Source organism: Gorilla gorilla, chromosome 11 (genome assembly GCF_029281585.2).
Source record: "Gorilla gorilla gorilla isolate KB3781 chromosome 11, NHGRI_mGorGor1-v2.1_pri, whole genome shotgun sequence".
Lineage (NCBI taxonomy): Eukaryota > Metazoa > Chordata > Mammalia > Primates > Hominidae > Gorilla > Gorilla gorilla.
The window spans coordinates 130,374,484-130,446,074 of NC_073235.2; the positions used below are offsets into that span (position 1 = coordinate 130,374,484).

The 71,591-nt window shown below is 42.6% G+C and overlaps 4 protein-coding genes across 6 annotated transcripts in view; 2 read left to right on the top strand and 2 right to left on the bottom strand.

The window, feature by feature from the left end:
- Positions 1 to 12,952: 12,952 nt before the first annotated feature.
- SLC19A3 (solute carrier family 19 member 3) lies at positions 12,953 to 44,480 on the bottom strand. Of its 3 annotated transcripts, none has more exons than XM_019021618.4 (6): positions 44,394 to 44,480; positions 28,318 to 28,469; positions 24,882 to 25,710; positions 22,034 to 22,226; positions 14,307 to 14,448; positions 12,953 to 13,709 (listed from the first exon to the last, which is right to left on the bottom strand). In XM_019021618.4, exons 2-6 carry the CDS (start codon positions 28,465 to 28,467, stop codon positions 13,533 to 13,535), a joined length of 1,491 nt encoding a protein of 496 aa, XP_018877163.3. In that variant the 5' UTR covers positions 28,468 to 28,469; positions 44,394 to 44,480; the 3' UTR covers positions 12,953 to 13,532. The 3 variants fall into 3 exon arrangements, with proteins under 3 accessions (XP_018877163.3, XP_030864279.2, XP_055236578.1); XM_031008419.3 differs by lacking the exon at positions 44,394 to 44,480 and adding an exon at positions 32,464 to 32,805; XM_055380603.2 differs by lacking the exons at positions 28,318 to 28,469; positions 44,394 to 44,480 and adding an exon at positions 27,062 to 27,388.
- Positions 44,481 to 50,482: 6,002 nt separating this feature from the next.
- LOC129532199 (small cysteine and glycine repeat-containing protein 8-like) lies at positions 50,483 to 51,256 on the bottom strand. Its single transcript, XM_055380604.1, has one exon. The coding sequence runs from the start codon at positions 51,232 to 51,234 to the stop codon at positions 50,884 to 50,886; it is 351 nt and encodes a 116-aa protein (XP_055236579.1). The 5' UTR covers positions 51,235 to 51,256; the 3' UTR covers positions 50,483 to 50,883.
- A 2,730-nt stretch (positions 51,257 to 53,986) lies between these two features.
- Positions 53,987 to 54,703, top strand: LOC129532200 (small cysteine and glycine repeat-containing protein 7-like). Its single transcript, XM_055380605.1, has one exon. It carries the CDS (start codon positions 54,035 to 54,037, stop codon positions 54,323 to 54,325), a length of 291 nt encoding a protein of 96 aa, XP_055236580.1. The 5' UTR covers positions 53,987 to 54,034; the 3' UTR covers positions 54,326 to 54,703.
- A 16,867-nt stretch (positions 54,704 to 71,570) lies between these two features.
- SCYGR8 (small cysteine and glycine repeat containing 8) overlaps positions 71,571 to 71,591 on the top strand; it is a 1,225-nt gene continuing 1,204 nt past the window's right edge. Inside the window, exon 1 of the mRNA XM_055380607.1 lies at positions 71,571 to 71,591. This exon is cut by the window's right edge and continues 1,204 nt beyond it. The gene's annotated coding sequence lies outside the window, so the exon portion shown is untranslated.

Below are 71,591 nucleotides of genomic sequence, written 5' to 3' on the forward strand. Positions count from 1 at the left end.
TACAGGCTGCAGAATCGTGAGCCAATTAAACCTCTTTTCTTTATAAATTGCCCAGTCTCAGGTATGTCTTTATAACAGTGTGAGAACAAACTAATACAACGGGTGTGGTGGCACACGCTGTAGTTCCAGAGACTTGGGAAGCTGAGGCAGGAGGATCACTTGAGCCCAGATTAGAGCTGCAGTGAGTCGTGACCGCACCACTGCACTCTAGCCTGGGCAACAGACTGAGACCTTGTCTCTAAAAACATAAATTAATAAAAATATAATAAAATAGTTAAAATGGTACATAAAAAAAAAAGGCTGGGTGCCGTGGCTCATACCTGTAATCCCAGCACTTTGGAAGGCTGAGGTGGGAGGACTGTTTGCGGCCAGGAGTTCGAGACCAACCTGTGCAACACAGTGAGACCCTATCTCAAAAAAATTAAAAAATAAAATAAATTGAGAATGACATGAAATATACTTAAAGAATAAAAAATAAATTTAAAAAGGAATAAAAAATAAATATTTACCTCCTATTTCAAACTTGCATGTAGGAACAACAACAACAAAAAATCCCAGAGTAATGCCAGATTCCAGAGCTAGACTGGAATTTCACAAGTTGGAGGCAATGAGAAAATAAGCCCAAGGTTTTCTTGCAAAATGTCAACAAACACGAGTGTAGAACATTCCAGTTTCTTAGAAAATGTCTTCAAAAACAGAACAATCGGAAAATAAATGCAGATAGTTGGATTAACCTCTGACTCCTATCATGTGCTTCCCTCTGGCCTCCGAAGGAAATGTGAGAAGGGTCACAAGCTGCCTCAGGAGGAAAAGGCAAGAGTGTGACCAAGGTCCTGTCAACCTCATGCCTATTTTAACTCCTCAGCTGAGAGGAAGGATACAACGGGCAGGAAGAAAGCTCCCCAATGAGGAAACTATGATGAAAATTGGAGACCCTCACATCCATTCTTGTTTTTGTTTGTTTGTTTTGAGACTGAGTCTCGCTCTGTCGCCCAGGCTGGAGTGCAGTGGTGGGCTCTCGGGTCACTGCCACCTCCGCCTCCCGGGTTCAAGTGATTCTCCTGCCTCAGCCTCAGAAGCAGCTGGTATTACAGGTGCCCGCCACCATGCCCGGCTAATTTTTGCAGTTTTAGTGGAGATGGGATTTCGCCATGTTGGCCAGGCTGGTCTCAAACTCCTGACCTCAGGTGATCCGCCCGCTTCGGCCTCCCAAAGTGCTGGGATTACAGGCATGAGCCACCGCACCTGGCCACCATTCTTTAGAACTTCCTTCTGCAGTTTCTCCAGGTCCCGATGCTGGCTAAGACCACATTGTCACTATCAATTCAACCTTTTCATTTTCTTTCTCTGTATTCATCTTTTTCTCTCTGTCATCTCCATAATCAAATGGTGTTTGTTAAAAAGTAATATGTTCTGAGGCCTGCCACAGTGGCTCATGCCTGTAATCTCAGCACTATAGGAGGCTGAAGGCAGTTGGATTGCTTGAGCCCAGGAGTTTGAGACCAGCCTGGGCAACACGGAGAAACCTCGTGACTACAAAACAAAACAAAACAAAACACAAAAATTAGCCAGGCATGGTAGCGTATGCCCGTAGTCCCAGCCACCTGAGAGGCTGAGGTGGGAGAATTGCTTGAGCCCCAGAGGCAGAGGCTGCAGTGAGCAGAGATTATGCCACTGTACTCCAGCCTGGGTGATGGGAGTGAGACCCTGTCTCAAACAAACAAACAAACAAAGAAACAAACAAACAAACGTAAAACATAAGCAGGATATATAGAATAGATGGTATCTCTTAATTTTACACTGATGAAATGCAGCCTCAAAGAGTATTATACAACTTACACACTTGTAAGGAATAGAATATGATTGAGAATTAGTCTGTCCGATTAAGGTTTAATCACATGCTCCCTTGATAAAGGATATAACAAAAGTAGAATTGTTGGGTTCCCTGCTTTCTAATCATGCCTTTCTTAATAAGAAGTATTCTTGGCTGGGCATGGTGGCTCAAGCCTGTAATCCCAGCACTTTGGGAGGCCAAGGCAGATGGATCACCTGAGGTCAGGAGTTCAAGACCAGCTTGGCCAACGTGGCCAAACCCCATCTCTACAAAAAATCAAAAATTAGCTGGGCGTGGTGGCACATGCTTGTAATTCCAGCTACTCAGGAGGCTGAGGCAGGAGAATCACTTGAACCCGGGAGGCGGAGGTTGCAGTGACCTGAGATCATGCCACTGCACTCCAGCCTGGGTGACAGAGCAAGACTCCATCACAATTAAAAAAAAAAGTGTTCTTGACATTGACCTCTGAATGCGCACAGATAGCACAGCCATTTTGTGAAACTGACTTAAAGAATGTTTACTTTGACAAGGTAAAGTAAAAACACCTTACACTTCAATAGCTTCTCTTGCCTTTTATATATGTGAGAATTATACAATGATGCCTTATGATTCCATAAAACTTGAATTATAATATGCTGGGTAGATACAAAGGGACAATAACCTCTTTTCCCCCACATAATACTGTTCTGGTTTCGGTCCACTCTGGTCACAATTTAACATGGATTGCCTAAGAGACTCAGAAGAGCTTTGGTTCTCGGAATCTCAATTTCTAGAAAAGAGAAGGACAATTGGCAGAAGAAGGCATAGAGGAAGGTGCAGATGTCCACTCCAAATTGGTTCTCCTTTCCTTCTGTCTGAACTTGGGGGAATAGAAGCCACATGTAGAGCCACAGAGAAGGCAGAGCAGTGAAGGAGCTACTGGCAATAATCTACCAATGTCTTCCTTTAAGAGTGGGCGAATTGGCTGGGCACAGTGGCTCATGCCTGTAATCCCAGCACTTTGGAAGGCCTAGGTAGGAGGATCACTTGAGCCCAGGAGTTCAAGATCAGTCGGGGCAACACAGGGAGACCGCCATCTCTATTTATTAATATAAAATTTTAAAAAGGGTAGTTGAATTGAGGCTGCAGAGGATCTCCTGGGCTGAATTTCGGCTGTGCTTCTTTTTCCCATGTGTGTGTGTGTGTGTGTGTGTGTGTGTAAATTTATGGGCACAATGTAATTTTGTTACATGAATATACAGTCCAGTGGTGAAGTCAAGGCTTTTAGTGTATCCATCACAAGAATAATATACATTATACACCTTAAGTAATTTCTCATCATCCACCCCTCCCAGGACCCCCACCCTTCATGAAATGCAATTCAGGCATAAAAAAGAATAAAATCATGTCTTTTGCAACAACATGGATGGAACTGGAAGCCATTATCTTAAACGAAATACCTTAGATACAGAAAGACAAACAGTGCATGTTCTCACTTATAAGAAGCAGCTAAATAATGTGCATACATGGACGTAGAGCTTCTCTTTTGTTTTGACTTGATCCTTCTCACCCTAGAGCTGTCTGAGATGTAACTGTATCTACATTTCTATTTCTGAGGCAAACTGCATTCCTCCCCCATTTTGCCTTTAGTCTAGCCACCAAGAGTAGTGGTATTTAGGCTTCCAATCAATGTCATTCTCCATGCACTATCTTCTTGGCTTTACTTGGAGAATATAAAACTAGCCCAGTGGTTCAAGTCTTCATTTAGGACAGACAAATCAAGTGAACCAAGGTGTTTTCTCATTTTGATTTTAACAAGGACAACTGGTGGATCATTTAAATGAGGGAAGGTGATCGTGGGGAAGAAAATGGATCTTGGGAAAAGAAAGGGTAAATTTCTGATTTAAGTGACATTTCTATCCCAAAGCAAGTGAACTGCTGCAGCCTCTTACCTTCTCCTACTTGTATTTCCATGACCTGCAGATATATTGGGACAAATCCTGGGAGCAGATGATGTACCTTCTAGTATTGCTTAAAAAAAAGAATGGTGAGATGACCTCGAAGAAGAATAAATACTCCCTTTGGGGAAATATTTGTTCAAGTATTCCTTTACTTTGTAAGTCTTTAATTTTAGGTCAAGGGCAATAGGATCATCTGGTCAGAATTTACAATTTGAGGTACTGTATATATAAGGCATTTGAACATTTTGAATCCCAATCATCCTCCACTAGTTTTGTGTGTGTGGAAAAGCAAACAGGTGAGACTAAGCTTCCCCGAAATGAATCCTGGTTAAGATGAATAAAATAATGTGAATCTTTGTTATTTATTATCCAAGAATCATAAATGTCTGTGAGCGTAAACTTAAGCATATATTCTTCTTTGAGGTCACATAAAAATCTATATACACAGATGATTACTGTAGGAACAACCCCAGACAGGCTTAACAAATTTTGGCAGTGATCCATGTCTGAAACAAAGCCAAAAGCAGGTAAGCAGTTTGGCCATTGGAATATCCTTGTTAAAAACTAGACTGACTTTATTTTACAAAACTGGAATGAACACTGCAAACACTTTCCTAGTTTAGATCATGGTTTTAGGATGATTCTGCGTAGTACTAATCTGTTCGGTAAATCTTCGTGTATCTTTTCCTTCATGAAAAAAATTAAAATTGACAAATGGGATATAATTAAACTAAAGAGCTTCTGCACAGCAAAAGAAACTACCATCAGAGTGAACAGGCAACCTACAGAATGGGAGAAAATTTTCACAACCTACTCATCTGACAAAGGGCTAATATCCAAAGTCTACAATGAACTCAAACAAATTTATACGAAAAAAACAAACAACCCCATCAACAAGTGGGCAAAGGATATGAACAGACACTTCTCAAAAGAAGACATTTATGCAGCCAAAAGACACATGAAAAAATGTTCATCATCACTGGCCATCAGAGAAATGCAAATCAAGACCACAGTGAGATACCATCTCACACCAGTTAGAATGGCAATCATTAAAAAGTCAGGAAACAACAGGTGCTGGAGAGGATGTGGAGAAACAGGAACACTTTTACACTGTTGGTGGGACTGTAAACTAGTTCAACCATTGTGGAAGTCGGTGTGGCGATTCCTCAGGGATCTAGAACTAGAAATACCATTTGACCCAGCCATCCCATTACTGGGTATATACCCAAAGGATTATAAATCATGCTGCTGTAAAGACACATGCACACATATGTTTATTGCGGCACTATTCACAATAGCAAAGACTTGGAACCAACCCAAATGTCCAACAATGATAGACTGGATTAAGAAAATATGGCACATATACACCATGGAATACTATGCAGCCATAAAAAATGATGAGTTCATGTCCTTTGTAGGGACATGGATGAAATTGGAAATCATCATTCTCAGTAAACTATCACAAGGACAAAAAACCAAACACCGCATGTTCTCACTCATAGATGGGAATTGAACAATGAGAACACATGGATACAGGAAGGGGAACATCACACTCTGGGGACTGTTGTGGGGTGGGGGGAGGGGGAGGGATAGCATTAGGAGATATACTTAATGCTAAATGAAGAGTTAATGGGTGCAACACGCCAGCATGGCACATGTATACATATGTAACTAACCTGCACATTGTGCACATGTACCCTAAAACTTAAAGTATAATAATAATAAAAAAGGAAAAAAAATTAATGATTATTTTGAAACAGCTTATAGGTCAAGACTAAGTTTTGTCGACCCACAAGTGAAACGGAGGGATCACTAATAAATCATTACTCCAAGATAATGTTTTCCATAGTGCATCTGTGACAGTCTTCTAGGGTGGAATGAAAATGATAAACTAGAGTCCACAGAATTTTGCTAGGAAGGGAAAGAAGGTAGTAGGCATGAGGTATCTTAAGTGTTAAACCCTGAAGGAGACTTTCCATTCTTGCCAATAAAATGGACACATAGTGTGTAGCTGTTAATAAATTGAAAACAGGTAGTCAGATATACATGTTCTTTAAAATGTGTTTTAAGGCTGGTCAGACTACCAGTGGAGAATAAGATAATAGATACAGACATGGTAGGCTGGGCGCAGTGGCTGACGCCTATAATCCCAGCACTTTGGGAGGCCGAGGTGGGCAGATCACTTGAGGTCAGGAGTTTGAGACCAGCCTGGCCAACATGGTGAAAGCCCATCTCCATTAAAAATACAAAAAATTAGCAGGGTGTAGTGGCACACATCTGAATTCCTGGCTAATCAAGAGGCTGAGGCAGGAGAATTGCAAGAACCTGGGAGGAGTAGGTTGCAGTGAGCTGGGATCACACTACTGCACTCCAGCCTAGGCGACAAAGTAAGACTCAATTTCAAAAAAAAAAAAAAGATACAGACATGGTAAAAGTTTCTTCTAGAGCATTACAGTTAAAGTGAATATAGGTGGACCACAGGATTATGTCTCTTTTTTTTTTTTTTTTTTTTTTTGAGAGCTAGTCTCACTCTGTCACCCAGGCTGGAGTGTAATGGTACGGTCTCGGCTCACTGCAACCTCCTCCTCCCAGGTTCAAGCTATTCTCCTGCCTCAGCCTCCCAAGTAGCTGGGACTACAGGTGCGTGCCACCACACCTGGCTAATTTTTGTATTTTTAGTAGAGATGGGGTTTCACTACATTGGCCAGGCTGTTCTTGAACTCCTAACCTTGTGATTTGCCTGCCTCGGCCTCCCAAAGTGCTGGGATTATAGGCATGAGCCACTGTGCCCAGCCATAGGATTATGTCTCTTTTTTGTTTGTTTGTTTTCTTTTGTTTTTTGTTTTTGAGATGGAGTCTCACTCTGTCGCCCAGGCTGGAGTGCAATGGCATGGCTCACCGCAAGTTCCAGCTCCCGGGATCAAGTGATTCTCCTGCCTCAGCCTCCCAAGTAGCTGGGATTATAGGCACACACCACCACGCCTGGCTAATTTTGTATTTTTAGTAGAGACGGGGTTTCTCCATGTTGGTCAGGCTGTTCTCAAACTCCTGACCTCAGGCGATCCTCCCGCCTCGGCCTCCCAAAGTGTTGATGTTACAGGCGTGAGCCACCATGCCTGGCCGCGTCTCTTAATTGGAATAGTTTCCTATTCAGATAATCATTGTTTTAATTTTAGAAAAGAAGCATAGCAACCAAAAAAGGCCATATCAAGAAGGAAATAATTGAAAATTAACTTTTTTCCTTAGGTTCAAAATATATCTCCATTTAAAAACCAACGTGTATTAGTCTGTTCTCACACTGCTATGAAGAAATACTTGAGAGTGGGTAATTTATCAAGGAAAGAGGTTTAATTGACTCACAGCTCAGCGTGGTTGGGGTTGCCTCAGGAAACTTACAATCATGGTGGAAAGCAAAGGGGAAGTAAGGCATCTTCACAAGGTGGCAGGACAGAGTGAGTGCAAGCAGTGGAAATGCCAGATGCTTATAAAACCATCACATCTCGTGAGAACTCAATCACTATCATGAGAACAGCATGGAGGAAACCACCCCCATGACTCAATAACCTCCACCTGGTCCTGCCCTTGACACATAAGGATTATGGGGATTACAATTCAAGGTGAGATTTGGGTGGACACAGAGTCAAATATCACATCCTTAAAAAAATTAAAATAAAATAAAATAGAAGCCATCCCTATATATAATTTAAACACTAAAAGGGGAGGGCTGGTGTTCAGAGTTATGAATCACAATGATTTTATACATTATTCCATCAGATTTAGTCTACTGAATCTGAAAAAAACACAAGTACCCAGATAATCTTAAATGTTCTAAAAGTTCTCAAAATCTCACACTCAGGACTCAGTTCAGTGATCAGTAGTTTCTTTTTGTCAGGAATTCCTTGCCCTGATCAGGTAGAGTTGATCGGCCCTCCTAGCATGCATCTGGGAATGTGCTCTTTTGGCCTCAACCTCTCTCTGGAACAGCATGCATTTGGCTACTGATCCTATTTATATTACTGCTGGTCTCTAAGTGAGTCCCTTAAGAGGGGACCATGCCATCCTTTTTACTTTAACTTCACTGATTTTTTTTTTCTTTAGAATATGGGGTCTCTGTCAGACTCCTGGGCTCAAATGATCCTCCTGCCTCAGACTCCTGAGTAGCCAAGACTACAGACGCACACCACCACATCCAGCAAAGTTTTAAAAAAGTTTTTTGTAGAGACGTGGTCTCACTATGTTGCCCAGGTTGGTCTTGACCTTCTGGCCTCAAGCAACCCTACTGCCTTCGCCTCTCAAAGTGCTGGGATTGCAGGCATGAGCCACTACACCTGGCCAACCCTCACTGATTTTTATGGTACCCAGTAAAGGGCAGTTATGTAAGAAACTTTTTGAAATATAAAGATTCTTTAGATCAAAATGTTTTCTGGCTACTCCTGAGTTAATCTAAAATATACTTTAAAATTCACAACACTTAATTTCCTTGCAATCCTATGAGTTGGAATTTTGCTGGTTATGGGGATCCTCTACAGCAGTGGTCCCCAAACTTTTTGGCACCAGGGATTGGTTTTGTGGAGGACAATTTTTCCACGGACTGGGTGGGGGTGGGGGTGGTTTCAGGATGATTCAAGCACATTACATTTATTGTGCACTGTATTTATTTTTTCTTTTTCTTTTTTTTTTTTTTTAGACAGAGTCTTACTCTGTCACCCAGGCTGGAGTGCAGTGGCGTGATCTTGGCTCACTGCAACCTCTGCCTCCCAGGTTCAAGCAATTCTCCTGCCTCAGCCTCCCGAGTAGCTGGGATTACAGGTGCCCACCACCACACCAGGCTAATTTTTGTATTTTTAGTAGACATGGTATTTCACCATGTTGGGCAGGCTGATCTCGATCTCCTGACCTCAAGTGATCTGCCTGCCTTGGCCTCCCAAAGTGCTGAGATTACAGGAGTAAGCGACTGCGCCTGGCCTTGTGCACTGTATTTCCATTACTATTTCATTTTAATATGTAATGAAATAATTATACAACTCACCATAACGTAGAATTGGTGGGAGCCCTGAGCTTGTTTTCCTGCAACCATTTAGCCCCATCTGGGGGTGATGGGGGACAGTGACAGATATCAGGCATTAGATTCTAATAAGGAGCATGCAAGCTTGATCTCTAGCATGCACTGCTCACAGTAGGATTCCCACTCCTGTGAGAATCTAATGCCTCCACTGATCTGATAGGAGGCAGAGCTCAGGTGAGCAATGGGGAACAGCTGTAAATACAGATGAAGTTTGCTCACTCACCTGCCGCTCACCTCCTGCTGTGAGGCCTAGTTCCTAACAGGCCACCAACCAGTACCAGTCCGTGGACCGGGGAAATAGGGACCCCGCTCTGAATTTTATTTTCATGAGTGGACACAATACTCTCCTGTGATGAGTATAGAGCAGGGTGGTATTGTAGAAAGACCATAGTTTTTGTGGTCAGACATACTTGAATTCAAATTGCACCTTCACTATTTCCTGTGTGCTTGACTTTGAACCAGTTTCATATGCCTATGAGCCTCTTTCCTGATTGAGGAATCACAGTTGGGATTGATAATCAAATGACACCCCAAAGTGGCTGGTACTTATATGAGGGGTCATTATTTAAAAAATTTTTTTCATTACTGAGATACTAAATAAAAAATTTTAATTTAATTTTTCAATGTCAGGTCTACTTATTAATTTTTTTGAGATGGAGTCTCACTATGTTGCCCAGGGTGGTCTTAAACTCCTGGGCTCAAGCGATCCTCCCTCCTCAGCCTCCCAAAGTGGTGGGATTCCAGGCACAAGCCACGGTGCCCGACCAGGCCTACTTATTTTTTTTCTTCTGTTGTTTGTTCCTTTTAATTATAAATGCACATTTAGTAATCCATTCACATTGCCAAAAATATAAAACTATCATAATGGTTGCATGGCAAATCTCCAGCTCCTTATTCTTCAATGCGAATTTATTTCCCAAGAGGTTAAATGCTTTTTTGTAAAAGTAGTATTTTAATTTACTGGTGGGTTATTCATTTGGTGCAAGCATCAAACGCCATGAGAATGTGATGTCTCCCTCCCATTTCCCATTACTCTACAGTAGGCAATCATTGGTATGAGTTTCATTTATTTATTTATTTATTTGTTTGATTGTTGGTTTGTTTGTTCAAGACAGGGTCTCACTCTGTCACCCAGGATGGAGTGCAGTGGCATGATCTCAGCTCACTGCAACCTCCACCTCCTGGGCTCAAGCGATCCTCCCTTCTCATCCCCTCAAGTAGCTGGGAGTCCAGGTGCAAGCCACCATGCCCAGCTAATTTTTGTATTTTTTGTAGAGACAGGGTTTTGCCATGTTGCCTAGGCTGGTTTTGAACTCCTGAACTCAAGAAATCCACCTGCCTCAGCCTCCCAAAGTGCTAGGATTACAGGCATGAGCCACCGTGCCAGGCCTCATTTGTCTTTTTAGAAAAGTTATATGCATATATAAGCCAATACAGATATTTTTGTCCTTTTTATACAAATGCTGAGTTGCCGCGTTCATTATTATTTTGGTGCTTGACTTTTTTCCACTTGATAGTAGAGCTCTTAGAGTTCTGTGTCACTAAAGATCTTCCTCATTTTTCAGCAGTTAATTTTGTTATAGGTGAATATGTGAAGGAATCATAATGCATTTTTTAATCCACTTTGGGTCTCACTCTGTTGCTCAGGCTGGAGTGCAGTGGCACAATCTCAACTCACTGCAACCTCTGCCTCCTGGGTTTAAGTGACTCTTATGCTTCAGCCATCGAGTGGCTGGGATTACAGGCATGGACCACACCCGGCTAATTTTGTTGTTTTTAGTACATACAGGGTTTCATCATGTTGCCCAGGCTTGCCTCCAATTCCTGGCCTCATGTGATCTGACCGCCTCAGCCTCCCAAAGTGTTGGGATTACAGGTGTGAGCCACTGCACCTGGCCTCTTTTCCAATTTTTGACCTCTGATTTTTCTTGCTTGTCTAATTGTGATGCCTAATGCTTCCAGAATAATAAGTTAAAAAAGAATGATAATAGACTGGGTGCGAGGTGGCTGAAGCCTGTAATCCCAACATTTTGGGAGAACGAGATGGGTGGATCACCTGAGACCAGGAGTTTGAAACCAGCCTGACCAACATGGTGAAACCCCGTCTCTACTAAATATACAAAAATCAGCCGGGCATGGTGGAGCATGCCTGTAATCCCAGCTACTCAGGAGGCTGAGGCAGGAGAATTGCTTGAACCCGGGAGGCGGAGGTTGCAGTGAGCTGAGATTGCGTCATTGCACTCCAGCCTGGGTGACAGAACAAGATTCTATCAAAAAAAAAAAAAAAAAAAAAAAAAAAAAGAAGAAGAAGAAGAAAAAGAATAGCGGCCATTCCTTCCTTGCCTTTAATGTAAGTAGGAATGTTATTAGTTTTCTCCACTAAGTGAGTGCATTGATTCTTGGGCTGGATCTTAGTCCAGTGAAGAATTTGGGGATTTGGAGAGAAGTATACTTGAGAAACATATTAGTCCATTATCACATTGCTATAAAGAAACACCTGAGACTAGATAGTTTGTAAGAAAAGGGGTTTAATTAGCTCACAGGCTATATAGGAAGCGTGGCAGCATCTGCTTCTAGGGAGTCCTCAGGGAGTTTTTACTCATGGCAGAAGGCAAAGTGGGAGCAGGCATCTTCACGTGGCCAAAGCAGAAGAAAGAGAGAGTGGGGAGGTGCTACACACTTTTAAACAACCAGATCTTGCGATAACTCACTGTCATGAGAACAGCACTGAGGGGATGGTGCTAAACCATTCATGAAGGCTTCACCCCCATGATCCAGTCGCCTCCCAGCCGGCCCCACCTCTAACATTGGGGATTACACTTCAACATGAGATTTGGTGGGGACACAGATCCAAACCATATCAAAATCCAATTAAAATTTTTTTTGTTTGTTTTAGAGACAGGGTCTTGCTGTGTTGGCCAAGATGGTCTCATACCCCTACCCTCAAATTAACCTCTCACTTCAGCCTCCCCAAATGCTGGGATTACAGGTGTGAGCCACAGCTTCCAGCCCTAATATAAATCTTGACTCAGAATTCTTTATTCTCACTGTCAGACTACTCAATGCATCCCTTATTGAAGTTTCTTGAAGTTTCGAAAAACAGGTATGTTCAGATAATTTTCAGCAGAATTCATCAAAAAATGTTAACAACTCTTTAAAATTTTGACACATTTTATTTAGCACAATTGCTACCATTTAAAAATCAGGTGTTTTGGCCAGGCATGGTGGCTGACGCCTGTAATCTCAGCTCTTTGGGAGGCCGAGGCAGGCAGATCACCTGAAGTCAGGAGTTTGAGACCAGCCTGGCCAACATGGTGAAACCCCATCTCTACTAAAAATACAAAAATTAGCCAGGCGTGGTGGTGTGCACCCATAGTCCCAGCTACTCGGGAGGCTGAGGTAGGAGAATGGCTTGAACTCAGGAGGTGGAGTTTGCAGTGAGCCAAGATCACGCCATTGCATTGCAGCCTGGGTGAGAGAGCGAGACTGTCTCAAAAAACAAAACAAAACAAAATCGGGTGTTTTATTCCACTCCCCCCATCAGTGTTTTCTTATTTCTAATACTTCTAGAAACCTCCTTTAAGTTTTCCTATTTTAGACAGACATCACACAGGTGCTCTTTTTTGGGAGGAGGGGGATAAGAGTCTTACTCTGTTGCCCAGGCTGGAGTGCAATGGTGCAATCATAGCTCACTGCAGCCTCTGACTCCTGTGCTCAGCCCATCCTCCCACCATGGCCTCCCAAGTAGCTGAGACTACAGGAACACACCACGCTGCCCAGCTAATTTTTAAATTTTTTAGTAGAGTCAAGTGTCACTGTGTTGCCCAGGCTGGTCTTGAACCTCTGGCCTCAAGAAAACTCCCACGTTGGCCTCCCAAATTGCTGGGATTACAGGAGTGAGCCACTGCACCTGGCCCATAGATGCATTAACACCTGTCTATGGTGGTGGAGAGAAGGCTCACTGCCTCTCCCAGGCCACTGGGAAATGACCTTGTGTATTCTGCAAATACACAAGAGGATCTGAAGCTATTCTTGAGGTAGACTTTCAACAGCAAAACTCAGAGCACAAAATGGAAAATAATCATAAAAAAATTAAATAATACTATCAAATCATAACTTGTGAATAATGCTGTTATTAGAGTTGAAGAGAAGCCCTTAGAAATGGGACAAACATTGTAATTCTCTTAGAGAACTGTAACTTAAACAGAAATACACTTAATAGAAGAGGAAAGAAAATGGCTCATGTGACACAAAGGTCCCATGTGTTGACTTCTTTGGTAAGATCAAATAAGTATTTAAGCCAAGCAATAGGGTCAGTCCAGTTAGTATTTCTCCTCACAAATGGTGAATATCAACTCCAGGATGGCTGGAGTTTTCTCATGGTTTGGTTCCACGCCATCTGCATGTCCTTACAAGTGATAAAAACCAGAATTTTCCAGCTGCTACTAGTCACAGGGGGTCCCCAATATGGGTTGTTTAATTATGATGACGGGTCCTGTCAATTGCATCCAGTAAAATTGGTCACATAGAGAACTCATCTAAAACTGAGGTTTTGTTGTGGTTTTGAAAGGTCCATTGGAATCCAGATTTGCAAAGCATGTCAAGTTATGGCAAAACATATGCCACCCATCTCAAAATCTTTCCTTATTATTGCATAACTTTGAAAGCCACTGTTGCGTTTGTTGCGATGAGGTTAGAGTTTTGTTGACATGATGATATTACTCTCTTCCTCTGGGTGAGACACATCTGGATTCTCACTTGGAGCAGGGCTCTGTACATCCTTCTGGGATTTGGTTGAGTAGATAATATACATGCTTCTCATTAGGAAAATTCCAGCAATTACTGCAAAATAGCTCCCATAAACTAAAAACTGGAGAAAAACAAATAATTAGCCACATATAAAATATGACCATCTATGTCAATGATAATACATCATAATACTGTTGGTTTGCTTGGATTATGGGGTAACTGAGACCCAGGTTTTTTAATATGGGTTATTTAGTTGAACGATACTCTCCTATCAAGTAAGAAATCAAGATCAAGTAAGAAGGTGTAAGCAATACGGTGACTAAGAGTCTTGGCTTTAGAGCAGGTTGCTTGGGTTAAAATCATAGTTACTATCATCAATAGTAAAAAACAAAACAAAACAAAAAAAACCCAAAAAAACACTAAAACTCATTGATCTGTCTCTATGTCTTTGTTTGGAGGCTGGTGCAATGCTACATTCAATGTCTCCAAGAATAAATGTAAGCATTGAGGTTACTTCTTACCTGCCTTATCCATGTAAATGTTGTCCTAGTTGCAATTATTGCTCAAAACCTACTTGGTGTGTTATAATATGATAATTAAGGAATTATGTATTTTCTAATTGCTTAACCAAGGAACTCAAGAAATTTAAATATTGCTTGTTGTAAGGTTGAGAAACTTTTGAGGTTACCTAGTTGAAAACAGAAGTATTGCAGCTTACCTGAATGCTGACTGGCAAGTTGAGCCCTCTCTGATCTACTACAATCACAGTCATGATGGTCTGAATCACCAAGGCAATAAAGGTGTTGATTCCAAATACCAAGGCATAGCGTTCCACATTCAGATTAACTGCAATCTGAAATCTATCATTAAACATAAATAAGCATTTTAACTATAATATACATGGATGGAAGTCTTAAAAAGATAGAACATATTGGCCACAGGGGTATTTGTGTCACCCACCTCCAGCTCCAGGTAGTCCAGCAAAGTGAGAGAGAGACTGTCTGGAAGAAAGTAAAGGAAAAGAACAAGTGTCTCTGTCTGGTAATCCAGAGAATTCTTCTGGATCTTATCCAAGACCACCAAAGCAGTAGCTCTAAGAGTCTGCTAGAAACACAGTGTTACTGGGCTTGGGGTGCTCCCTAATGTAGATACAGTTTAGATCACAACACCCAAATCCTTCTGAATACCTGGAAAGCCTTCCCACGGAGGACAGGTACAAAAAAGCCCAGACAGCAAAGACTACAATAAATACAACTCTTCAATACCCTGACACTGATGAACATCCATAAGCATCAAGATCATCCAGGTAAACGTTCTCACCAAACAAACTAAATAAGGCACCAGGGACCAATCCTGGAGAAACATATATGACCTTTTAGACACAGAATTCAAAATAGCTGTGTTAAGAAAACGCAAAGAAATTCAAGATAACACAAAGAAGGAATTCAGAATTCTGTCAGATAAATTTAGTAAAGAGATTGAAATAATTAAAAAGAATCAAGCAGAAATGCTGCGGTTGAAAAATGCAATTGACATACTGAGAATGCATCAGAATCTCATACCAGCAGAACTGATCAAGCAGAAGAAATAATTAGCAAGCTTGAAGACAAGCTATTTAAAAATACAGTCAGGAGACAACAGAAAAAAGAAGAATGAGGCACACCTACAATACGTAGAAAACAGCCTCAAAAAGGAAAATCTAAGTTATTGGCCTTAAAGAGGAGGTAAAGAAATAGAAAGAGGTAGAAAGTTTATTCAAAGGGATAATATCAGAGAGCTTCCCAAACCTAAAGAGATCAATATCCAAGGACAAGGTTACAGAACACCAAGCAGATTTAACCCAAAGAAGACTACTTAAAGGTATTTAATAATCAAACTCCCAAAGGTTAAGGATAGAGAAAGGATTCTAAAAGGAGCAAGAGAAAGGAAATAAATAACATACAATAGAGCTCCAATGTCTGGCAGCAGTCTTTTCAGTAGAAACTTTAGAACCAGGGAGTGGCATGACATATTTAAAGTGCTGAAGGAGAAAAACTTTTACCCTAGAATAGTATATCCATTGAAAATATCAAACCTGAAGAAGAAATAAAGACCATCCCAGACAAATAGAAGCTGAGGGATTTCATCAACACCAGACCTGTCCTACAAGAAATGCTGAAGGGAGTACTTCCATCTCTAAGAAAAGGACGTTCATGCGCAATAAGAAAACATGTAAAGGCACAAAACTCACTTGTAATAATAGGTACATAGAACAACACAGAATATTATCACACTGTAACTGGGGTATGTAAGCTACTCTCATAAGTAGAAAGACTAAAAGATGAACCAATCAAAAATAGTAACTACAAATTTTCAAGACAAATAGTACAATAAGATATAAAGAGAAACAACAACAAGTTAAAAAGCAGGAGGACAAAGCTACACTGTAGAGTTTTTATTAGTTTTCTTTTTGCTTGTTTGTTTATGCAAATAGTCTTCAGTTGTTATCAGCTTAAAATAATGGGTTATAAGATAGTATTTGCAAGCCTCATGGTAACCTCAAATTGAAAAACATGCAATGGATACCCAAAAAGTAAAAAAGAAATTAAATTATATCACCAGAGAAAATCACCTTCACTAAAAGGAAGAAAGAAAAGGAAAAACACCACAAAACCAGAAAAGAAATAACAAAATAACAGGAGTAAGTCCTTACTTATCAGTCTAAACTCTTCAAAAGAGAGTGGTTGAATGGATTTTTAAAAAGACCCAATGACCTGTTGCCTACAAGAAATACATTTTACCTATAAAGACATACACAGACTGAAAATGAAGGGACGGACAAAGACATGCCATGCCAATGGAAACAAACAAAAAAAGAGGACTTGTAGCTATACATATAGCAGAGAAAATACATTTCAAGACAGAAACTGTAAGAGACACAGGTCATTATACAATGATAAAAGGGTCAATTCAGCAAGAGAATATAAAAATTATAAATATGGCCAGGTGCGGTGGCTCATGCCTGTAATCCCAGCACTTTGGGAGGCCGAGGTGGGTGGATCACGAGGTCAGGAGATCAAGGCCATCCTGGCTAACACGATGAAACCCCGTCTCTACTAAAAATACAAAAAATTAGCTGGGCATGGTGGCAGGCGCCTGTAGTCCCAGCTACTCGGGAGGCTGAGGCAGGAGAATGGCGTGAACCCGGGAGGTGGAGCTTGCAGTGAGCTGAGATCACGCCACTGCACTCCAGCCTGGGCGACAGACTGAGACTCCATCTCAAAAAAAAAAAAAAAAAAAAAAAAATTGTAAATTTTTTTTATGTATGGTGCACCCATATATAAAGCAAATATTAGAGCTAGAAAGAGATAAGAGAATCCAATACAGTAATAGTTGGAGACTTTAAAACCCCACTTTCAGCACTGGACAGATCTTCCAGAGAGAAAATCAATAAAGAAACATCAGACTTAATCTGCACTATAGAAAAAATGGACCTAATAGATATTTACAGAACTTTTCATCCAATGGCCACAGAATACACATTGTTCTCAGCATATGGATCATTGTCAAGGATAAACCATGTTAGGTTACAAAACGACTCTTAAAACATATTCAAAAATTTGAAATAATTAATATCAAACATCGTCTCTGACCACAATAGAATAAAACTAGAAATCAACAACAAGAGGAATTTTGGAAACTATAGAAACACATGGAAATTAAACAATATGCCCCTGAATGACCAGTGGGTCAATGAAGAAATTGAGAGAGACTGAAAAATTTCTTGAAACAAATGATAATGGAAACACAACATGCCAAAACCTATAGGACACAGTGAAAGCAGTATTAAGAGGGAAGTTTATAGTTACAAGTGCCTACATAAAAAAAGAGGAGAGGCCGGGTGTGGTGGCCCATGTGTATAATTCCAGCACTCTGTGAGGCTGAGGCAGATGAATCACTTGAGCTAGACCAGAGTTCTAGACCAGCCTGGGCAATATGGTGAAACCCTGTCTCTACCAAAAATACACAAAAATTAGCCAGGTGTGGTGGTGCATGTTTGTGATCCCAGCTTCTCAGGAGTCTGAGGCAGGAGGATCACTTGAGCCCAGGAGGCAGAAGTTGCAGTGAGTAGAGATTATCACGCCAGTGCAGTCCAGCCTGGAGAACATAGTAATACCCTGTCTCTTAAAAAAAAGAAGAAAAAAAAAAGAGTCATCTCAAATAAATAACTTAATGATGCATCATAAAGAACTAGAAAAGTAAGAGTAAACTTAACCCAAAATTAGTAGAAGAAAGGAAATAATAAATATCAGATCAGAAAGAAATGAAATTGAAATGAAGAAAACAATACAAAATGTCAATGAACAAAAAGTTGGGTTTTAGAAAAGATAAAACTGACAAACCTTTAGCCAGACTAAGAAAAAGAGAGAAGTCCCAAGTAAATAAAACTAGAGATGTAAAAGGAGACATTACAACCAATACTGCAGAAATTCAAAGGATCATCAGTGGCTACTATGAGCAAGTATATGCCAATAAATTGGAAAATCTAGAAGAAATGGATAAATTCCTATATACAAACAACCTATCCAGATTGAACCATGAAGAAATCCAAAACCTGAGAAGACCAATAATAAGTAATAAGATTGAAGTCATAATAAAAAGCCTCCCACTAAAGAAAAGCCCAGGACCCAATGGCTTCATTGCTGAATTCTATCAAAGAAAAACAATTCCAATCCTAACCAAACTATTCTAAAAAACAGAGGAGGGAATACTTCCAAACTCATTCTACAAGGCCAGTGTTACTCTAACACCAAACCAGACACATTAAAAACAAAAAACAACTACAGGCCAATCTCTGATGACTATTGATGCAAAAATTCTCAACAAAATACTAGCAAACTGAATTCAATAATGCATTAGAAAGATAATCTATCATGACTAAGTGGGATTTATCCCAGGGATGCAAGGATCATTTAACATATGTAAATCAATCAGTGTGATAAATCACATCGACAGAATGAAGGACAAAAACTATGATCATTCAACTGATGCTAAACAAAGTATGTGATACAATTCAACATTCCTTCTGGATAAATACCCTCAAAAAACTGGGTATAGAAGGAACATAGTCAACATAATAAAAGCCATATATGACAGGCCTACAGCTAGGACCAGATTGAATGGGAAAAAGCTGAAATGCTTTACTCTCTAAGATTTGGAACATGACAAGGATGCCTACTTTTACCACTGCTATTCAACATAGCACTGGAAGTCTTCTCTAGAGCAATCAGACAAGAGAAAGAAATAAAGGGCATCCACATTGGAAAGGATCAAGTCAAATTATCCTTGCTTGCAGACGATATGATCTTACATTTAGGAAAACTTAAAGACTCTTACCAATAAACTATTAGAACTGATAAATAAGTTCAGTATATTTGCAGGACATAAAATCAACATACAAAACTCCATAACATTTCTATATGCAAACAGAACAATCTGGAAAAGAAATCAAGAAAGTAATCCTATTTACAATAGCTACAGATAAAATACCTAAGAATTAACTAAAGAAGTGAAAGATCTTTGTAATGAAAACTATAAAACACTGATACAAGAAATTGAAGAGGACACACACACACAAAATGGAATGATATTCCATATTCACGGACTGGAGGAATCAATATTGTTAAAATGCCCATACTATCCAAAGCAATCTACAGATTCAATGCAATCCCTATTAAAATGCAAGGATATTCTTCACAGAAATAGAAAAAGCAATTCTAAAATTTATATGAAACCACAGAAGACCCAGAATAGTCAAAGCTATCCTAAGCAAAACAAAACAAAATGAAACAACAACAACAACAAAAAACTGGAGGAATCACATTGCCTGACTTTGAATTACACTATAGAGCTATAGTAACCTAAACAGCATAGTTCTGGAATAAAAGCAGACATGTAGACCAATGGAACAGAAGAGTGAACCCAGAAACCCAATAGTGAACACACAGACCTACAGTAAACTCATTTTCAACAAAGATGCCAGGAACATACATTGGGGAAAAGACAGTCTCTTCAACAAATGGTGCTGGGAAAACTGAATATCCATATACAGAAGAATGAATGAAAGTAGACCCCTATCTCTCACTATATACAAAATAAAATCAAAATGGATTAATGACCTAAATCTAAGACCTCAAATTATGAAACAACTACAAGAAAACATTGGGGAAACTCTCTGGGACATTGGAGTGGGCAAAGATTTCTTGAGTACCCCACAAACACAGGCAACCAAAGCAAAAATGGACAAACGGGATCACATCAAGTTAAAAGGCTCCTGCACAGCCAAGGAAAGAGGCCACCCACAGAATGGAAAAACAAATTTGCAAACTACCCATGTGACAAGGGGTTAAAAACCAGAATATATAAGGAGTTCAAACAACTCTATAGGGAAAAAAAGTCTAATAATCAGATTAAAAATGGGCAAAAATCTGAACAGATGTTTCTTTAAAGACATGCAAATGGCAAATAGGTATATGAAAAGGTGCTCAACATCATTGATAAGAGAATTATAAATCAAAACTACAATGAGATATTATCTCACTTCAATTTGAATGGCTTTTATCCAAAAAACAAGCAATAAATGCTGATGAGAATGTGCAACCTCTGCCTCCCAGGTTCAAGGGATTCTCCTGCCTCAGCCTCCCCAGTAGCAGGGATTACAGGTTCTCACCACCATGCCCAGCTAATTTTTGTATTTTTAGTACATACGGGGTTTAATCATATTGGCCAGGCTGGTCTCGAACTCCTGACCTCAGGTGATCCACCTGCTTTGGAATCCCAAAGTGCTGGGATTACAGGCGGGAGCCACTGTGCCCAGCCGTGAATATTTTTTTTTAATGCAAAGAAATGATATAATCCTACTTTAACAAAATCTTCACATTTAAAAAAAAGCAACCTAAGATACATGATTCTGATTAAATTAAGACATTTCCATGAAGAAAATAAACATACCAACTAATTGTTTTTTCCTTTGTCTGATGATTTTTTTCCCGGAGTGCTCATATTTCTGTGTTGTAAATTGTTTATAAAACATTCTTCACAAATTGAAAGCAAAACTTGATGAAGCTTTTGTCTCCACTTCTTTCATGCAATTTGAAATTCAAATGTTTCTCATTTTTTTTGGTTAATAGCAAAGCATATTTTCTGTAGTCAGCTTTAGCTGTACTTTTATATGAAACCGAATGGTTTTTTAATCATTTCCTTAAAGAGATCTCTGAGAAAAAAGTAGAAGCAAAAATGATGGGAAATTCTAAATCCCAGAAATTATTTTTAGAAAATGACTGAAAACTAGATCTGGCGTGGTGGCTCACACTTGTAATCCTACCACTTTGGGAAGCTGAGGCCAGAGGATTACTTGAGCCCAGGAGTTTGAGACCAGCCTGGGGAACATAGTGACACTCTGTCTCTACAAAAATGAAAATTAAAAATTTAGCCAGGCATGGTGGTGTGCACCAGTAGTTTCAGCTACTCAGGAGGCTGAGGTGGGAGGACTGCTTGAGCCCAGGAGATCAAGGTTGTGGTGTGCTATGATTGCACCACTGCACTCCTGCCTGGGTGAGACCCTGTCTCAAAAAGAACAAAAGAAAAGAAAAACTGCTTGGTTCCATACACGACTGCAGCTAAAGGTTTCTTGTTATCTTTGCATCTACTTCTTTTAGTATCCAACTTTTTAATAACTTTCCTGAGAATCTTTTGTGTCATAAAAGTATGTGCTTAGAATTTCTCAAGCAACCAAATGAAAGTAGGAATGAAATCTAAACCTAACCATTTGAAAGCAGATCACATCACACTTTATGTAGAAAGTTGCTGGAAATAAACAAATCAAATCCTGACAATGGTGCCAGATGTAGTGGCTCACACCTGTAATTCCAGCACTTTGGGAAGCCAAGGCAGGTGGATCGCTTGAGCCCAGGAGTTTGGGACCAGCCTGAGCAACATGGTGAAACCCCATCTCTACAAAATACGAAAAATTAGCTAGGCATGGTGGCACATGCTTGTCATCCCAGCTACTCAGGAGGTTGAGGTTGGGGACTCACCTGAGCCTGGGAAGTCAAGGCTGCATTGAGCCGTGATCGTGATCACACCACTGCTCTCCAGCCTGGGCAAGAGAACCAGGCCATCTCTCAAACAAAACAAAACAAAAAGAAAAACCTGACAATGTATCACTGCTTTTGGTCTATAAACCTACAGAGTTTTTTCCCTTGATGACTAAAGGTATATTGTAGCAATATTCAGAGAGCAAATAGTTAAATGAAAAGTTGGCTTAGTTGTGTCTAATTTAATATAAAGCAGTCAACATTTAATATTGCAATTGACTAAAATCCTTCTGAAGTTCTTAGAGAAAGTTTAGAAAGACAGAAGAGAGAGGAATACAGTTCAGTTTTAGGAGTGGTTGGTAAAACTTACACTGCTATGGTTATAAGAAGCATATAGCTGGACTTGAATATCAAATAGCCAGCATAGCACGCCCAGATATTGGCTGTGTAATGCATGAGAAATAAAGAACCGGCATTGACAACTGAGAAGACTGCCAGAGCCAGCTCTCCCAGAAGGTCCCAGTTGACTTTCACATAGCCCACTGCAAAGGCAGCCACAGCCCCTGAAAAAAAACATTGAAGGCAATCAAACATAATGACTTAGCATGCAGGAAAATATCAACACCCTCTCTTAAAAACCCAGGTCTTGGGTAATTCTGAAAGATAAATATATTGCTTTCACAAAATTGTGTGATCGACCTGAATGCGGATCTATCCTTTTCTCAACCATGTCTTCTTTTGGCTTTTCTTTTCACTTGCTATTCTTTCGGTCACTTAGTCATCATACTTTTAATTAGTATCAACTACACGCCAGGCACTGTATTCTGCAGAGGGGCCAGAAAGGTTCCTAACCACAGCAGTGTAAGGAGAAATGATACATTAACCTAGTCACTCAATACAACATGCAGGGATGGAAAAGGATGAAATAAATTCTCTGGGAATACACTGGCCTCTCTATTTGCCTTTCTTTTCTCAGTTTTTGCTGTAAGTCTTTTTCAGTGATGAGTATCAGATGTGTTACATTGATAGTTTTAGTCTTTTTTCTTGCCCTACCCAGTTTTAGTCTTTATTATGAACCTTCAGTAATCTTAGTCTTATTTCCAATCTCCACTCTAAAGTCTTCAACATCTGACATAATTTACTTGAGAAGCTTTGGGTGAAAATATCTATATAGACTTACAGAGTTCAAGAAATTGAAATAATTGACATTAATTAGGGTTAGTACTTTTGTGTGGTTCTCTTTAACAAAGGTAAAAGGTATTTAGGGCTGGGGACAGTGGTGCACTCCTGTAATCCCAGCACTTTGGGAGGCTGAAGGGGGTGGATCACTTGAGGTCAGGAGTTAGAGACCAGCCTGGCCAACATGGTGAAACTCCGGCTCTACTAAAAATACAAAAATTAGCCAGCATGGTGGCGGGCACCTGCAATCCCAGCTACTCAGGAGGCTGAGGCAGGAGAATCACTTGAACCCTGGAGGCAGAGTTTGTAATGAGCTGAAATCATGCCACTGCAATCCAGCCTGGGTGACAGAGTAAGACTCTGTCTAAAATAAATAAATAAACAAAAGGTATTTAGATTTCAAATTACTACACTGACATATGACTAACCTTCCCACATGTGATCATGACTACAGAGGAAGAAAAAATAACTATTTTTCCCCCATGGATTTGGAATGTAGGAGCAATGATTTCAGTGAAGCAATTCTGGCACAGTCCTGGTTTCCAGGAGTTAAACTGAAGCTTCCCAAAAGGGAGATAATAATAAAATAGAGGCCACACGGGTTTTCTAAAGCTTTTTGTAAATGAGGGTGGGGCGAATTCTCACTTCCTAAAAAATATCTTCAAAGTCTCATTTGACATTTAAGCTTCCAGTTACTAGGAAATAAACATTTATTGTAGATTAAACTTCAAAGACAGATTTCCCTCTGATATTAAAATCCTGACTTTCACATCTCTTCCACCCCTCATTTAAATACCATGAGAAAGCTGCTTTTGAAAGTTGTTGGTGTATAGCCTAGAATTGTTATAGGTGCACGCTGGCTAGTTCAAATCCTGTATTAACAAAACTCTCAGTGAGAATTTGGAATCCTTAATTTATTTTCTAAAATAATAAAAACATATACACATATATGTATATATTTTGATATTAAAAATAATCCTAAAAGAACAGGGCATGTTATTAACCTTTGTGCTAATGATGAATTGGAATCTTAGGGATTCAAGTAGAATTTCATTGTTTGGTGCTAAGCCCTGAGCTCCTAAGAGTTACTTCTTGTGGCTAGGCGTGGTGGCTCACGCCTGTAATCCCAGCACTTTGGGAGGCTGAGGCGGGTAGATCATGAGGTCAAGAGATTGAGACCATCCTGGGCAACATGGTGAAACCCCGTCTCTACTAAAAATACAAAAAAATTTAGCTGGGCATGGTGGCACGTGCCTGTAGTCCCAGCTACTCAGGAGGCTGAGGCAGGAGAATAGCTTGGACCTGGGAGGCAGAGGTTGCAGTGAGCTGAGATCGCACCACTGCATTCCAGCTTGGTGACAGAGTGAGGCTCTGTCTCAAAAAATAAAAAAGTTACTTGTTGTAACTACATCACAATAGAAAGTCACAGTATTCTTATTTTTCCAGTGGCTTTCATTCTTTTTATTTTTCTTTTTATTTTTTTGAGAGGAGTCTCGCTCTGTCACCCAGGCTGGAGTGCAGTGGCACGATCTAGGCTCACTGCAAGCTCAGCCTCCCAGGTTCATGCCATTCTCCTGCCTCAGCCTCCCAAGTAGCTGGGACTACAGGCATCCGCCACCATGACCGGCTAATTTCTTTGTATTTTTAGTAGAGATGGGGTTTCACCGTGTTAGCCAGGATGGTCTCCATCTCCTGTCCTCGTGATTCGCCAGCCTCGGCCTCCCAAAGTGCTGGGACTACAGGTGCCCGCCACCACGCCTACCTATTTTATTTTTTGTATTTTTAGTGGAGACGGGGTTTCACTGCATTAGCCAGGATAGTCTCGATCTCCTGACCTCGTGATCCACCCGTCTCAGCCTCCCAAAGTGCTGGGATTACAGGCATAAGCCACCATGCCCAGCCGTGACTTTCATTCTTGATTGAAAAAAGTTATGCTTCCTTCTGAACAGAGCTAATTCGCTGCCATGAAGTTCGGTGCCTGGAGAAATGGACTTAAGGGGGTAAAGCCAACAAAGGAAGATTAAGTGACATTTGCTTACCTCCAAAGGTTGCAATAGCTTCTACGGCCCCATTATAGATAGAAGAATCTTGGGATGGCGCCTTGTAATCCCACAGGATTTGAACATAGTTCAAAACCTGGTTAAAACCTGCTGTGGCGAAAGCCCACCATAGAGACCAGTAGAAAAGACGTTTTGAGGAGTAGCACTCCTTCAAATCTTGGAACCACTGCACAAAAACGTCCACAGTCACATTGCTTGGTTTCAGGCTGTTCAGCTGGCCCTTATTCAGCTTCCCTGAAGTGCTGAGTATTTCTGATGTGGGTTTCTGCTCTTCACAGCCTGGTGCTTCACCTTCGTGAGTTTCCTCTAATACTGGATTCACGCTTGATGACTTCTTTATTTCTCTGCTGGGTTTTGCATGAAAAAACATGCTTTTCTTGGGCATTGGTAGGAAAAGTGAGAAAAGGAAGGCCACAGAGACAGAGGCCAAGGATATGACGTTGAGGTAAAAGTACGACAGGTTCACCAGGGATACCAAGAGTTGAGCCAGCACCGACCCTGCTGTGTAGGCGGCCAGCGTGACACTCCTGCAGTAGCCGCTCACTCTCTGGTAGTGCTCGGGGCTGACCACGCTGTATATGTAGGCGTAGTAGGCCACCTCGGCGGCGGTGACCATCCCATAGAAGAACTCTACAACCTGCATGGTCTTCACTCCTTGGCCAAACAACAGCAGCAGCCAGGTAATGATGAAACTGATACCTTGCAAGATGATGACCGGCTTGTAGCGGACGTAATCGGTGAGGACAAACACAGGCAGCAGCAGCACCAGGTAGGAGTATGTCCAAACGGGGAAGATCTCATTTGTTATCTGCAAAGTTGGTAAATTGCATGACCACGAAGCACTGGTACTTTACTAAGGTACCTGTGGTTTGTATCTCAAATTCTGCCTCCAATTGGAAATTATTCGCATTACGGAGAAACATAATGAGAAAACTGATTTTCAAGGAAATCACGAGAAAAGATAGTCTCCTTTCCCATTGGTAAAAACCAACCAATGTACACACTTAGATAAACCCCGGTAGAAGAATATATTGGCTTATTGTGCAATCTGAATTATGTATTAAGTTTAGATAGTATGTACAGTTGAGTAGATGAGTTAAAAAGTTTTTGGACACTTCTAAGTTTTTCCGATTCTTTTTTTTTGAGGTGGAGTCTTGTTCAGCTGCCCAGGCTGGAGTGCAGTGGCCGGATCTTGGCTCACTGCAGCCACCGTCTCCCAGGTTCAAGCCATTCTCCCATCTCAGCCTCCCGAGTAGCTGGGATTACAGGCACCCGCCATCATGCCTGGCTAATTTTTGTATTTTAGAAGAGACGGGGTTTCACCATGTTGATCAGGTTGATCTTGAACTCCTGACCTTAGGTGATCCGCCCGCCTTGGACTCCCAAAGTGCTGGGATTATAGGCGTGAGCCATCGCGCCCGGCCCAAGATTCTTAAAAAATATAATTTCCTTCTTGTTTGAATATTAACATTAGACAAGTAGACCACAATGTTAAAAGAATCCAGGCCAGGCATGGTGGCTCACACCTGTAATCCCAGCACCTTGGGAGGCTGAGGCAGGCAGATCACGAGGTCAGGAGTTCGAGACCAGCCTGGCCAACATGATGAAACCCCGTCTACACTAAAAACACAAAAATTAGCCACGAATGGTGGCAGACACCTGTAATCCCAGCTACTTGGGAGGCTGAGGCAGGAGAATCGCTTGAACCCAGGAGGCAGAGGTTGCAGAGAGCCGAGATTGTGCCACTGCACTCCAGCCTGGGCAACAGAGCAAGACTCCATCTGAACAACAACAACAAAAAGAATCCAACAGCCTTTATTTTCATGTGATCTATCGCTACATCAAACATTTCAGCCCTTTCAACATCTGGAAAGATATGGGAAAATAGGGAAAGAGTAAATAACCTTGCCGCATTATAGAGTGGAAGCAAATAATGTATCTCATTTTCCTTCCTGGGCAAATTTGCTAGGTTCCCAACCTTCCCCCTGCTCCCCTTAACAATTCTGCTGATTTGTCTACGGCTCAATTTAATATGGATCATCTCACAGATTTAGTCAGAAATGCATGGGATCTCAATTTTCATAGTTGGAAGGACTGGAGTTGCTGATCTGTAGGGATGGGTGAGTGCCACAGCCTCTCAAATCACTGAACGTACCCACCTTGACACCTGGATCACTGAGGTTGCTGGAGAAAGCAGGAGGCCACAGAGCAAAGACCACACAACTGAGCTGCTCCTTGGAGGGAGGGTCTATTAACTGGTCCATAGTGGCTCAAGAAGCAGACCCCAGTGGATTCATTGAGTTGCTTCTGACCCTGCATCTGTCCTTTGTTGTCTTAATTGTGGCATGCTTCAACCTGAGCAACTCGGAAACAGGGTTGTCCCTAAGTGATCGGATACTACAGAACAAGCTTGCCTTTCTGTCTTTGCCACCTCACCACCCGAGGCACCAATTAGCCTTGCAGGCGAAGCCACACACTTTACACAGTGTTTTCAAGGCTAAGGCTGGAGATTGTAAAATCAGCCCAGGGTAATTTTGCAGTTAGGTCAGTGCATTTTCTTGTTGTACTTCTTATGAAGAAATGCGAGGCCGGTGGCGGTGGCTCACGCCTGTAATCCCAGCGTTTTGGGAGGCCGAGGCGAGTGGATCTCTTGAGGCCAGAAGTTCGAGACCAGCCTGGCCAACATGGGGAAACCCTGTCTCTACTAAAAATACAAAAATTAGCCGAGCATGGTGGCTCATGCCTGTAGTCCCAGCTACTCAGGATGCTGAGGTAGGACAATTGTTTGAACCTGGGAGGCGGAGGTTGCAGTGAGCCAAAATCACCACGTTGCACTCTAGCCTGCACAACAGAGTGAGACTCCATCTCAAACAAAAACAATAAAAAAAAAAAAAAAAAAAAGAAAGAAAGAAAAAGAAAGGTGTTGCTCTTTTAAGTAAGAGAAACTGGCATTCCAGAGAAGGAGGCAAGGGCTGGGAGATAAAGCTGTTAATGGCTCACCTGCTGGCAAACAGTGTCATAAAGAAATACCACAATTTTTTATGAGATCCTGCTTATCCCTCAGCAGCCTGAGAGTTTATTTAGATCTAGATCCTGTGCCTGCCAGTGATGCTGTTTTAGGATTAGTATAACAGAATCAACAGAGAACTGAAAGTCTCCTATCATTAACACAAATGTTAGGACTCTGTGCAAGTTAAAAATTTGTTAACACATGTAATATGTTTTGGCTGCAATTTTTTGCAAGTAAGAAGAGGAAATAGTTTGAAAGGTTCTATATGGGACACATATTATGAAAATCAGGCTCACTGAGTTTAATGTGTTCATCTTATATCAAGTTGAGGGAAGCCCTGGATCCTTGTTCAAGTCCTATAAAATTTAAAAAACCACATTAAGATATGTATGTATGTTAACTTACCTCTGCACTGGTCAAGTTTTTATCTGGTCCAGATAAATATGGGATAAGGAATGGTTCTGAGGGTCTCATCATGGAGAAAAAACCAAATAAGCAGAGGATCACAGTGGGGTAAATCCAGGAACTGCTTAATGAAGTTCTGTAACAATCCATGGCTGATCAAATGGAAACAAAGAGAAAATTAAGTGATGCTTATTCTTTTTAGCATCCTTGATGCAATGAAAACCTGATTTTTTTTTTTTTTTTTGAGACGGAGGGTCGCTCTGTTGTTCAGGCTGAAGTGCAGTGGCATGATCTCAGCCCATTGCAACCTGCGCCTCCCGGGCTCAAGCCATTCTCCTGCCTCAGCCTCCCAAGTAGCTGGGATTACAGGTGCCTGCCACCATGACTGGATAATTTTGTATTTTTAGTAGAGATGGGGTTTCACCATTCTGGCCAGGCTGGTCTTGAACTCCTGACCTCGAGTGAGGAAATTGCTTGAAATGCAAGCTTTAGACATAAAGCCCAATAGAGGATCTCATTTGTCACTGCACAGAAGAAACAAAAAACAAAAAACAATCATTGTATGGCAGCTATATTTGAAAACATCTTGCTATCTCATGTGAATTATCATGTGCACAGGAAAATTCACTAATTCCTCCACATTTTAGCTCAAGCTTTGCCTTATTGTAACACTTATAGATTTTTGATGGTCCTGCATGTGGCTAAGTTCTCTGAGATAAATTTATAGGAAGGAAACTAATTTGTTGTATGACGCTTTTCTGCATACTATCTCCTTAAATCTACATAATAACTGTAAGACAGATATCATTTTCCCACATTCCCAGAGAAGTATATGGAAGATCCAAGATGCCCAAACACTGGCTTCAAACCACATGATCAAGATCTGAATCCAGGTCTCCCTACTCCCATCAGGAATCTTTCACCTACTCCACTCTCCCTCATTCTGGAGGCCCCCTCAGCTACTGGTATTAACCTAATAACAACCACAGTGAGGGAAAAAACGTGTATTTATGAACACATTCATACTAAAGATTATGGTTACATATATAGAGCTTTTAGGGTCAATTGCAGTTTGAAAGCAGACTAGAGAGAAGGAAAAGCATTCTCATTCTGGAATAGCAAGTCACCTGGGTGGAATTCCAGGTATCCAGTGGGTGGGGAGCTTTACTAGGGGTTGGGGAGGTAGGAAGGATCTACTAGGTCACATCATTGTGGCTTGCCACTCACCCTACCCTTTCCCAAGGTGACCCCGACAGCTGCATAATTCCTCTCTTAAGTTCAATAGGGTAAACACTGTTTATGTCAACAAAGCCCTTGATTAAGCAGTGGAGAGACAAGAGCGATTAGATTTTGAAACTAGGATTACAGCATCAGTGAGCAATGCTGACAATGTGAAAATTTTGCCAAAGGCAAATTACAGTGACTGTTAACCTACTCCCTTAGTCCAGAAAACAGGGCTTTCTCTTCTTCCTGGAATGCTGCTGGGTTTGCTGGTGCTTTCTGTCTTCGTTGTTAATGATCTTATAGAAATGGCTGTCCTGGACAGGTGATCACTGAGGCTTGGTCATCTTCTGAAGAGTGGTCTTGCCGGGGTAGCATCTGCTGGCTCTATATCCAGAGCCTCCTCTCCACCTTTGCTGACCACGGATTTGTTCTCGAAATCCAGGTCATCATCTTCTCCGTGCATCTGAAACCTAGGACTATGCCACAGTGATCCACAGGCTGCTAAAAGCCTGCTGGATTATCTACCTTTTTATTTCTTTAGGGTTCTAATACAGCTGTCCAAATCGATTTAGTTGGGATGGTTAAGCAGAAAAAAAGCCTATAATAAGACATGCCCTACTAAAGCACAAGCCCAGGAGGGCAGGGCGTATTGCCTGGTCCACCACATCGTCTTAAGTGCCTAGCATAGCACCTAATACATAGCACTCAAGGAAGATGCTGAATGAATTGAATAAACAAACCACCACAGTCTACTTGAAGAAGGGTAAGGGTGAAAAGAGAGAAGTGTCAGGAACAGGCAAGAATCCAGGAGTTAGGGAAGACAATCTTATAGAAGGAAGGGCATGAGTCACGCCTCACCACTGAGAATAAATTCAAGTGCTGCCTGGTTTTCGTGAGTGCATCTCACTTCCTAGCTGCATGCCTTAAAGGACAGAAAGGTCCTCAGATCTCCAAGTGTTTTACCATTTATGACTAAGACTATGATAACTGAATTACTTACTCAATCTTTTAAAATAATTTTTACGTTTTGAAAATGATTTAATTTTTCTTTGAGCATTCTGTGAGGCACATGGAGGTGGTATGGTTGTCACTGGATGGATGGGGAAATGGAGGACTAAAGGTAGTAGGATTTGTGCTCATTTTCACCTTTAGCAAACATCAGAGCCTGGACTTGGCCTCAGTTTCCTAATTCCAAGTTCAGCTATCTTTCCTCTTACCCTCTGTTTGAGAGAGCCTGGCTATATCCTCAAAATTCCCATTCTAAACTGAGCATGGTGCCCAGCACTTTGGGAGGCTGAGGCAGGAGGGTCACTTGAGGCCAGGAGATCAAGGTGTCCATGAGCTGTGATCACACCACTGCACTCCAGTCTGGGTGAGAGTGAGATCTTGTCTCAAAAATAAAAACAAAAATCCAATTTCAGTTTATTTTAAAACAGTGATTTTCATATTGTGGTGTCAAGGAAATTTAGTATGGGGTTGCAAACAGCATTATTATTATTATTATTTGAGATGGAGTCTCACTGTTTTGCCCAGGGTGGAGTGCAGTGGCACGATTTCAGCTCACTGCAACCTCCACCTCCTGGGTTCAAGTGATTCTCCTGCCTCAGCCTCCAGAGTAGCTGGGATTACAGGCACCCATCATGCCTGGCTAATTTTTGTGTTTTTAGTAGAGATGGGGTTTCGCCATGTTGGCCAGGCTGGTCTCAAACTCCTGACCTCAGGTGATCCGCCCGCCTCAGCCTCCCAAAGTGTTGGATTTTTTTAATGGTACAAAAAATGTTAACTATCAGAATGCATTGCAGAGAAAGGCTAAGCTTTTTTTCTGAAACTTCTGTTTGGGTCAGCAATATATAAATACAAATATATAATCATAATGTACACTATCTTACTATGGGACACGGTACTAAGTTAGAAGTTGTAGAGGAAGACTGGGCTCAGTGGCTCATGCCTGTCATCTCAACACTTTGGGAGGCCAGGGCAGGATGACTGCTTGAGGTCAGGTGTTTGAGACCAGCCTGGACAACATAGCGAGGCCCTATCTCTTAAAAAAAAAAAAAAAAGGTGTACATGTTCATGTATCTTTATAGTACAATGATTTCTATTTCTTGGGGGTATATACCCAGTAACAGGAATGATGGGTCAAATGGTATTTCTGTTTCTAGATCTTTGAGGAATCGCCACATTGTCTTCCACAATGGTTGAAGTAATTTACGTTCCCACCAACAATGTAAAAGCATTTATTTTTCTTGGCAACATGGCCAGTGGGAATGGAACGACGAGAACGCATGGATACATGGGGCGAACAACATGCCCTTGGGTCTGTCGGGGAAATGGGGAGGCGGGGTAGGAAGAATGGCTAATGGATGCTTGGCTTATACCAAGGTGATGGGTTGATTTCTGCAGCAAACCACCATGGCAAACGTTTACCTGTGTAACAAACCTGCACATCCTGCACATGTACCCCAGAACTTAAAATAAAAGTTGATGAAAAAACAAACAAACAAAGATTTAGCGTGGTGTGGTGAAGCATGCCTGTAATCCTAGCTACTTGGGAGGCTGAGGTGAGAGGATGACTTTAGCTCAGGAGTTCAAGGCTGCAGTGAGCTGTAATCATGCTGCTGCACTCCACTCTAGGCGACAGAGTGAGATTCTGTCTGAAAAAAAAAATGCAGAAGAAAAAATGCACTAAATATGAACACATGTCCCTTATAAACATAGTAACCACCTGTGCTGTTTGGGAGGATCACCTCCTCCACAACAAAGTATTATTCTGGAATAGACTGTTCTTTTGTCTTTTTTCCATTTATCATTCCATTTTGATCCCGTAATATTATCTGCCTCTAAAAAGTGCTCTAAACGTCCCTTTGCTTCCACTGCTTCTAGGGTGAGGACATGAATTGACTTGATTTTCTGAGTTCATACCTGTGAAAGCCAGATGTTTACCTTTCCCCTTCATTTTCTGTGCGTTCCAAATCACAAGATAGTCCTTTTAAAAGTTACTCCTGTAGCAGTCATCTTCACCCATTACTATAAGCTCTATCACTTTTTAAAAAGGTATAAGAACACTGTGTAAACAGTAGATTAAAAATTTTAAAAGGGTGGGTGTAGTGGCTCATGCTTGTAATCCCAGTGCTTTGGGAGGCTGAGGCAGGTGGATCACCTGAGGTCAGGAGTTCAAGACTAGCCTGGCCAACATAGTGAAACCCCATCTCTACTAATAACACAAAAATTAGTCGGTTGTGGTGGTGGGTGCCTGTAATCCCAGCTACTTGGGTGGCTGAGGCAGGAGAATCACTTGAACCCGGGAGATGGAGGTTGCAGTGAGTGGAGATCATGCCACTGCACCCCAACCTGGGCAACAGAGAATGACTGTGTTAATAACAACAACAAAAGGCACATTCCCTAAACAAAAGTCAGCCTATCAGGCTTTCACGATTTGAAACATGCAGTGAAGATGCTGAAAGTAGAAAGAAAGAGTCAATTCATCAGCTGCTCTTTTTAGCAGAGACTCAGAGCAGCTAAACCCACAACAGACCTTACCTTGGTGGACTTGGACGCACAGGAGAGAGTTTACAGTGGCACAGTGTTAGCTACAACAGCAGATTGAGGAGGTGAACCCTGAGCTTTGGCCTTTGTTCCACTCCAGAGCTACAGTGACCCTGGGCGGGTCTCCCTGCTGCACCTGCATGGCAGACCAGAGTGCACTTGCCCCCTGACCCTGTTGCAGCACACCACATGAGCCCTGAAGAAAATGGCCACAGACACTGTGGGGATACACAGAGGCGTTGATCCAGCCAGCATCTTTGACTTTGAATGAGCCAACACCTTTGCATTGCAAGTGGTCACTTCAGTTGCCTTGGAACTGATGGGTTCCTTTCTTCTTTTGCTGGTAGAAAAGTAATTATTTTTCAGCCAGGCGCGGTGGCTTATGCCTGTAATACTACCACTTTGGGAGGCCAAGTCAGGTGGATCGCTTGAGCTCAGGTGTTCGAGACTAGCCTGAGCAACACGGTGAAACCCCGTCTCTACAAAAATACAAAGTTAGCCAGGCATGGTGATGCGCACCTGTAATCCCAGCTACCTGGGAGGCTGAGGTGGGAGGATCGCTGAAGACCTGAAGGTGGAGGTTGCAATGAGCTGAGATGGTGCCACTGCACTCCAGCCTGGGCAACGGAGCAAGACCCTGTTCTCAAAAAATATACAATAAAATAAAATATAATAAAAAAATAATAAAACAAATTTAAAAAATAATGGAAATAATTATTTTTCATATTATGAAAAAAGCCACAGCTGTCCCATCAACGATGCTTCAGTTCTCTACTGTTTGGCCTCCAGCTTCTCTCAATCTCTATTTTTTTTGAGACAGAGTCTCACTCTATTGCCCAGGCTGGAGTCCAATGGCGCAATTTCAGCTCACTACAACCTCTGCCTCTCAGGTTCAAGCAATTCTCCTGCTTCAGCCTCCCAAGTAGTTGAGATTACAGGTGCCTGCCACCATGCCTGGCTAGTTTTTTGTATTTTTAGTAGAGGGGATTTCACCATGTTGGCTGGTGTTGAACTCCTGACCTCAGGTGATCCACTTGCCTTGGCCTCCCAAAGTGCCAGGATTACACATGTGAGCCACCGCGCCCGGCCTGAATCTGTATTTGGAGCCCATTGCCATGTATTCCACATAAGGCCACATTGTTTACTGCTGGCTCCCCTTCTTTGGGGTACGTGGGGTGCCACAGCCTTTTGAAAAAAACTCTCTTGCTAGCATACCTAATCCTACTTCATTTTAAAATGCTCTTAGTTTTCTTTTTTTTAATCTCCCACAAAAGTTAACTTGTATGTTGACTATGAATGAATTTGGCAGGAGTGGCTTCTCACGATTTTTGTTTTTATCTGCCTTGCAACCTATTACATGTTTGCAAATTTCTTTTTATGCAACCTATTATACAGTTGTAGTCTCTTTGTATCAGAGTTCAATTTTTTCTTTCTTCTTTTATTTCAATTATTACCATGTTATTGGCTTTTCCACTTTTAACCATCTCCTTAAATTGTTCTTTCCACCTGGCAGCCGGACACGGTGGCTCATGCCCATAATCCCAGCATTTTGGGAGGCTGAGGTGGGAGGATTGCTTGAGCCCAGGAGAGCCTGGGCAACATAGTGAGACCCTGTCTCTATCAAACAAACAAACAAACAAAAACAACAAAAAAAACTTTCCAACTGGCTGCAGGCTACCCTTCTTTGATAGATAAATGCTTTAACAATAATTATAAGTGTTCAGTTGATTTTTAATACTATCTCTGAAACTCTCAGTGTTCTTACAGTGACTGCAAGATAAGTTCATTTGTCATCCTAATTCTGTGGCATAGAAAAACTAAGGTTTTTGTTTATTTGTTTTTAGTGGGAAACAAAAAAAAATTACTTTATTTCTAGGATCTCATTTGGAGTGAGTTACAAATGAAGATTGGAACTCACATCTCCTGGGTTTGCTGCTGTATTTCGTTCAGTGAGTCTCATCTCAGAGTCACTGTGCGGACTAAGACCTTTCCATAGTTGTGCACACAACAATGTTCACGTATTGTTCATATATGCATTGGGGAATCATATTGGATCTAAGCTAATTTGGCCCTTATTTAAATTTCGGACATGGATGGTGTCCTATTTCCTAATCCATAGGTTGTCTGTATCTATCTCTAAGTGCATATACTTAAAAGCCCTATGTCCACAAATATTTCCAAGTATATTTTCCATTTTTGTAGGGTAAACAACTGTTAAAAAGCAAGAACTGCAGAAACTGAGGCCGGGCACTGTGCCTCATGCCTGTAATCCCAGCACTTTGGGAGGCTGAGGCGGGTGGATGACTTGAGGTCAGGAGTTCAAGACCAGCCTGGCCAACATTGGTGAAACCCCGTCTCAAACTAAAAAATGCAAAAATTAGCCATGCATGGTGGCGGGCACCTGTAATTCCAGCTACTTGGCAGACTGAGGCACGAGAATCACTTGTACCTGGGAAGTGGAGGTTGCATATGCCGAGATTGAGCAAATGCACTCCAGCCTGGGTGACAGAGCGAGACTCTGTCCCAAAAACAACAACAACAAAGGAACTGCAGAAGCTGGCATGCACTGGTGGGTTTCCTGAAGCGAGGGTGATTTTCTAGCTAAGGTAAAGCCTTATTTGGTCAGATTTCTCCACCCATACACACCCAGTGGATGGAATTCTCCCACAGCCAAAGCACTCAGAGCTGTGGGGCTCCCTGAGGTAGGGGACAAAGTGACCTGATGAAAGCAAGTAACTCCCTCAAACCTGATAAGTTTCCCACAGCTGACTGCCTGGAGAAGAACAAGATATTGGGTGGGTGGAAAGAAATCACTTTATCAAGTCCTTGTCCATGTTGTACTGACAATACTGCCAGAATTAACCCAGATGCCAGTAATTTGGAAGGAAATTATCTACAATAGTGGTCCCCAACCTTCCTGGCACCAGGAACCCGTTTCATGGAAGACAATTTTTCCATGAAAAAATGGGGGAGGAGTTAGGGGGAATGGTTTTGGGATGAAACTGTTCCATCTCAGATCATCAGGCATTAGATTCTCACAAGGAGCTCGTAACCTAGATCCCTTGCATGCACAGTTCACAGTAGGATTTGCACTTCCAGGAGAATCTAATGCCGCCACTGATCTGACGGGAGACGGAGCTCAGGTGGTAATGCTTGCTTGCCCGCCACTCACCTCCTGCTGTGATGGCCCATTCTTAACAGGCCATAGGACCCCTGATCTAGAATCCCCACTCTCCACCTACTTCCTGCCCACTCCTTTCTACTAATCATTCCAGCCATCTCAGAGAGGGTGTCTAGCCAGGCAGCCATCTGAGAAATGGGCTGGCCTGATTTTCACAATAGGCTAGAACTTTACTGCAGTCAAAACACTTCTTTCAAACAGAAGAGCAATAAATTGGTAATTATATGTTTGCCAGACCCCATCTCTACAAAAATACAAAATAAGGCTGGGTGCGGTGGCTTACACCTGTAATCCCAGCACTTTGGGAGGCCGAGATGGGTGGATCACCTGAAGTTAGGAGTTTGAGACCAGCCTGGCCAACATGGCAAAACTCGGTCTGTACTAAAATTATAAAAATTAGCCAGTTCAAGACCCGCCTGGGCAACATAGAGACCCCATCTCTTTAAATATTAAAAAAAAGAAAAAAGAGTCTTACAGAGCATGATCTTCAGCTCCTTCCCCCCCAATTTTTAGACTATCTATGGACCCCACTCTAAGCTATCTTATTAGCATAAACATGTTATCAAAGAGGGTCATTATGAATAAAAAGACACATATTACTCAGGAATTCCCAAAAGTTTTAGCTTAAAGACCAAATACATTTTATGTTATATCAGTTACAGTTTCCAAAAAGCCCACCTTCCAGGCTTTCAACACTGCTAGAGTCAAGCCCTTCCCTAGACAGAGCAAACTCAAAGTCTGATTACTAAAAACAAAAATATTTGCTTTTAGCTGACATATCAGAGCAGACAAACTAATTATGCCTTTTAATCTGCTTATTACTAAAATAGAAGAGAATATAACTTTCAGTAAAACATTCAAATAAAGCAAAGGGCTGCAGTCAGCTTAAGTCAGGGCAAGATGGTCCTGAAGGAAGGCAGGGGAAAGGATTCCATGGGCTTGCTTAACCACCGTCGTTCTGCTGCAGTCAGAATTAGTGGGTGGTGGCCAGGCGCGGTGGCTCCCGCCTTTAATCCCAGCATTTTGGTAGGCTGAGACAGGCAGATCACCTCAGGTCAGGAGTTCGAGACCAGCCTGGCCAACATGGTGAAACCCCGTCTCTAATACAAATACAAAAGAATTAGCTGGGCATGGTGGCGGGTTCCTATACTCCCAGCTACTTGGGAGGCTGAGGCACAAGAATCTCTTGAACCCAGGAGGTGGAGGCTGCAGTAAGCCAAGATAGTGCCACTGCATTCTGGCCTGGGTGACAGAGCGAGACTCTGTCTCAAAAAAATAAAATAAAATAAAATAAAATAAAATAAAATAAAATAAAATAAAATAAAATAGGCTGGGCGCGGTGGCTCACGCCTGTAATCCCAGCACTTTGGGAGGCCGAGGCGGGTGGATCACAAGGTCAGCAGATCGAGACCATCCTGGCTAACATGGTGAAACCCCGTCTCTACTAAAAATACAAAAAATTAACCGGGCGTAGTGGCGGGCGCCTGTAGTCCCAGCTACTCGGGAGGCTGAGGCAGGAGAATGGCGTGAACCCGGGAGGCGGAGCTTGCAGTGAGCTGAGATTGCGCCACTGCACTCCAGCCTGGGCGACAGAGCCAGAATCCGTCTCAAAAATAAATAAATAAATAAATAAATAAATAAATAAATAAATAAATAAAATAAAATAAAATAAAAATTGGAAGGTAGTTCCACCAACTTCTAGGGAGTTATTGTATTCTGGCTGTAACTTCATCTTACTTGAAATGCATCTTACTGATCACTGCCTCACTCCATACACAAAAACTAATTTGACATAACAAATACTAACACCACAGCATGCCATCCAGAAGGAAACAGATCTTCGTTACCTAGGGACTGGCACATATTTGAAATAATAAAAAGAATCTTAAAAGAAAAAAAAAGATAAATTGCATTTCATCAAAAAGCCACATCTGCTTATCAAGAGGTACTGTTAAGAAACTGAATGGAAAGGAGGCTGGGCGCCGTGGCTCATGCCTATAGTCCCAGCATTTTGGGAGGCCGAGGTAGGTGGATTACTTGAGGTCAGGAGTTTGAGACCATCCTGGCCAACATGGCGAAACCCCGTCTCTACTAAAAATACAAAAATTACCCAGGCGTGGTGGCACAAGCCTGTAATCCCAGCTACTCGGGAGGCTGAGGTAGAAGAATCGCTTGAACCCAGGAGGTGGAGGTTGTAGTGAGCCGAGATCCCGCTATTGCCCTCCAGCCTGGGCGACAGAATGAAACTCTGTCTCCAAAAAAAAAAAAAAAAAAAAGCCACATCTGCTTCTCAAGAGGTACTGTTAAGAAACTGGCAAGGGACCAGGTGCAGTGGCTCACGACTGTAATCCCAGCACTTTGGGAAGCTGATGCAGGAGGGTCACTTGAGCCTGGGAGTTCAAGACCAGCCTGGACAACACCTTTTTTTGTCTGTACAAAAAAATACCACACACAGACACACACACACAAAGGCAAAGAAATTAGAAAGGGAAGCCACAGACTGAAGAGAAAATAGTCTTAAAAGCAATATCTGATAAAAGAATGGTCTCCAAAATAAAGAACCCCTGCAACTCAATAAGAATAGATGAACAAAAGATTTAAATACTTTGCAAAAGATGTGGTTGGCCAAGAGCACATGCAAAGATACTCAACATAAGTAATCCGAAATCCTAAGTTAAAACTAGGAGAGAAAACTAGCACTAGAATGGCTACAGAGGCCAGCATAGCAAATGTTGGCAAAGATTTAGAGCAAGTGAATCCATATATATTGCTTGTTCAAATGTAAAATGGTACCAACCCTTTGGAAAATCATTTGGCAATCTATCCAAGAACGTTCATATATTCATATTTGTGAAAAAATGAGAAGCAACTAAATGTCCATTAAATGGGGAATGAATAAATAATGATAAATTTTGGCAACCAATACTAATTAGCAATAAAAAGGAGTGAACTATTGCAAATACGTGAATGAACATAAAAAGAAAAATTTGCTGTGCCAAGGAATCCAGACACAAAAAAAGTATGATTTCATTAACATGTAAAGTCCTAAAACAAGCAAAACTTATCTGTAGTGATGGAAATCGGATCGGTGGTTGCCTGGGGTGGGAGGTAGGGAAGAGAGTGACTGCAATAGAGCTCAGGGGAACTTCCTGGGGTGACCAAAACACTCTACACCTTGATTGTGGTGATGATTACAAACATTTGTCCAAACTCATGCATTCATACTATACACTTATAATATACATTTTCTTATTTGTAAACCAAACTGCTAGGGTTTGAATATCTGTCCTCTTCAAAACTCATGTTAAATCTTAATCCCAGGCTGGGTGCAGTGGCTCACACCTATAATCCCAGTACTTTCAGAGGCTGAGGCAGGATTGCTTGAGGCCGGGAGTTCAAGATCAGACTGGTCAAGATAGCAAGAACACGGTTCTACAAAAAAATTAAGTAAATTGACTGGGCATGGTGGTATATGCCTGTAGTCCAAGCTACTGAGAAGCTGAGGCAGGAAAATCCCTTGAGCCCAGGATATCAAGGCTGCAGTGAGCCATGATTGCACCATTGCATTCCAGGCTGGGCTGGAGAGTGAGACCCTGTCGTAAAAAAAAAAAAAAAAAAAGAGGGGGTGGGGCTTTTCAAGAGTGATTAGATCATAAGGGCTCTGTGCTCATGAATGAATTAGCTCATTCATGAATTACTGGAGTCAAAGGTTAATGTATTAATGGGTCATCATGGGAGGGGAACTGGTGGTTTTCTAAGAGAAAGCCCTGAGCTTGCAGCCTTAGCCCTCTGACCATGTGATACCTGCGCCACCTTGGGATTCTTTAGAGTCCATATTAGAAAGAAGTGCCCCCTAAACCTTGGACTTCCCAGCCTCCGTAACTGTAAGAAATAAAGCTCTTTTCTTTCTAAATTTCCCAGGTTCAGGTATTGTTATAAGCAACAGAAAACAGATTAAGAAAAAAAAGATATACTTCAATAAAGATGATTTGAAAAAAAAAAAAAACAAATCACTGATACACGGAAGAAAATAAACCAGTCTCAAACATTATCCTGTGTACAAGAATCCAGATACAAAAATGACATAGCATGAAGATTTCATTTACGCCAGGTCCAAAACAACCAAAACTACTTCATGCTGATAGAAATCACAACTACGGTCATCTTGGAGGTGGGGGTGGGTAAGAATTGATGGTAAAAGGGCAGAAGGCAATTTTCTGGGTTGATGAAATATCCTATATCTTGATGGGATATAGTTATGTGGGTGTATACAATTATAAACACTTAAACTTAAAATCTTTGTTTGTATGTAGATTATACCTCAACTTAAAGAAATGCATCCTACTCTCCCTCCTCCAAAGCATTTTACTGTGCACAACTCTGTGTAGCTCTGGACTTTTCTAGTGGTGCAATGACTATTTTAAATTTAAAGTCCACATCAGGGCAAGGCCTCTGTATAATAGGAAAACTGAACAGGATCTTTGAAACTTAGTCTGTCCCAGAACATTTCTGATGAAAACAGTGCCCGTAACGCAAAGCTAGGACAGGGCAATAAACCTTGTAAGTCTGGCCACATATAACATTCTTCAGTTAATACAGATAGAATCTGAATCTCAGAAGCTGAGGCAGGAGGATCCCTTGAGTTACCTGTTTTTTTTCTGTGCCCCCAGTTTCTTTCTTTCTAGAACCAAGCTGGCTTCCTGCCTTCAGATCCAACTTCTGCTCCTTCCTGCTGCCCGCCACTATGAAAATCCCTTTCCATTCCCTGGAGTCTCTTGTCCTCCTCCTTCAGACAGAGCTGCCAAGAGCAATAGCTTTATACGCAGAAGCCCATCCACTTCTGGTGACTTTATGTACTGGGGCCCACCCTTTTCTGCAGCCAATGCCATTTGAAATCCCATTCAAAAAAAAAAAAAAAAGCAGACACCCAGATCCAGATCTTTCTGAAACACAAGTGATTAGAGAGATAAATACATGAATAACAACTTTCCCTGACTATTCTTTTTTTTTTTTGAGACAGAATCTCCCTCTGTCACCCAGGCTGGAGTCTGGAGTGTAGTGGCACAATCTCCCCACTCACCCCAACCTCTGCCTCCTGGGTTCAAGCGATTCTCCCACCTCAGTCTCCTGATTAGCTGAGACCACAGGCACCTGCCACCAGGCCTGGCTAATTTTTGTATTTTTAGTAGAGACAAGGTGTTGCCTTGTTGGTCGGGCTGGTTTTGAACTCCTGACCTCAAGTGCTCCACCCACCTCAGCCACTCAAAGTGCTGGGATTACAGGTGTGAGCCACCGTGCCCGGCCTTGCCCTGACTATTCTTACTAAAGTCACCTAATTTAGCTTCTATAGAATTTTGTGCTAAGTAACCTAGACTCTCAAAAAACTACAAAGTAGCCTTATCACCCATCTATAATCCTTTATGTCAAACCCCACACCCCCACACAAAAAAAAAATCTTTGCTGAAATAAAGCATGCCACACAACTTCCAAAGACGTAAACTAGACCCAGATATTCAGTATGTGGGCCAGAATAGTTCTGTTGTTTGTTTTTGTAAGAGCAGAAACAAGTGATATTTTTAAAATTTTATTTTTAGTAAAGATGGGGCTTTGCCATGTTGGACAGGCTACTGTTGAACTCCTGGCCTCAAGAAATCCGCCTGCCTTGGCCTCCCAAAGTGCTGGGATTACAGGTGTGAGCCACTGCACCCAGCCCAAGTGATCTTTAAGATGCTTCAGATTTTATTTTATCATATATGGTACCATTCCTTTTAATTTGCATGAGGTGTTTGCTGGTAAATTAATCATTTCCTTCCAAATTCTGTTTATTCTGTTATGTCTATGTTCAGATCAATCTAGTCTTAGGTAGAGCAGGAGGAATATGCCTAAGAAAACCATAAAACTAAGAAAAACATAAAACGGCTTAGAAAGTCAACTGACCCCAGCCTGGGCAAAATAGCGAGACCTCATCTCTATAAAAAATACAAAAATTAGCCAGGCATGGTGGTGTGTGCCTATAGTGCCAGGTAGTTGGGAGACTGAAGTGGGAAGATCGCTTGAACAGGGAAAGTCAAGGCTGCGGTGAGCCGAGATCCCAGCCACTGCACTCCAGCCTGGGCAACAACAGCGAGACTCCGTCTCAAAAAAAAAAAATAAAAATAAAAAAATTTCAAAAACCCCAAACAAAACAAAACAAAAAAGGAAAGTCAGCTGACATCTAATCCTTGAGATGCAGTGAAAGTATCTGATTAAATGCGCTGAGAGAAGGTGGGGTTGTAGGGAAAAAATTGGATTAAAGAAAGATTAGAGGTCATTTGAGCTATTTTACAACTCTGTAAATTTGAACAACTGATGGCAATGTTAAGTAATTATTGTCTATAGACATGCAAATAAGGTTTATCCCATGCAGGACAACAGTCTTCCTTTCCCCCATGGAAAACCAGTTTCAATATTCCTGATCTATATTTCATTATTCAATATTCCTGATCTACGAATGTACCCATTCTTTGGGTTCTTCTTTGATCTGGCTACTACAGACTCATCAGTTTCGTCACTAATAAGTGCCGGGACTCAGAAGCCGATACCCCAAAATGTGGGGCTTTGACATGCTGGAGACCTCAAGGTCTCTCTGACCTTCCCGGCTCCCAGCTCAAAAAAACCTTTATCTGCCTAAGATCCAGACCCACCAAAAGGAACAACTGTTTCTTTCCCTTCCCTGTAAGACCAAGAATATACCCCACACCTGAACAGTCCCTTTCACAAGATAATGTAGCTTATTCTCTCCCCTGACCCATTCATCCTCCCTAGCAGAAGCCCATCCACTTCTGCTGGATGCTCTTCTGCTCCCTCCCGTAACCTCATTTGCCAGGGTAGTCTATAAGCTTCTGAGACATGTTGCAGGGTGGGTAATCAATCACTCTGATTCTCCCTGTGTGCATCTTAAATAAATGTGTATGCATTTACCATTACACAACCTTAAAAGAGTCTTGTTGGTCTATTAGCAATAATGACTGAAGGAAATTGGTATTTTTGTCCATTTCAGCTACTACTAGGATAATCTTATAAGATATTTGGGAAGTTATGTTTTGGTCTATTTAATACATGTGCCTCGATGAAAAAAACACCTTTTGCCACAGGAGACACCAATGTTTCAATATTGATAGGAGCAAAACACATGAGAGTGCTTTTTTTTTTTTTTTTTTTTTTTTGAGGCAGAATCTTGCTCTGTCGCCCAGGCTGGAGTGCAGTGGTGCAATCTTGGCTCACTGCAACCTTCGCCTCCCAAGTTCAAGCCATTCTTCAGCCTCAGCCTCCAGTGTAGCTGGGATTACAGGCACCCGCCACCATGCCCGGCTAATTTTTGCCTTTTTAGTAGAGACGGGGTTTCATCCCAGGGCCAAGCTGGTCTCGAACTCCTGACCTCAAGCAATCCGCCCCGCTCAGCCTCCCAAAGTGCTGGGATTACAGGCGTGAGCCACTGCGCCTGGCCTGAGAGTACTTTTAGAAAACATTATTCCTTTACCTTTTTCAAACTTGAAGCACTCCGAAAGTCCCAACCTTTTGCACATTTGCAGCAGCGACATTGATTTGGTAAACAGCTGTCACACTATTTATTATTTGATGACTTAGGTATCCTTTCCAGCAGTGTTTTTGTAAGGTGTAGTTGCGTTTTCTTTTAGTTTCAATTAACTAAATTTCAAGTGGTTCCCAAAAAAGCCCCTGCTCTCTTAAATTCAAACTCACCTTCCTTTTTCCCACTAGGAAGGACATTTTCTCCATCCTTGGATTGGAATTTGGAATTCTATGCTAAAATGCCTTTTCAGTTAAAATCTGTGAACGTGGGATGTAACCATAGGAGGTGCTGGCACTTTACGAGAATCATGATTTTATTTAATCTGCGCTTCCAGAAGGCTGCAAATGGGAATTCCAGACAAACCCACTTGGGTGAATCCCAGCACGCGGGCTGCGGCGTAGGGGGAGAGCTCCTCTCGCGGTTCCGAGTGTAGCCCAGGCCCGCAGAGCCAGGAACCCGCCCCCAGCTCTCCAAACCCGGGAAGAGAGGCGACACTGCTAAGACCGAGGGATGACGGTGCTTCTTCAATTAATTCGCCCCCCGAGATAGTCTTACCTACAGAAGGGAGTGTCTGTTCACCAAATCGCTCACTTGCCACACGACCACGTACCCGCGGCTGTCGGATGGATCCAGGCGCTCTTGATGGGAAGGGGGCGGAGCCTGCCTGGCCCGGAGCCCGGGGCCACGCCCCCACGCTGTGCATATGCGAATCCGGGCGTCCAGACCTTTCATCCCAGTGTGGAAGCCCAGATTTTCCTGGCCCAGGGCCGGTTTTCTGGGCAGAAACAGTCAACTCCGCTGAAAGGAGCAACTTAAGTAATACACTGACATTCAGCATAATGAAGCAAGAGGGCCTGAATCCAACATCGATCGTTTGCTTTATTTACAAATATGTCCTTTCTTATGAATCCATTTATTTCTCTCCAAAAGCTTAGGAGAGAGGGCTGGCTGGCTGTGACCCCCACTCTACACATGAAGAAAGCGAGGCGGAAGGAAGTAGGCCTAGTAAATAGAGAAGCCTGGGTTTTAGTTGGGGCTCCTGGCTCCAGAGCCAGTGGTTATAATCACTCTGCACTTTTTTTTTTTTTTTTAAGGAGGTAGAGTGGGATGGTTTCCTGGCACTTTGAAAATCTGATACAAACAATTTTTTCTTTTCTTCTTCTTTTTCTTTTCTTTTTTCTTTCTTTCTTTCTTTTTTTTTTTTTTTTGAGACAGAGTCTCCCTCTGTCGCCCAGGATGGAGTGCAGTGGCGCGATCTCGGCTCACTACAACCCTCCGCTTCCCGGGTTCAAGGGATTCTCCTGCTTCAGCCTCCAAAAATTAACGCCCAGTTAATTTTTTGTATTTTTAGTAGAGACGGGGCTTGGTTTCACCATATTGGCCAGGCTCATCTCGAACTCCTGGCCTCGTGATCCGCCTGCCTCGGCCTCTCAAAGTGCTGGGTTTACAGGCGTGAGCCACCGCGCCTGGTCTTTTTTCTTTCTTTCTTTCTTTCTTTTTTTTTTTGAGATGGAGCCTCTCTGTTGTTGGCCCCGGGCTGGAGTGCAATGGCACGATCTTGGCTCACTGCAACCTCCACCTCCCGGGTTCCAGCAATTCTTCTGCCTCAGCCTCCCTAGTAGCTGGGATTACAGGCGCCCGTCACCACGCCCAGCTAATTTTTGTATTTTTAGTAGAGATGGGGTTTCACCATGTTGTCCAGGCTGGTCTCAAACTCCTGACCTCAGGTGATCCACCCGCCTCAGCCTCCCAAAGTGCTAGGATTACAGGTGTGAGCCACAGCACCCGGCCACCTGGCCTCTTTTCTTTTCTTTTCTTTTCTCTCTTTCTTTTTTTTTTTTTTTTTTTGACAAGGTCTCACTTTATCTCCCAGGCTGGAGTGCAGTGGTGCAACCCCAGCTCACCGCAACCTCGATCTCTCAGGCTCAGTGATCCTCCTGCCTCAGCCTCCCAAGTAGCTCGGCTTGCAGGTGGGTTCCACCATGTCACATTGATTTTTTTGTTTTTTTTTTGGTAGAGACAGAGTCTCACTATCTTGCTCAGGCTGGTCTTGAACTCCTGGGCTCAAAGGATCCTCCTGCCTTGCCCTCCCAAAGTGTTGGGATTATAGGCATGAGCCACTATGCTTAGCCTGCAAAGAGTTTATATATTAAAGTGAAACTTATTATTAAACAGAGGATTTTTTTTAAAGCATTACAAGGTTCTTATTGGTTAAAATGGAAAAAATATTTTTATTTCTGTTCATCTCTTGGTGGACTTGAAAAACCCTCCCTAAAGATAAACACTGCGTGGCTTCTAAGGGCTACCAGCGGAAGTGAAGTGGATTAAAAGACCCCGAGGTGTCTTGGTTCTCTGTCCTGCGACTTGGGGTTTTCTATTTTCATCTTCCTATGATTTGTGAAAAGTCCTGAGCTGAGCCTTAGGTGTAGGAGTGCCCTGCTCATTGTGCAACCTTGCAAATTGCTGGGTCCTCCCAGAGAATATTGTGAAATTTTCTTAAAGGCTGAAGGTGTCATGATTTCCTTCACACCTCTTGAAGAAAATGAGTTCAAATTGGACCTTGAGAAGTTTACTCTGATTCTCTAATATCTCATAGCCACAGTCTAAATCAGAGAGAGATATTGAGGAATTCATTCATGCATAGAAACATAAATGACACATTTGCAGATTACATGACATGACATTTGAGTTTGATCCCATACGACTGTGTGGGGAGAAGGGTGTGGATGGGGTCATAGATGACAAAAGATTGGCTGTGTGTCGATTATTGTTGACTTGGGCAGTAGTTCTTAGAAACTGATTGCACTATTTTCCATTTTTGTATATGTTTATTTTCCATAATACAAAATTGTTTTAAAATCATTTATTCTGACTGGGCACAGTGGCTAATGCCTGTAATATAGCACTTTGGGGAGCCGAGGTGGGTGCATCACTTGAGCCCAGGAGTTCAAGACCAGACTGGGCAACACAGTGAGACCCTGTCTCTACAAAAATACAAAAATTACCCAGATGTGGTAGCATGCGTCTGTAGTCCCAGCTACTTGGGAGGCTGAAGTGGGAGATTGGCTTGAGCCTAAAGAGGTGGAGGTTGCAATGAGCTGAGATCACACCATTGCACTCCAGCCTGAGTGACAGAGCCAGACCCTGTCTCAAATAAACCCACACACAAAAAAGAAAAAAAAAATCATTTGTTCATTAAGAAGTTATTTATTGAGTAACTACTATGTGCCAGACACTGTCCTAGGTGCTTGGGATACATTCGTGAACAAAGCTAAAAATCTCTGCCTTGTAATTTACATTCTAGCTTGGGATGGGGTATATAGAGGGAACAAAATAGTAAACATGATGAGTTAGTAAATTTTATAGTGTGTTAGAAAGTGGTAAGTGCCGTGGATCCCACTGAGAAGAGGATGGAGAAGAGGACTAAGCCTGAGGCTTGGGGCTCCAACTTGGGAAAGAACCTACAGGGAGGCTGAATGAGAACAGTAGGAGAGGGAGCCATAGTGTATTAGGGAGTTGCTCAACACTGTTTACCTCCCTATTATACTTCCTCTTGCACTGTTACTAAAAAATGTGGCTGCAATTATGTCCATGAAAACCTATACAAGGCCAGGCATGGTGGCTCACGCCTGTAATCCCAGGTGAGTAGATCACCTGAGGTCAGGAGTTCGAGACTAGCCTGGCCAACATGGTGAAACCCCATCTCTACAAAAAATGCAAAAATTAGCCAGGCGTGGCGGCACACCCCTGTAATCCCAGCTACTTGGGAGGCTGAGGCAGAAGAATCGCTTGAACCCAGGAGGTGGAGGTTGCAGTGAGCCGAGATCATGCCACTGCACTCCAGCCTGGGTGACAGAGTGAGACCCTGTCTCAAAAAAAAAAAAAAAAAGTCTATTTGAATAGTTGATATAGGAGTGGAGAAAAGGTGGCCAGGCAAAGAAAATCTCACATTAGGATTACCACAAGTAGGCTAATTTATCTGTTTCACTCTTAAATGTTAACTCTTTGAAGGCAAATATTTGTTTAGATTTTTTTTTTTTTTTGAGATGGAGTCTTACTCTGTTGCCCAGGCTGTAGTGCAATGGGTCGATCTTGGCTCACTGCCACCTCTGCCTCCTGGGTTCAGGGGATTCTCCTGCCTCAGCCTCCAGAGTAGCTGGGATTATAGGCACCTGCCACTACGGCCAGCTAATTTTTGTATTTTTAGTAAAGACAGGGTTTCACCATGTTAGTCAGGCTAGTCTCAAACTCCTGACCTCAGGTGATCTGCCCGCCTCGATCTCCCAAAGTGCTGGGATTATAGGTGTGAGCCACCGCACCTGGCCTTATCTTTAGATTTCTATCTTGGCTGGATAACTGGCCTAATAGAGCAGCCACATGTTTGCTGAGTGAATGAGTAAAAAACACATGGAGAGTTGGAGTGAAGCTGTGACCTGCCATACTGGGACCATCCAACACTCCCAATCATAAACCAGTTGCAGATGTTGGAGCTCATAAACCGATAACACAAAATACAGTGCCTTGAGATACTGAACTGCAGAAGCCTAAGGGTCTGTCTGATCTCCCCGACAAGGTCTCTTCTGAAGAAGCTGACGTCTTCTGTCTGCCTAAGATCTAGACCCACCACGGGGAACTATGGTTTTTCCTTCCCCTCCTTGTAAGAGTAAGAATGTAACCACACTTGAATAGACAGACCCTCTCACAGTCAAAGAGAACTACTTACAAATTAATCTCAGTACCTGATCCTTTATTGTCCTTCGGCAGAATTCCTCTTCTTCCTCCTCCCATAATGTGTTTAGCCAGGCTGGTAGGTTGAAGGGGGCCAGCCTCTCCACACCTGTGGGTATTTCTCGTTCATCTCTTGGTGGGACGAGAGACTGAGAAAAGAAATACGACACAGAGACAAAGTATAGAGAAAGAACACTGGGCCCAGGGGACCGGCGCTCAGCATACGGAGTACCCTCGCCCGCACTGGTCTCTGAGTTCCCTCAGTATTTATTGATCACTATCTCTACCATCTCGGCGAGGGGAATGTGGCAGGACTACGGGGTAATGGTGCGGAGAGGGTCAGCAGGAAAACATGAGCCAAGGACTCTGTGTCATAAATAAGTTTAAGGAAAGGTGCTGTGCCTCGATGTGCATGTAGGCCAGATTTATGTTTGACTTTACACAAACATCTCAGTGCAGTAAAAAGCAGTATTGCCAACAGCATGTCTCATCTCCAGCCGTAAGGCGTTTTCTCTTATGTCAGTAAATAGAATGTACAATCGGGTTTTACACCGAGACATTCCATTCCCAGGGATGAGCAGGAGACAGATGCCTTCCTCATATCTCAACTGCACAGAGGCCTTCCTCTTTCACTAATTCTCCTTAGCACAGACCCTTTATGGATGTCGGGCTGGGGGATGGTCAGGTCTTTCCCTTCCCACGAGGCCATATCTCAGGCTGTCTCAGTGGCGAAAACCTTGGACCATACCCAGGCTTTCTTGGGCAGAGGTCCCTGCGGCCTTCCGCAGTGCATGGTGTCCCTGGGTACTCGAGACTGGAGAATGGCGATCACTTTTACCAAGCATACTGCCTGCAAACACATTTTTACCAAAGCACGTCCTGCACAGCCCTAAATCCATTAAACCTTGAGTCAATACAGCACATGTTTCTGCGAGCACAGAGTTGGGGTTAGGGTTACAGATTAACAGCACCTCAAGGCAGAATAATTTTTCTTAGTACAGAACAAAATGCAGTTTCTTATGTCTTCCTTTTTCTACATAGGCACGGTAACAATCTGATCTATCTTTCTTTCCCCCACAGTATATAAGCTTCTGAACCCTGTTGGGAGGTGGGTACACTCTGTGATTCTCCCTGTGCAAACATTAATATATTTCTATGCCTTTACCTTTTTTTTTCTTTTTTAATCGCCCAGGGTGGAGTGCAGTGATGCCATCTCAGCTCACTGCAACCTCTGCCTCCCAGTTCAAGCAATTCTTGTGTGCCTCAGTCTCCCGAGTAGCTGGGATTACAGACATGTGCCACCACACCCAGCTATTTTTTGTATTTTTAGTAGAGATGGGGTTTCACAGTGTTGGCCAGGATGGTTTCAAACTCCTGGCCTCAAGTCATCCACCAGCCTCAGCCTCCTAAAGTTCTGGGTGTATGCCTTTTCTCTAATGAATGTACCTTTTTTGTGAGTTGATTTTCAGTGAACCTTTGGAGGGTGAAGGGGAAACTGCATTGACCCCAACACGGACCCACATCCTGGGAAGATGTGTAGACGAGCACAGGAATTTCTGTCAGTGACATTGATGACCAAAGGTTGGAATTTACTCCCAATTTTTTATCTTTATTGTAAAATCTGCTACAGCATAGTATGGGACCTGGCATCCACTAACTGAAACCCATCCCAAATCTTTACATATCACCCGTTGTCTTTTGCTTTGTTGGCCTCACCAATGCAAGGTGTACATCTTACAGAACAGAGAGATGCCTGAGAATATGGAGAGATTATTATTTTTATTAAGGAAGAGTAGCCTTTTTTTTTTTTAACAGGGACACGGAAACAGGAAAGAAGTTAGTGAATGTGCAATATGAAACAACAATAAATCCATCATAAGAGTTTTTTTCAAAAAAATGAAATATTAGTTCTCACGATTTTATTTTGTTAAGCTCAGAATACAAATATATTTTTGACATGGGTGGCTGTGCTTCCACCCCTTATGTTGATAATATATGCTAACCTTTTATCTTTTTTTCCAAAAGAAAACAAGATTACAAAAATGACGAATAATAGCATAATAGCACAATAGCATAATAGCATAATGCTAAGTCTTGGAAGATACAGGGAGAAGGAATTGAAGTAGTCACACCACCACAAAGGAGGAAAAACAATCCTGACACTTCAGACTACAAGGGAGAGCATGAGCAGTTCCAATGCATCCAGGTAGATGAGGCAGGACAGAAGCAGAAAGGAAGGGTGAAGGAAAGTTTCACCAAATTCTGTGAGCAAAGCCTCAGCGTTTCTTAGGCTAGAGGCAGAGCCAGGCTGGCCCGCCTAGCAGCAGCATTGCTTCTTGCAGCAGCACTTCTGCTGACAGCAGCCCTTCTGCTGGTAACAGCCCTTCCCACAGCCATAGCCACTGCCACATGAGCTGCAGGTGCGGCGGCAGCAACAGATCACGGGCGTGCTGCAGCAGCCCCCACAGCAGCCGCGGCAGCAGGGGCAGCAGCTGGAGCAGCAGCCCACCCGGTAGCACCTGCAGGTGGTGCAGCTGCCACAGCCACCACCGCAGCCACCACCGCAGCCACCACCACAGCCACCACCGCAGCCACTGCAGCCACCACCGCAGCCACCGCAGCCACCACCGCAGCCACCACCGCAGCCACCACAACCACAGCAACCCATGGTGTCAGTAGAGAGGACTCAGGTGAAGTGACGAGGAAGGACTCAGCAGAGGTGAGGAGGTCTGATGTTCTTTGCTTCAGGGGCTCTTAAATACCCCTTCCAGGCCTCACATGTGGCAGGTGGCCACTTCCTTGTTTCCTCCAGCTTGCCTGGAGGAATTTCACAAGACCCTGAGTGTATTTCCTCATTGAACACCTCTGACTTCATAGAATTGCTTATTTTCACATTTACTTCTTCCTCAAGTTATGATTCTAATTGTTTCTTAAATATTTAGTCTTGTTTTAACCTAGCAGTTTTCAAGTGTGATCTATGAGTCTCACTCTGGGTGACAGAGTGAGACTCTGTCTCAAAAAATAATAGTAATATAATAATAATAATAATTTGAGCTAAAAGTACAGAGTTCCCATATATTCCCTGTCCTCCCCAACACAGCCTCCTTCACTACTGACATCCCATGCCAGGGTGGTACATTTGTTACAACTGGTGAACCTACAGTGAGACATCATAATCACCCAAAGTCGATAGTTTTCATCAAGGCTCACTCTTGTCTTCTTTCACCACCCTGGGTACTTAGCCCCTTCAGAATCATATGTCTTGCCGGGCGTGTTAGCTCATGCCTGTAATCCCGGCACTTTGGGAAGCTGAGGCAGGCAGATCACCTGAGGACAGGAGTTTGAGACCAGCCTGGCTAACATGGTGAAACCCTGTCTCTACAAAAAATACAAAAATTAACCGGGTGGTGGCTCATGTCTGCAGTCTCAGCTATGTGGAAGGCTGAGGCACGAGAATGACTTGAATCCGGGAGGCAGAGGTTGGACAGCCTGGGCAACAGAATGAGACTTGGTCTCAAAGAAGAAAAAAAGAATCATATGTCCTAGGAATTGTCTCCAAAAAATTAAAAGAAAAGAAGAACTTCATGTAAAGTCCTTTTGCAGCCTTCAAAGGCTATTCCTAAACTGGCATCCTTTTCCAGAGTGCTATGATGTGAGGATTTCTACAGAAATCTGAGGGATTTCTGTAGAGCAGTGGATCTCAATGAGGGGCAATTTTGCCCCCAGGAGACACTTAGCAACATCCGAAGACATTTTTGCTTGTTTTTTTGTTTTGTTTTGCTTTGTTTTTGAGACAGAGTCTCACTCTGTTGCCCAGGCTGGAGTGCAGTGGTGCAATCTTGGCTCACTGCAAGCTCCATCTCCCGGGTTCACACCATTCTCCTTCCTGAGCCTCCCGAGTAGCTGGGACTACAGGCGCCCGCCACCATGCCTGGCTAATTTTTTGCATTTTCAGTAGAGATGGGGTTTCACCGTGTTAGCCAGGATGGTCTCAATCCCCTGACCTTGTGATCCTCCCACCTCGGCCTCCCAAAGTGCTGGGATTACAGGCGTGAGCCACCCTGCCCAGCTAATTCCCTTATTTCTTAATTGCCAATGTTAGTTTCTGTTAAAATGGATGGGGATTTAACTCTCTTGTGTCACTCCTAATATATTTGTATTACTAGTTTTTGTAATATCTATAACCAATGGTAACTTGATTATTATAATATAAATATTGCTCGCTCAACTCAAATAGTCTATATAATTACATTTCCTGAAGCAGTCTTTTATTTTTCTACAATATTGGATTTAATTCTCTCTCTCTCTTTTATTTTTTTAACTGTTTGCTTTTATTTCTCTTGATCTATTTGCCATTGTCAGCCATATAATGTTTCATGTAGATTTTCCTCTTGGACAGTAATTGATAAAACTTTTCAAGCCCCCAGACTTATTCTTTATTCTAATTACAAAATGCTTTCTTATTTTAAATGCCATGTGAATTGTATCAGAAAAGATGTATCATTGTGAAGGTTTACTTGTGCTTTATAAGCAGTCACACAATGTTATTTTATTTATTTGTTTATTTTTTTGAGCCACAGTCTCACTCTGTCACCCAGGCTGGAGTATAGTGGTGCAATCTTGGCTCGCTGCAACCTCCGCCTCCCAGGTTCAAGTGATTCTCCTGCCTCAGCCTCCAAAGTAGCTGGGACTAGAGGTATGCACCACCATGCCCAGCTAACTTTTTGTATTTTTTTTAGTAGAGATGGGGTTTCACCATGTTGGCCAGGCTGGTCTCGAACTTCTGACCTCAGGTGATCCGCCCGCCTTGGTCTCCCAAAATGCTGGGATTACAGGCATAAGCCACCACACCTGGCCAACACAATGTTAAATATACTGAATAATGAAACATAGAGCCAGGCTTTATAACTGTGTGGTGGGGAGCAAAATCTTCCATTCTCGGGGGGACAATCTCCAGTGAGAGTATCCGGCTGCTTCTGCAGTTGGCAGTGACATATGTGCCTGAGACACCTGTTATTTCTCCAGTCTTTGGTAAGAGAATTTCTGGGCACTATACAGGAATAGCCTCCTGATAATGTTTATTCATTGTTCGAACGTTGGACCATCCATTCAAGCATTGCTGTTGTACTATATGGGCTTTCTGAGTGTGTCCAAAACTGTTGATAATACCCCCTTTCCCATGGCTCTCAGGAGGTCTTACTGGAATTTTTAGGACATTCGACTCAGAAAATAAACAAAACAAGTAATCTCATAAACCTAGCTCCCATTCCAAAGGGCAGTAAATAATATATTATGAGATTCTCCCATGACAGTTGACCCAAACAATAACTAGGAAGTGGTCATGTGTCTTCCCTCTCCTCTTCCCAGAGTTGGTACATAAGGGCCTCCCCCAGCAGAAGGAGGCATCAGACCTCCTCACCTCTCAAGTCCTCCTTCCTCACTTCACCTGAGTCCTCTTTACTGACACCATGGGTTGCTGTGGTTGTGGAAGTTGTGGTGGCTGCGGTGGTGGCTGTGGTGGCTGTGGTGGTGGCTGCGGTGGTGGCTGCGGTGGTGGCTGTGGCAGCTACACCACCTGCAGGTGCTACCGGGTGGGCTGCTGCTCCAGCTGCTGCCCCTGCTGCCGCGGCTGCTGTGGGGGCTGCTGCAGCACACCCGTGATCTGTTGCTGCCGCCGCACCTGCAACTCATGTCGCTATGGCTGTGGGAAGGGCTGTTGCCAGCAGAAGTGCTGCTGCCAGAAGCAATGCTGCTGCTAGGCGGGTCCCCGGCCTCTGGGAAGATGCTGCAGGTAACGAACTGTCCTGTTGGTAAATTTTCTCTCCCTCCTGCCAGTCTTCTCTGATTTGAAAGTCACAAGAAGTTTTATCCACATTCCCTGGTCTCTGAGATCCTGCCTGCACGTGAAAACCACCAACACAAACCTTCTCTATCAATCACCAAAGTATGAGCCCAAAAAAACAGAGGGATATTTTTAATGCTATGTTTTCTTGAAATTTTACTGTTGAAATGTTTGTTTCTATTCCTTTTCCCTCCTTTCTGTAGTTTCTGTATCCTGCATGTCTGCTCCTGCTTTCTGTTTCTGTAAACCTGAGACCATATTTTCCCAATTAACCACATAAAATTGGCATTAAAGATTCATGGACATCTCCTTCTTTCTTTCGTTCTTCTAATGTGTCTAAAGGAAAGATGCGATGAAATCTAGAAAAGTAACACTCCGTATGTTTGTTTGTGATGGCTTTAGAATAATAACTAACAGACTGGGTGCGGTGGCTCACGCCTGTAATTAAGGCACTTTGGGAGGCCGAGGCGGGCGGAGTTCAGGAGTTCGAGACCAGCCTGTCCAATATGGTGAAACTCCGTCTTCACTAAAAATACAAAAATTAGCCAGGTGTGGTGACGGGTGCCTGTAGTCCCAGCTACTTGCAAGGCTGAGGCAGGAGAATCACTTGAACCCGGGAGGTGGAGGTTGCAGTGAGCTGAGATGGCACCACTGTACTCCAGCCTGTGTGACAAAGTGAGACTCCATCTCAAAAAAAAAAAAAAAAGAAAAAGAAAAAGAAAAGAATAATCACTAATAAACTGGGTGCAGTGGCTCACACCTGTAATTCCAGCACTTTGGGAGGCTGAGGTGGGTGACTCTTAAGGCCAGGACTTCGAGACCAGCCTGGTCAACATGGTGAAACCCATCTCTACTAAAAATACAAAAAATTAGCTGGGTGTGGTGGTGTGTGCCTGTGGTCCCAGCTGCTTGGGAGACTGAGGCAGGAGAATCACTTTGAACCTGGGAGGTGAGGGTTGCAGTGAGCTGAGATCATACTGCTGAACTCCAGCCTGGGCAACAGAGCGAGACTCTGTCAAAAAAAAAAAAAAAAAGAAAAAAAGAAACGAAAAGAGAAGAAATCATGAATAATCTGTTCCTAACAGGTTTTCACACAGTGGTTAAAGTTTGTTGGCTTCTATCTGAATTAGAAAAAAGATTCAGAAAACTGTATCAATGAGATCTTATTTCATCACTTTCTCTCTACCCTTAGATTCAAATTTTCTAACAGAGTTTAACCTCAGCATCTATAGCCAGATGAAATTCAATACCTAAAGCTATTTAGGTCTTGGTTATTTTGGTTTTGGTTCCATTAACAGACTAAAATTTAATTACAGTTCAATGAAATTAAAAAAAATCATCATCAGTACTAGTTGTCTTTCTGGTAGATTAGGGTCACAAAATACTAATGTGGCCATACTAGAATAAATCTATTAGTAAAAGTTGTGACCTACTAAGGCACTATATCCACTTTAATTTTGTATATATATATATTTTTTTTCTTTTTTTTTTTTGAGATGGAGTCTCACTCTGTTGCCCAGGCTGGAGTGCAGTGGTGTGATCTCGGCTGACTGCCACCTCCGCCTCCTGGGTTCAAGCGATTCTCCCGCCTCTGCCTCCTGAGTAGCTGGGATTACCAGTGCCCACTACCACACCTGGCTAATTTTTGTATGTTTAGCAGAGATGGGGTTTCACTTTGTTGGCCAGGCTGGTCTCGAACTCCCAACCTCAGGTGAGTGGACTTGGCCTCCCAAAGTTTTGGGATTACAGGCGTGAGCCACTGCGCTTAGCCCTACTTTAATTATATTCTATCACAAGTAAGTAAGAATATTATAAGAACAAAAAAATACAGAGTTCACAAGGGGTGGCTTTCATACCACATCTGTAAGTCCCCTGAAAGTGAAGCCACATATGGTGTATGTTGAAAAACCCATCTTCTGAATGTAGTGTCCTTTTTTTAATGAGATATCCATTAGAATTTTGAGCTCAACTCTGTTCCCTGTTGAAAGCAAGAGATGGAGAAAGGGACAGAAGACTTCTCCGTGGTGTTGGCAGCCGCCCTGGGCCTGAGAAAGGTAATTTACTGATTCTTGCTCCTGGACCACAGAGGTCTCTTCTCTTTCTCTTCCATTCTTGGAAGCACTCACAGAAAGTAGATACTTCAGAAATGCTACAGTGAAAAGAATCGTAGAAGATGCTAGTCCAGGGGCAAGTTCAAAGTCTGCATTAAATAGTAACACCACGGATGCTTCCAAAGAGAGGCTGTTCTGAGAGTTTCACAAGAGTCAAAGAAAAATGGGCACTTCTTGCCTGACTCAAGTGTGTTTCTATAGGGACCTAAAAGATGAGGGGCTACAGTGCTGACTTGGTGGTTATTTCTTGTTATTGCCTGTCAGTTTCAGCATCAATATGTGGATCAAAAGAACCAGGTAATAATATAAAGTAGATGAATTTGTTTCAGCATATATCTGGCAATCACAAACTTTGCATCACACACTGTGGTGGGCACAGTAGGACACGTGAAAACAAGCCCCAGATGGCCAGGATTTGATTAATAACTGGCAGTTTCCCTAATTCTTATTCCCTTTTTCCAATATAAGACCAATTAGAGAGAGTCAAATATGCACTCCTAATGAATCACATAAGATGCCCTGCTTCTAGTTAGTCTGTCTGCAATGTCCCATACCAAAAGCATCTCATCTGGGCATACCTGAAACCTTCCCTTCTTCTGGTATAAAGCTTTCCCACTCCTCCGCCTGCCTTTGAGTGTCCACGAAAACACAGGTGATGCTGTGGCAAAGCATCACTTTGCTATGGCAAGCATAATGAAATAGCCTTTACCTGGACTAATTTGGTGGGTTGTCATTTATTTCCACAAGACTCAGGAATTTCATTCCTAAGTGTGCGTAAATTCTATGGATACATACAAGAATGCTCACAGTAGCACTGTCAAAAATAGCAAAAACCTGGAAACAACGGGACTTCCTATCATCTGGAGAGTGAACAGAAATGGAATGTAAGTGGATGTAGTAAAACCATGTCCAAAGAAATGCAAAGGAATAACAAACACAAGCTTTTTCTGTTTTTGTTTTTGAGACAGGGTCTTATTCTGTTGCCCAGGCTGTAGTGTGGTGTCACGATTATGGCTCACTGTAGCCTTGATCTCCTAGGTTCAAGTGATCCTCCTGCCTCAGCCTCCTGAGTAGCTGAGACTACAAGTATGCTCCGCCACGCCTGGCTAACTTTTAAGTTTAATAGCGACTAGTTCTTGCTATGTTGCCCAATCTCAAATTCCTGAGGTCAAGCAATCCTCCTGCCTCTGCCTCCCAAAATGTTGGGATTACAGGTGTGAGCCACCACTACTAGCTGAACACAAGCTTTAGGGCAAGGACTACCTTGGGTGTAGGAGGGCAGGAGGACAGGTTGGGCAGGAGGAGCCTTATGTTAGCTCATACTGTCAAGGTCCTGAACAGTTACGTCATTAAAATAATTAACAAATTAAATTAAGAAGGCTATGTTTAAAGTGTTCTATGAACCAAAAGGGCACACAAACCATTGTTTCCTCTGCCCCTTAAAAAATGGTATATGTTCTGGCAAACTGAATGCAGCAGTACATCAAAAATTTTATCCACCATGATCAAGTGGGCTTCATCCCTGGGATGCAAGGCTGGTTCAGCATACGCAAATCAATAAATGTAATCCAGCATATAAACAGAACCAAAGACAAAAACCACATGATTATCTCAATAGATGCAGAAAAGGCTTTTGACAAAATTCAAGAGCCCTTCATGCTAAAAACTCTCAATAAATTAGGTATTGATGGGATATATTTCAAAATAATAAGAGCCATTTATGACAAACCCACAGTCAATATCATACTGAATGGGCAAAAACAGGAAGCATTCTCTTTGAAAACTGGCACAAGACAGGGATGCCCTCTCTCACCACTCCTATTCAACATAGTGTTGGAAGTTCTGGCCAGGGCAATCAGGCAGGAGAAAGAAATAAAGGGTATTCAGTTAGGAAAAAAGGAAGTCAAATTGTCCCTGTTTGCAGATGACATGATTGTATAGTTAGAAGACCCCATCATCTCAGCCCAAAATCTCCTTAAGCTGATAGGCAACTTCAGCAAAGTCTCAGGATACAAAATCAATGTGCAAAAATCACAAGCATTCTTATACACCAATAACAGACAGAGAGCCAAATCATGAGTGAACTCCCATTCACAATTGCTGCAAAGAGAATAAAATACCTAGGAATCCAACTTACAAGGGATGTGAAGGACCTCTTCAAGGAGAATTACAAACCACTGCTCAACAAAATAAGAGGACACAAACAAATAGAAGAACATTACATGCTCATGGGTAGGAAGAATCAATATCGTGAAATGGCCATACTGCCCAAGGTAATTTATGGATTCAATGCCATCCCCATCAAGCTACCAATGAGTTTCTTCACAGAACTGGAAAAAACTACTTTAAAGTTCATATGGAACCAAAAAAGAGCCCGCATTGCCAAGACAATCCTAAGTCAAAAGAACAAAGCTGGAAGCATCATGCTTCCTGACTTCAAACTACACTACAAGGCTACAGTAACCAAAACAGCATGGTACTGGTACCAAAACAGAGATATAGACCAATGGAACAGAACAGAGCCCTCAGAAATAATACCACACATCTACAACCATCTGATCTTTGACAAACCCGATGAAAACAAGAAATGGGGAAAGGATTCCCTATTTAATAAATGGTGCTTGGAAAACTGGCTGGCCATATATAGAAAGCTGAAACTGGATCCCTTCCTTACACCTTATACAAAAATTAATTCAAGATGGATTAAAGACTTAAATGTCAGACCTAAAACCATAAAAACCCTAGAAGAAAACCTAGGCATTACCATTCAGGACATAGGCATAGGCAAGGACTTCATGTCTAAAGCACCAAAAGCAATGGCAACAAAAGCCAAAATTGACAAAGGGGATCTAATTAAACTAAAGAGCTTCTGCACAGCAAAAGAAACTACCATCAGAGTGAACAGGCAGCCTACAGAATGGGAGAAAATGTTTGCAATCTACCCGTCTGACAAAAGGCTAATACCCAGAATCTACAAAGAACTCAGACAAATTTACAAGAAAAAATCAAACAACCCCATCAAAAAGTGGGCAAAGGATATGAACAGACGCTTCTCAAAAGACAACATTTATGCAGCCAACAGACACACGAAAAAAAGCTCATCATCACTGGCCATCAGAGAAATGCAAATCAAAACCACAATGAGATATCATCTCACACCAGTTAGAATGGCAATCATTAAAAAGTCAGGATAACATCAGGTGCTGGAGAGGATGTGGAGAAATAAGAACGCTTTTACACTGTTGGTGGGACTGTAAACTAGTTCAACCATTGTGGAAGACAGTGTGGCGATTCCTCAAGGATCTAGAACTGGAAATACCATTTGACCCAGCCATCCCATTACTGGGTATATACCCAAAGGATTATAAATCATGCTGCTATAAAGACACATGCACACGTATGTTTATTGCGGCACTATTCACGATAGCAAAGACTTGGAACCAACCCAAATGTCCATCAATGATAGACTGGATTAAGAAAATGTGGCACATATACACCATGGAATACTATGCAGCCATAAAAAAGGATGAGTTAATGTCCCTTGTAGGGACATGGATGAAGCTGGAAACCATCATTCTGAGCAAACTGTTGCAAGGACAGAAAACCAAACACAGCATGTTCTCACTCATAGGTGGAAATTGAACAATGAGAACACTTGGATACAGGATGGGGAACATCACACAATGGGGACTGTCGTGGGGAGGGGGGTTGGGGGAGGGATAGCGTTAGGAGATATACCTAATGTAAATGACCAGTTAATGGGTGCAGCACACCAACATGGCAGATGTATACATATGTAACAAACCTACACGTTGTGCACATGTACCCTAGAACTTAAAGTATAATAATAATAAATTAAAAAAAGAAAAAGAAAGAAATGGCATATGTTAAAATGTGGTAATCATTATAAAAAAAAATAGAGCACAGTATGAGAGATTGGGATTGAAGGAATGGTGGATGGGATTTCAATTTCCAATTGGGTGGTCCAAATAGGACTCAGGTAGAACCTGACATGCCATCAAAGACTAGAAAGTGATGAAGAAGTGAACTATCCAGTTTTCTGGGGCAAGAACATTCCAGAAAGTGGGAAGGGAACAGTGAAAAGGCAGTTCAACCAGCACCCACTTAATGGGAGTGTCAGGAGTACCGAGTTCAGTGAAGTAATGGAGAGGGTGTTGTTGGCATTTCTCGGGGACAATTTTAGGTCACTGTAGACCAGCTTTGACTGTGAGAAAAGCAGGGAAGCTGGGAAGGGATCCCCTGCCTTCCTTTATAAAAGGATTACTCCAAACAGTGCCTTGAGAATTGACCACAGAAGGGTCCAAGGTAGGACCTGGGCCATCTTGAGGAAGCTCTTGCTGGGTAGGGGTGAGGCAGCCTGAACCTGTGGGGTAGGGGTGTAGGTCAAGAGAGGATTCAGCTCTGGTAATGTCAAGTGGATTTGCTGATACATCCAGTGTAGGGTGTGAGAGGAAAATAGGAGTCAAGGTGGCACCAACGTCTTTTTGGCCTGTGCAACCAAAAGGATGGAGTTGCTGTTTATTGAGATTAACTAGAAAAGGTGTTGGCCAGGCATGGTGGGTGCGCGCTTGTGGTGCCATCTACTCAGGAGGCTAAGGTGGGAGGATTGCTTGAGCCTGGGAGGTCAAGGCTGCAATGACTTATGAGCGCGTCACTGAACTCCAGCCTGGGAGACAGAGCAAGACCTGTCTCAACCCCTGCCTCATCCCCCAAAATAAAGGGCATATCTGCAAGAAAATCATGTGCTTTTTTGGGGTGTGAGTAGGGATTGCTGGTGGGAATTTCAAGTGTTCAGTTTCTAACATGTAAATTTTCAGTTGTTAACTGCCTTCCCTTCTATAATTGTGTCCCCTGTAAAACTTTGGTGAGAGCAGGAGAGGTTTTATATAAAAGTTGAAAGCAGCATTCTTCTCATTCTTCTCAGATGTGGAGACATCCATTACCTTCAAGGTGCAGTTCCTTTGGTTTGGGTCCACAGGCAGATAAGTATTTGCCCCTTGCTTATGCAGAGGCAGACACCGTTTCCATTCGGTCATGCCAATTTGGAATATATTTCTGTCGTGTTGATATGGAGCCGTTAGGATAGATGTGTTTTTTTCTCTGCTTAGACTCAGGTGGCTCCTTGCCTGGAGGGTGGGGAGTGTGTGTGCTTTTATTTAAGCCGATGCTCACAACTGGTCTGGAGTACTGACTTCAGGTCTCTACAAAAGATGCCACAGTTTGATTTTAACCTCCTGCTGAATGGGGGACTGAAATCACAAATAGGACAGAGTGTGACACATTTCAACAAAGAAGTAATATTCATATCCCACACATGCAATGCTTGAAATGAAATACTCCAAGTATCAGGAGGTAATAATGTTGGTTTATTGAGTCCTGAGTAATTGTCCAGCTGTGAACTTGGGCAGTGGGCAAGCCCACTCTGGTGTGGGTAGGAGTGAGGTGGGAGACCCTGAAGGGAGCAGATGTTTTAGCTGTCCATCACCTGGAGCTGAGGCAGATCTGGGAACTGAAAAGGGGGTGAAGCCCTCCCAAAGGTTGGGGCATCCTCCTCCTTTCATTGCAGTTGAACTGTGGTTCCTGACCAGACTCCAAGGGGAGCAAAGATGCTTGAGGGCATTCCTTGGGAGGAGGGAGCCGGCTGGTGCTGCCCAATGCAGGCAGCATGCGATAGAGGTTAAGTACTTGTAAGAGGCACCCAGAGGTTGTATTTGACCATGATTTTAAACTACTTTGGGTTGTCTTTGAACCTTTACTAGAGACTTGCCAATAATTATGATCTGGGTTCTGAAAGGTTGTAGGGAACTAAAGGAAGACCCTGTTCCACTCTTGGGATGGAGAACAGAGAAGGGGAGCTTAGCTGGAATGGGGTGAAAGCAGTGGATGCCAGGAGATTTGGGTCAGCCCAGCAGACCTGGGACCCCTGAGAGCTGATGACAGGAAGACAGCAGGCTCTCTGATGAAGAGGCCAGAAGCAGAGCAATGCTGCGTGCGATGTGGTGCGGTAGAGGGTAGTCTCTGCCTGCCTAGATGTGTGACCTGGCACCCCAGGAAACTCTCAGAGAAAGATGAGCTCAGAGAGTACATAGTGCAGAGGTCACTACCAGAGGGATAAAATTCCAGCAAAAAAGATGCAGGTGAATCCAGCCATCATTATTGAAGGAATTTTTTTTTTTCTTTGAGACAGACTCTTGCTCTGTCACCCAGGCAGCAGTGCAGTGGCTTGCTCACAGATCACTACAGACTCAACCTCCTGGGATAGGTGATCCTTTCACCTCAGCCTCTTGAGTAGCTGAGACCACAGGTGCATGCCACCACACCTAGCTAATTTTTTGTAGAGAGGGGGTCTCACTGTATTGCCCAGGGATATTGGGAAAATTCAATGGAAATGCAACTCTACTCTATTTTTTAAATTAATTAATTGATTTTTTTTTTTTGAGACAGAGTCTCACTCTGTCACCCAGGCCGGAGTACAGTGGCACAATATCGACTCACTGCAGCCTCCACCTCCTAGGTTCAAGTGATTCTCCTGCCTCAGCTTCCCGAATAGCTGGGATTACAGGTGTATGCCACCATGCCCAGCTAATTTTTTGTATTTTTAGTAGAGATGGGGTTTCACCATGTTGGCTAGGCTGGTCTTGAACTCCTGACCTGAAGTGATCTGCCCGTCTTGGGCTCCCAAAGTGTTGGGATTACAGGCGTGAGCCACCGTGCCCGGCCTGAATGACTCTTAATCTGTAGTTCCCCCTCCATCTCCCTCTCTTTCTCTCTCCTTGAATTGTGTTTTTCCTGTGAGTTTTCCATGGTCAAATTTTGAATTTTGATCATTGCATCCCCATGTAATTAGATCTAGAGGCTTATTAAGATTCAGTTTCTATTTTTGGACAAGAATGCTTCATGGGTGGTGTTGGGTTCCTCCACCAGGAAGCATGTAATTCTAATTGTCTGTCTTTGAATGATAGCGGCACCTGCTGTTAGTCACTGCCTACATCCATTAATTCATTTGGGTTGGAAAATGGTGATTGATATTCTACTTTTTCCTCATCTATTTGTTGGAATACCTCTATAGAAAGAAATGTGGGCTGGGTGGGGTGGCTCACACCTATAATCCCAGCATCTTGGGAGGCCAAGGTGGGAGGATCACTTGAGGCCAGGAGTTTGAGATCAGCATGAGCAACATAGTGAGACACTGTCTCTAATACTAAAAAAAAAAAAAAAAGAAAAAGAAAACAAAGAAAAGAAAAGAAATGTCCCCTCCTCAACTCTTTGCTTACTCTGAGGTACAGTTCATTTAGGAAAAGAAGAATAAATGCCTAATTCTCCTCCTACCATTAAAAATATCTATTTCAAAATAATGTGTTAATTTCTTAGCATCTTCCAAAGATGACCAATGAGGATTTCTTAAAAATTTGCTATTATTATGAACTCATAGATTTAAAAAAAAATGTATGTGTTTTAGCTCACTGCAGCCATTTTTCTTTTTGATGCTTAAATTGTTGTCTTGATATGAACCCATTACTCTTTGGTAGCTTCCTTGTTTTCTGGTGTGACAAGATATTCCAGGCTTATCCCGTAAATTTTATGCCCCAAATCTGGAATCATTTTATTTATTTATTTTTTATTTTGAGACAGAGTCTTGCTCTCACCCAAACTGGAGTATAGAGGCACAATCCTGGCTCATTGCAACCTCTGCCTCCTGGATTCAAGCAATTCTCATGCCTCAGCCTCTTAAGTAGCTGGGACTTCAGGCACATGCTACCACATCTGGTTAATTTTCTATATTTTTAGTTAGAGATGGGGTTTCGCTGTGTTGCTCAGGCTGGCCTCGAGCTCCTGATCTCAAGTGATCCACCCGCCTTGGCCTCCCAAAGTGTTGGGATTACAGGCGTGAGCCACCATGCCTGGACTGGAATCATTCATTTTTCTTTTCTTTTCTTTCTTTCTTTTTTTTTTCGAGATGAAGTCTCACTCTGTCACCTAGGCTGCAGTGCAGTGGCGTGATCTTGGCTCACTGCAACCTCTGCCCTCCGGGTTCAAGCGATTCTCCTGCCTCAGCCTCCCATGTAGCTGGGACTACAAGTGCCCGCCACCACACCTGGCTAACTTCTGTATTTTTAGTAGAGTGGTGTTTCACCCGGTTGATCAGGCTAGTCTTGAACTCCCGACCTCAAGTGATCTGCCCGCCTAGGCCTCCCAAAATGCTGGTATTATAGACATGAGCCACCTTGCCCAGCCTGGAATCATTCATTTTTCAAGGAGCTCTTATTAGTATTTCTTTTTAAAATGCCTGATTCTTCCTTTACATATTTCCCTATATGAATTTATAAAAGTTCCTTACATATAAAGATATTAATCTTTTGTCCTATACGCATATATATTTTCCCCAGTTTCAGAAATTTTGAAGCTTTGTTTTTGTCAGAAATTTAAGCATTTTGTAAGTCACATCTCTCAATTTTTTTCCATATTGTTGGGAAAAAGCTGAGTGTTGGGGAAAAAACTGAGGCAGGGCTTGCATGTCTGAAATAACGTCCTCTGGAATGTGTCTAGACTTGCTGGCTCCTTGCTTCTAGCCCTCCTAGGCTCATAGATCAATCGTATTCGCATTATCTCAAGTAGCAGAACATGGTCCATATAAACACTAAACTGTCACAGCTGTAGATCATGTGTCTGCCCTTTTGACCCCCACATTCTCACTGCCAGTTTCTTTGTTGGATTACCAGTAAATAGCGTGGGCTCCTAGAGCTCGGGGCCTTCGCAACCTCCACAATCGTGATGGCCCCCTGGTCCCACTTTACTTCTCAAACTGTCTTTTTCTCAATCCTTTGACTCCTCCAGACTTTGTTGCCCGTGCGACCTGGTGTTGGGTCTGATCACCCCAACGCGTATGATTTTTGGTATTGGTGCCATATTAAGCAAGGTATTCCACAGCCCAGGAATATAATACTATTCTCCCATATTTTTTATACTACCCCTATTGCCTTACTTTTTTATATTTCAATACTTAATCCCTGGAATTTATGGAGATTTGGCATGATGCAAGGGTTTTATGGCATGATGCAAGGGTTTTACTTAAAAAATCATTTTACGTCATACTCTAGTTGTGTAAGATGTTATCCTTGACGGAAGCTGGACTAAGAGTACGTGGGCCCTCTCTATGCTATTTTTGCAACCAAAAGTCTATTATAATTTCAAAATAAGTAAAAAAACAAAAAACAAAAAACACTGAGTAGAGTGGCTCCCAACTGTAATGTCAGCACTTTGGGAGGCTGAGGCATGAGGATCGCTTGAGGCCAAGAGTTCAAGGCCAGCCTGGGCAACACAGTGAGACCCTGTCTCTACAAAAAAAAATAAAAATAAAAATTAGCTGAGTGTGGTGATTCATGCCTGATATCCTACCTACTTGGGAGGATTAGGCAGGAGGACTGTTTGAACCCAGGAGTTTGAGGGTGCAGCGAGCTATGATGGTGCCACTGTCACTCTAGCCTGGGTGAGAGATTGACACCCTGTCTCAAAAAAAAAAAGAAAAAAGAAGGAAAAACCCCATTTTGTCATTTTGTTATTGTTGTGGTGGTGGTGGTTGGTATCCAGGTTTATTTTTCCAGATGGTTAGCTAAATGTTTAATTGCTTAGGGAGCTTAGCGGTGAATATGAGGTAATTTACAGAAGTTACATACATAATTGGCGTTTATGTGGTCATTAAGAAACAGTTTCTGAAAAGCAAATATTTAATAATGAGGGTAATTGTATATGATTAAATGTTAAGTTAAAAACCGGGATACAAAATTATATATTCACAATACTTTTAATTTTGCCATATAAATTCAAGGAAATAGCCGGGCATGATGGCTCACATCTGTAATCCCAGTACTTTGAGAGGCCAACGTGGGCGGATCACCTGAGGTCAGGAATTCAAGATCAGCCTGGCCAAAATGGTGAAACTCTCTCTCTACTAAAAATACAAAAATTTAGCCGGGCATCGTGGCACGTGTCTGTAATCCCAGCTACACGGGAGGCTGAGCCCAGATGGCGCTATTGCACTCTAGCTTGGGCGACAGAGCAAGACTCCATTTAAAAAAAAAAAAAAAAAAAATCAAGGTAATAGTCTATGTTAATTACAAGAAAAAAGAGGCCGGGTGCTGTGGCTCGTGCCTGTATAACCAGCACTCTGGGAGGCCGAGGTGGTCAGATCACCTGAGGTCGGGAGTTTGAGACCAGCCCAGCCAATATGGTGAAACCCCGTCTCTACTAAAAATATAAAAATTAGCTGGGCGTGGTGGCACATGCCTGTAATCCCAGCTACTCGGGAGACTGAGGCAGGAGAATCACTTGAACCTGGGAGGCAGAGGTTGCAGTGAGCTGAGATGGCGCCGTTGCAGTGAGCTGAGATGGCGCCATTAAACTCCAGCCTGAGTGACAAGAGCAAAACTCCATCTCAAGGAAAAAAAAGTTAATTAAAAAAAAAAGAAAAGAAAACAGTAGATTAGCAATGGCAAAATCTGGTGGACATCATGTTAATTGGGTGATAAAATTTAATATCACTAGAAATGGGATCAATTAACAACACACACTTGTTGATGTGATGCACTGAGGAAAACACATCAACTGTGTAATATTTCTGCAAAAACGTTTAACCAGAATCTGACCACGAGGAAACAATGAGCCAAATCTCTGTTGAGGGTTATTTTGCAAAACAACTCTCCAGGACAAAAATAAAATGCTGGAAAACCGTTCTAGATTAAAGTTCAATAAAAATACATCTTTGATTGGATCTGACATGACAAATTATTAAAAATGCAATACCAAATTATAGGACATTCTTGGGATAATTAGGGAAATTTAAGATTGGTTAAACATTACATAAAAACGTGTCACTTTTAAATCTCTCAAGTGTGATAATAGTATTGTAGTTCTATAGGAGAATCTCCCTTTTGGGAGACACTTACTAAAATTTGTAGTATTCCTCTTCAACTTACTTTCATTCAAATGGGAGAGAGAAGGCTGGGTGCAGTGGCCCACTTCTGTAATCTCAACGCTTTGGAAGGCTGAAGTGGATGGATGGTTTGAGGCCAGGAGTTCAAGACCAGTATGGGCAACATAGCCAGACCCCATCTCTACAAAAATGTAATATAAAATAAAATAAAATAAAATAAAATAAAATAAAATGAAAGAGAGAGAACTAAAATGAAATGTATGGCAAAATGTTAACTACTGGTTAACTTAAGTAAATGGTATACAGGATTTTACTATAACATTCTTGCAAATTTTCTGTGGGTTTAAGATTCTACAAAATACAAATATTGGGAAAAAACAAAACATAGAAAAATGATGGAGCAATGTGAAGTGGCTTATGCCTGTAATCTCAGCATTTTGGGAGGCCAAGACAGGAGGATTGCTTGAGCCCAGGAGCTGAAGACCAGCCTGGACAACATAGCAAGACCCCATCTCCATTTTTAAAAGGCATAGGAAAATGATGGAAGAAAATACGACAAAATGGTAAAAATGGTTATTACAGGCACTATTAATTTTCTCCTTTATGTTTTTCTGTATTTTGAAATTGTTTATAATGAACTTATATTTATTATTCTAAATTCAGAAAAAAAAATTTAGAGGAGAGAAAAACCACTCAATTTTCCCCATTTTTCTTTTTCAATGTTCTATGTCAATTTCCATAACCTGACATGACAACAGGTGGACTCAGGAAAGAGGTAGAGGCAGCTGCTGATGTCTAGGTGTGGCACCATCTGAAGTGTTTGGGAAAGTGCTGTTACTATCCATAGCGTGCATTTTGGAACAACCCTCAACTCTGTTGTGAACGTGTTTTGAGGCAGGTGTCCCATCTAGGTTGTGTTTCCCTGGGAATCTAAGCAATGGTTGTAGATGTGGTCTAATTCCCTGAGCAAATATGTTCTGGGCATGAGCTATAAGAATTCTGAAGACATGCTGGGTGAGGTGGCTCACACCTGTAATCCTAGCACTTTAGGAGGACGAGGCGGGTGGATTACCTGAAGTCAGGAGTTCGAGACCAGCCTGGCCTACACAGTGAAACCGTGTCTCTACTTAAAAAAACACAAAAATTAACCAGGTGTGGTATTGCATGGCTGCGGTCCCAGCTACTCAGGAGATTGAGGCAAGAGAATCACTTGAATCTGGGAGGTGGAGGTTACAGTGAGCTGAAATCGCGCCACTACACTCCAGCCTGGGCAACAGAGTGAGACTCCATCTCAAATAATGATAATAATAATAATAATAAATGCTGAACACTTGCAGAGAATAAGATTAGGGTGAATTACTTACTGAAACCTATGGCCTGAGCAAACTTGAGCCCAAGAATCCCCTGATACTTCCCCCAAATAACTTCACTTTCAGCCTACAGGAACCCTGAGACATTGAGGACTTTGGCCAATTGAAAAATCAGACATCTGCATTCCACAGAGAGGGGAGGGCAGCCATTGTCATGCTGTCACTACTGCTGTTTTTGCCTGACATCTCCCAGCCCAGCCCCAAAGCTATTGTGTATGTGTTGGAGGACACATGGGTCCAGGAAAGTAGAAGAATTAGGAGTGCTGCTCTCCCTGGTTAGGGGTTACTGAGGTCATTAATACTTCTTAGCTGTGATGTCAAAAGCACACTACAGGTCGGGCGTTGTGGCTCATGCCTACACTCCCAACACTTTGGAAGGCTGAGGTGGGTGGATCACCTGATGTCGGGAATTTGAAACCAGCCTGGCCAACATGGTGAAACCCTGTCTCTGCTAAGAATACAAAAATTAGCCAGGTGTGGTGGTGCACACCTGTAATCCCAGCTACTTGGGAGGCTGAGGCAGGAGAATTGCTTGAACCCAGGAGGCAGAGATTGTAGCGAGCCAAGATTGTGCCACTGCATTTCAGCCTGGGCGATAGAGCAAAACTCCATCTAAAAAAAAAACGGGGAGAAAAGCACAAAAACAAGGTCCCCAGACAGAGTCCAGAGTCAGCCATCTCTAGCTGAACCTGGTGCCATGGGCCCATAGTTGCAGCTATCGGGAGGCTGAGGATGGAGGAGCACTTGAACCCAAGGAGCTTGAGGCTGCAGTGAGCTATGATTGCACCACTGCACTCTAGTCTGTGTGACTGAGCAGGACCCTGTCTCAAAAAATCAAGGAACAAAATAAAACAAAAAGGACAGCCATCTCATACAGCAGGGCAGGCAGGTCTGGAAGTAGCAGGAACCAACTGAGGGAGTCTGGCCCTTATGTATCTACTGTGGGCATCATAGACATTATACGAGTGTCTCATGTAGGGCACTGGGCAGACAAAACGGAGAGCAGGAGGACTCCTTACAGCCCCACACCTGTGAGAGGTAGATCAAGGGAAGGTGTCTTAAGCCTTTCTTCTGCTTTCAAAAAGTCAGCTTATGAAAGAGGTGCCAGTTGTAAAACCACGGACACCGACATCCTGGGGAACATGCAGCCCCCTGCAGAGCCTGGTGGTTGTTGATCAGAACCTGCAGCGTAAGTTCCAAGAGGGACTGCGGGGTCTCCACGGCATGGGCCTCTTCTGTGGGTTGTCTGGAGAATAGAGATTAGCCGGGCCGGCCTTTAACTCTGGAGATAGTCAGGCAAGAACCTTACCCTACTGACTTACTCACACCCACGGGCTACCTGGGGCAGGAAATGGAGGCCTGACAGGTAGAGTCAGTTGGACGGAATGGGATCATTCCAAATAAACATTCCATTAGTGCGTGGGCAGGCCTAAGCCTGGAGCCTCCCCATGGGTCTTAAATGTGACAGAGGTACGAGAGAAGGCCAGCCACCAAATGTAAACTTTGTTGCTTTTGTTTTCCCAATTATTTAACAGATAAACAACAAACAGAAACCTCACCCTTGGGAGATGACTTAGGAGTAGGCCCTAAATAATTGCATTTTTAGCATTTCACATACCACAATATTTTTTTTGGAATTTTTAATGATCAAGCAATTCTTCTGGTGAATGAAAAATCCCAAGGAGCTAGGAAAGAGAATATTTGTGTTTTAAGGTGAGATATAAGGTGCAAGATAATACATTCAGAAATGACTACTCTGTTTCTTTCTTTTTTTTAGATGGAGTTTCACTCTGTCACTCAGGCTGGAGTGCAATGGCACAATCTTGGCTCACTGCAACCTCTGCCTCCCGGGTTCAAGTGATTCTCCTGCCTCAGCCTCCTGAGTAGCTGGTCTCATTTTTTTTTTTTTTTTTGAAACAGAGTCTCCCTCTGTCTCCCAGGCTGGAGTGCAATGGCATGATCTCAGCTCACCGTGACCTCCACCTCCTGGGTTCAGGTGATTCTGCTGCCTCAGCCTCCCAAGTAGCTAGGATTACAGGCATGTGCCACCATACCTGGCTAATTTCGTATTTTTGGTAGAGATGGGGTTTCTCCATGTTGGTCAGGCTGGTCTTGAACTCCCGACCTCAGGTGATCCACCCACCTCGGCATCCCAAAGTGCTGGGATTACAGGCGTGAGCCACCGCAACCAGCCAAGAAGGTTTTTTTTTAATATCATAAGACTGTGTGATGAATTCCAACAGAGAGAAAAACAATGTTTTGTCCAACCTGTGACAACTGAGAAGTATCAACAGAGACACAAGACGTTTTACCTGGCTCTGCATTCAGACTCTCATGATTATAAAGAAATGAAGATTATTCTTAAATGTTCTAGGCATTTATTTAATTCAAAAGATACCTATTGAATACTTACAGTGTGTCGGGCACTATTTTAAGCCCTAACACACATTTAAGTTCTTGCAAACACAAACATCTTAGAGGTGTGTTCTCATCCAAACAGAGGTTTAAGAGATGAGTAAAAGTTAAATTTAGCAATATCAGCTTGTTAAGATGTTCACAAGGTAGGGCGTAAGACAACTCATGAGATCTTTTATGAGATCTCATAAACAACAAGAAATAGGATAAACAACAACAAGAAATGGGCCACATATTGGGCTTGGCTTGCTGGAGTTGCTATATAAGGGCTTCCCCGGACAGAAGGCGGCGTCAGACCTCTTCATCTCTCCTGAGCCCTCTATCCTCGCTTCTCCT

Bases quoted from the DNA above. Each gene is read 5' to 3' on its own strand.
- SLC19A3 (XM_031008419.3), bottom strand. From the start codon at position 32,497: ATGAAGGGGAAAGGTAAACATCTGGCTTTCACAG. The intron at 25,711-28,317 runs GTAAGTTAACAT...CCAACTTTGCAG, and splicing joins AAAACTTGACCAGTGCAGAG to ATAACAAATGAGATCTTCCC. The intron at 13,710-14,306 runs GTAAGCTGCAAT...GTTTTTCTCCAG, and splicing joins ACTTGCCAGTCAGCATTCAG to TTTTTAGTTTATGGGAGCTA.
- LOC129532199 (XM_055380604.1), bottom strand. From the start codon at position 51,234: ATGGGTTGCTGTGGTTGTGGTGGCTGCGGTGGTGGCTGCGGTGGTGGC.
- LOC129532200 (XM_055380605.1), top strand. From the start codon at position 54,035: ATGGGTTGCTGTGGTTGTGGAAGTTGTGGTGGCTGCGGTGGTGGCTGT.